The following is a 71,175-nucleotide window of genomic DNA, read 5'->3' on the forward strand; positions in this document are numbered from 1 at the left end:
GCAACTTCCATGCACGTTGACCACCCTTTGGAACGTTCGATACATGGGCCAACTTCCAAGGATCGTGGGAGTGTTGGGATATAAGTGCCGAATTCGTCGACAAGCACGTCTTGTAAGTCGCTAGGTCGTGCTTGGACCAGGTTGCCAGCTCGTGCTTGTGCCAGGTTGCGCCTGTGCCAGGCCGCCAGGCCGCCAGGTGAGACACCATCAATTTTGCTATGGCAAGTTGTTGCCAAAGTAGTTTCGGGTGTCACCTAATTATTCTGAAGTGTCATATGTCACAATATCATTAGAGGGCCAAATCCGTTTTCATCAATAATTATTCAAAGAAATAAGAAAAGGATAAATTTGAGAATTTAAAAAATTTAAAACAATCGAATAAGAACTCCAAATTAATCAATGTAATTCTAATAGAGGGGGTATTTTTTGAGGGTAAATTATAAATTACCACCCGGGGACCCGGGGATAGGGACACTTATTTATTTATTTATTTTTTATTTAATATTGCTATTTGATTCATTATTTAAATAAATAATGCCGATTTGAATGGCGTTAAGATTGTAACAAGCCATGTTGATAGTTACGGTTAAATCCACCCTTAACCTAGAGGGTTGTAGCAGTATTTATCGGTTCATTTATTGCGCGTAAACCTGATTTGTTTGTGATGGCATAAGAAGATCAAAACCTTGATTGTGGTCCAGCACTATTTGGTCCAAATGATGGTCACAACGTGACCTATAAAAGGGTGCCCAACAAGCAGTATAGGATGATCGGCCATGGATAATTTTCTCGTTTGAATTTTTCTATCTATGGCTGAACGTACTGTGAGCTGACGTACGTATGAACAAGTGGTCAAACGAATTTAATTTTATCAGAATTTCATTGCTGAAATATCTGAATAATTTTGACCACCGAAATCGTCTATCTGTTGGAATTCATACGCTATCAATCGGTGCTGTAACCCACTGAAGTTTTGAAACTGCTATGTCATCGAAATGGCAGTCATTGTACAGTTGCGCCAATCTCTACTTTGTGTGGTGGGCCTCAACCCCGTTATTTTTTTGTGGCTTGGCGCTAACTATTTTTTAAATTACCAGTTTGTTGACGGGATCAAGAAACCTAAGCCGATTTGAATCCAACCGAACCAACGTCAATGCAAATTGCATATTGATCCGGTTCTTGATTGAACCGAGTAATTTAGTTATACAATTTGCTTGGGAATTGGGATCCTTGTAAACTTTTGATCACGTAGACAAATTGGTTATCATTAGTATTATTACTTTTAAGAGCTCTTTGTTTACTAATGGGCCTAGCCAAACCAACCCATTAATGTGTTGAGGATGCCGAGACTTGTTAAATCACGTTAAATCTTAACTGCTTGGGCCCAAAGGCGAGAAATTGAGAATTAATGAATTTAGTGTGTACCGTCAAGTGATTCCCTAATGCCCAAATGTACGGGATGACATCGTTGATGATGCATACTCAGTTGATACGGCAAATCTCGGTTCGTTTGACATTACTGCAATCCCTATGTTGGACGGAGATAATTATGCGGAATGGAGCGAAATGCTCAAGACTTAGACTTGTTGAAAGTGCATCTCAAAAAGAGATAGAGCACTTGGATGCATGGGAGAAGTCCAACTGAATCTACAAATCTGTTGTCAAAGCCCGTATAAACAAGAGGATAAGGGGTGCGATCCCTGAAAAGGACACTGTGGCTGAATACCTCACAGCCATCGAAGAACACTTTGTTGCCTCGGAAAATGTGGTCTCACAGACCTTGCTGAATAAGCTAGCTAATATGAGATTGGTTAACTCCAAATCTGTGAGAGACCACATTCTGGAGATGGACATAAGCGACAATAACAGCCTAGGTGCGACTGTCATAGACCCTTTTGGGGATATTACAGTTCTTGCTATTCACCGACTCTAATCGGTGTGTAGTTTTTTGGTGGTTCAATTGCATCAGATCTCAACTACCGTTTGGGGCAGCAGATCCCTATACAGAGGCTATGGCAATACGAGGTAAAATTTTTTTAGATACTGTTTTTTCTGAGCACCAATTCTCTATGGTTCGTGGAGGTTTGATAAGTGAGTGCGTGCCTACTAGTGGCCTATGGGTTGTTTTATCTTGGCGACCGATTTGCAATCATCCGGTTATACTGTAGGGGGCAAATGTGGTTTTAAGGAGAGTGACCAAGTGACACGACTCAGCCCTCATTTTCTCAGTTTCACAGTTATACAATACCACACTCTTGCAAATTCTCGGTTTAGAAAGCGATTACTGATAAGTTACATCTGCCTTCTTTATTACTTTACAACAAGTGCCATCCATGGCAAGTAAAGCCTATGACATATGTTTTTAGTTTTGTGTATGCTGATATTAGTGTAATTTGACTGAGAAATTTAGGGTCCGTTTGGTTCACAATTGGAATCCCTTGAAATTGGAATTTGAATGGTCTATTCCTCTCCCCTGTTTGGTTCAGATTGAAATCGGAATTGTCAGGATTGGCTGGAATGGATTCTCATTCGCAGGAGAGGGGGAGGGAATGATGATTCCCTCATATGGGACAATGCCATTCCACCAGGAAACTAAACAGTTAGAACCAGAATGGACCATCTTATAGCTATATGGCTTCAATCCTCTACAATGCAGTAGAAGGTTGTAGAATTCTCAGCATACAAGATCGTGCACACCTAACTTCTTATAGATATTAGAAAGATTCAAATAAGCAAATTTTCATCTTCAATTTTCATTCTTTTACTCACTTGATTTAACAGGGAAGTGGGTGGAGGGTTTAAAATTTCAGTTCAAATTTCTCAGAAGAACAAATATTAAGAAAAAAAAAATATGACAGTTTTCTATTCCCTGAATTTATGTTTGATTGAAGGAGTTTTCAGGAACGACAGATATATCTTGGGTTGCAAGTGCAGAATATCAACAAAATGAGATGTGCAAAGCTCATCTGCAGTCCCTTATGAGGTAAGACAACTGGGTATTATAGTTTAGTTCAGAGCATGACTCAGAGCTTACTTGATTTGATATCAACAGACGTCATCCATTGCTTACCTGAAGCGACCAGCTCTCCATTGTCTTTCCTTCTAACCTCGACCATCGTTGATGAAAGCTTCGCTTTGTGTCCCAACAATTTCGCTTCAATCTCCACTTCTTCCTGAAATCAATAGATTCGTAAAACACCTGAAGCCATTCTTAGCTTCTAGTAAACACAAGTAGCTTCCAATGCTTGCAAAGAAAACTAACATCGATCCGAACCGTAGAGAAGTAGGATATGCTGAAATCGACGGATACTTTGAGAACCCCATCAAGAGATGCTATAGCTGCAGATCCAACGATGTCGATTAGGGTTGCTATTGCTCCCGCTTGCCAATTGCCATTTCTGTCCTATACAGATGAGAGACAGAGAAAGTTCATCATTTTCCTTCATCGAAATTCAGAAGAAAATACATATAATTAAGTAAAGAAGGCGGAATTGGTGAAAGTGAAGGGATTAGTGTGAAGATGAACGAGAGGACTTACACACAGATGCTTCGGTACGGTGAAGTAGGCAAGGATCAAACCCTTCTGGAACCGTACAATCTGGAGGGTCTTAACTGACAATTTTTCGATCTCAAACCGACTCTGTGACAGACCTTCAATCCAGTTCCTGGCTTTCTGCAAAGTATCTTCCTTCATCGTCACCAACGTCTACTTGACTACTTGAGAAAAAGGGAAGCCTTCCCTGCGCGTCGCAATGGCCTTCGGATCCTCCACTTGACTACTTGAGACAAAGACCCCCGTATTAGGGTCAGTGTCTCAGCATATATATATATATATATGGGTGCTCTCTCCACTTAGAAAATGGAATCTACTCATGCGAGTAGATCCCACGTGCGAGCACCCATTTTCAGTAATTAATTACAGTAATTCATTATTAATTAATTATTAGTTAATAATAATCACTAATTAATTACTAACTAATAATAATTATTATTAATTAATTATAGTAATTAATAGTGATGTAGCGCAATCCGGTCACTCTTAATCGGTACTCACGTGGCTCCTGTAAGATACCTGATAAGAAGAAAGTTTCCCGAAGGAATTACCCGGCGGGAACACTCCGATGATTAAGTTAGTACTTGATAGGAGAAGCAAGGAGAAAGATGAAGGCTAAGAGTGAAGATAGCGCGTGTACCGAAGATGATGATCCCCCCCCCCCTTGATGCTAAATTCCTTATAGCAGAAATCTGTTACCTCTCGCCCATTGGCCTCTGGCAGGGCGGGTATAACTGCCACTGCCAACCTGCCGCAGCCGTTATTGGCAGAGCTAAGGTGGCACGCGTGGGGCCGTCATTGCTGGGTATGTGTCTGTCAGGTGTAGGACACCTTCTAAAGGTGGTAGGCACGACGCTGCCTGACGAGGGACACAACTGCTGTCACCAGATTTGTCGGGTACAACGGTCGGGCAGGAGATCTTCCTACCTTCCTTCATGCGGCTTGCCAATCTGCCACAAACTGGGGTGCTTCAGGGCAGATAGGTCCCTGCCTCGAAGCACCGAGGTGCTCCCTCCCAGGTGGGGAAAAGCTTGGCGTCCCTTAGGGGGGAGCTGGAGCTCTCCGAGCTAGGCGGGGGACTGACCCACCGAGGTATTATCCCTCGGCGATTTGACTGTCTTTGACTTGGCATTTCCTTCCCGTCGAGTCGAGATCATGCTGCTAGGCTGGACTGTTCACCAAGCCAAGTCATGCGCACGTGTTCTGGGTTCATGAGGTTCACCAAGCCAGGTCATGGCTCTGTTCGTGACTTCTGTCTGACCGTTTGCTTGAGGGTGTGCGACTGAAGTAAATTATGTCAGATTCCCATGTCTTGGCACCAATCTTGGAATTTGATGTCCTCGAACTGCTTGCCCTTGTCAGAAATCAATACCCGATGTAACCCGAAGCGGCATGCGATGTTCTTCCAAAAGAAGTTTTGGACGTTTCGGGCTGTGATTGTTACAAGGGGTTCAGCCTCTACCCACTTGGTGAAGTAATCCACTGCTACTACTAAGAACTTCTTCCCGCCCGTTGCTGGCGAGAATGGCCCGAGTAGGTCGATGCCCCATTGTGCAAAAGGCCACAGGCTGGTGAGATATTTGAGGTCGGCAATGGGTTGGTAGTCAATATTGGCGTGTTTCTGGCATTTGTCGCATTTGTAACGAGCTCAACAGCATCTGCCTTCATTGTTGGCCAATAATACCCCTGTCAAAGTGCTTTCTAAGCGAGGGCCCTGCCCCCCAAGAGCCCACCGCACAACCCCTCATGAGTGTCGCGGAGTACGAGCTCGGCTTCGATAGGTCGCAAGCAACGCAGGTAGGGGAGCGTGTAGAATCTCCAATACAGCCATTCGTCTATCATGACGTATTTGGCTGCCTGGCGCTGCACCCTTCTCGCTGCATTGCGACCTGTAGGGAGGGTCCCGTGTAGCAGGAAGCTCGCGAGCGGGTCAATCCAGCTCGGCTCTGCTTGAACGACAGGAGCGACCTCCCCTGCCCCCCCTGAGAATGCTAGGCCGAGGCAACTCGTCTATGTACACGGTTCTCATGGTGATGTCGCTGGCGCTGGCTGATCTGGACAGGGCGTCAGCCTTAGCGTTCTCCAACCTTGGGATTTTCCTTATAAAGTGTGACTGAAAGTTGAGCAAGGCCTCTCTACTTTGGCTAAGTAGGCGATCATGGTTGCTCGCGAGCTTCGTACTCGCCGGTGACCTGGTTGATCACGAGTTGGGAGTCGTTGTAGATGACGATGTGCTTGGCTTTTACTTCTCTGGCTAGAGCTAGTCCTGCTATCAACGCTTCGTACTCCGCTTCGTTGTTGGATGCCGCGAACTCAAAGCGTAGCGCGTACTCCAATTTCGTGCCACTTGGGTCGTGCAGAACCATTCCGGCTCCACTACCTTGTTGGTTCGAGGAGCCATCCACGTGAAGGATCCAGGGATCCTCATCCCAACTCGCGCTTGGCCGAACTAGGAGAGATGCTACACTAGCTGCTACCTCACGGGACTCAGACTCGACCGTCCTGGGAGCTTCGGGCTCACCCGAGCTGGGAGCCTTGTGCTCAACATGCCTGGGAACTTGGGAGCCGAACGTGCACTCGGCAATGAAATCTACTAAGGCTTAGGCCTTAATGGCAGTTCGCGGCTTGTACTGGAGGTCGTATTCGCTGAGCTCGACGATCCACTTCGTCAACCGACCAGAGACCTCGGGCTTGAGTAAGACTTGCCTCAAAGGTTTGTCGGTGAGGATAATAACAGTGTGAGACTGGAAGTACGGGCGGAGCTTTCGAGCTGCAATTACCAGTGCGTACGCTAGCTTTTCTATCTCTGGGTATCTGGTCTCTGCTCCCTGCAATACTTTACTAACATAATAGATGGGTCGTTGAACCCGATCTACTTCTTTGATTAGTACCGAACTGACCACTTTGTCGCTTGCCGAGAGGTACAGTTCTAAAATATCACCCTCCTTGGGTCGGGTTAGGGTCGGCACACTAGCGAGGTATTTTTTGAGCTAGTCAAACGCGAGCTGACAGTCTTGGGTCCATTCGAACCCTTTGCTTTTGATTGCCTTAAAGAATGGTAGACAGCGGTCCGCCGATTTGGACATGAAGCGGCTCAGGGCAGCTATGCGGCCATTTAACCTCTGAACCTCCTTCAACTTCCGGGGTGGTCTCATATCTAAGATGGCCTTAACCTTATCTGGGTTGGCCTCAATGCCATGCCGGTTAACAATGTATACTAGGAACTTGCCCGAGGTCACACCGAAAACACACTTGTTTGGGTTCAGTCTCATATTAAACTTGCACAAAATTTCAAAAATAGAATGCAAGTCTTGTATTAATTCGTGTGAAAATTGAGTTTTGATGACCATGTCGTCTACATAGCATTCTACCTTTCTACCAATTAATGGCACAAACAACTTATTTACAAGTCTTTGAAAAGTTGCCCCTATGTTTTTCAACCCGAAGTATAGACCGAACTCCGTGATAAAGGCATTCTTTTCTTCGTCCGTCGGGTCCATCTTGATTTGGTTATAGCCCGAATAGGCGTCTAAGAAACTCAGCAACTCGTGCCCTGAGGTCGCATCCACCAAACGGTCAATTCTGGGGAGCGGAAAGCAGTCTTTCGGGCAGGCTCAGTTTAGGTCGGTGTAGTCGACGCACATGCGCCACTTGCTGTTAACCTTCTTTACCAGAATGGGGTTGGCTACCCAGCTCGGGTAATGGACTTCTCTTATGAAGTTAGCTGCGAGGAGCTTCTTGACCTCCTCGTCGACCGCTTTCCACCGCTCCGGGGCTAGGTTGCGTTTCTTCTGTCTAACGGGCCTAACAGTTCGGATCGTACAGGTTCCTGGACGGAAGCGCCGATCTGAAGCGTCTGAGTTGGGTCTGCTGCCGAGGTCAGGACTGCAACTGTCTCTTCTGTGGGTGCGGCTCATTCTTCACCTCGCTCCGTAGGCCGCTCCAGTTTGTGATCGTCGGCCACCTTGGTCTTTCCCTTCAGGGCGGCGACATAGCACTTGCGGGACTCGAGCTGGTCGCCCCGCGCTACCCCAACACCGAAGTTTGTAGTGAACTTCATTGCCAAATGGTAAGTGGAGACCACTGCCCGTAGGATATGTGTGATCGGCCGAACTATTATCGCATTGTATGGGGAGGGGGTCGCGACCACCAGGAAGTCGTGGTTGAGTCTGGCTATGTAGGGCCATGTGCCAACTTCCACAGGTACTATTATTTTCCCAAGGGGCCGGACTTCTTTTCCGCTGAAGCCCACCAAAGGAGTGTTTGCAGGTTTTAGGCAACTTTTCCGCAACTGAAGCTGGTCGAATGCAGCTTTGAAAAGGATATCTGCCGAGCTGCCTGAGTCGACGAGTACGCGCCTGACCTTGAAGTCGTTGATCCTCAGCTTTATCACAAGTGTGTCATCATGGGGGTAGTGGACCCCTCACGCGTCATTTTCTATGAATAAAATTGGCTCTTCTGTGACTGCTTGGCCGGCCTACTGCTGGACTCGGGACCATCCTTACCGTGCTCCCCTTGCCGACCTGTTTTATTATTATTATTGTTGTTTTGTACAAAGTTCCTTAAATATCCGCGATGGATGAGTTCTTCAATCTCGTCGCAGAGATTTTTACAATTTTCGGTACTATGACCATGATCTTTGTGAAAGCTACAAAATAGATTCTTGTTTCTCTCATTGGGATTTCCCCTCAAATGGGGTGGCTATTTCACATACGGAGCGTCCTTAATTGCCATTAGGAATTCGGCCCGCTTCGTGTTTAGTGGGGTGTAATCAGTTCAGTCCGTTGCAGGAGCTCGGAATGACTGACCTGGCTTTGCCCCCCAAGCTGCATCCTTTTTCTTTCGGCTGTCCCCTTGACTGGAAGGCTCTCCTTCCCTCTTCCTCTTTTCAGGCGCGCTTTCGCCCTTCTGGTTGATCTCTTCCTCGGTGGCTATAAACCTGTTCGCGAGCTTAAGGAATTCGGTTATGGTCGTTGGTTGGTTGACGACCATGTGCCACTTGAACTCCTTATGCGTCACGTCTTTCTTGGCTGCTGCAAGGCGCACAACGAGGTCCAGGTGTGGTATCTGCATACAAGCGTCATTGAACCGCTTGATGTAACTTCAGATGGACTCTCCCTCTCTCTGCACTATGCTGAGGAGACTTTCTTCAGTTCGCGGACACCGCTTGCTAGTAACGAAGTGGGACGCGAAGGCTTGCGTGAACTGCGCCCAACTTCTTATCGATCCAGGTGCCAAGTTCCGGTACCATGTATGGGCTGCTCCTCTAAAAGTGGTGGAGAAGGCCACGCACATGCACGACTCACTAGCTCTCGCCAGATGCATCTGCGACTGAAAAGCATCAACGTGCTCATTTGGGTCGAACGACCCGTCGTACTTGTCAAGAGAGGGGAGCTTGAAGTCTTTAGTCATTGGGACTGCTAGGAGCTCGGGAGATTGGGGAGACTGGGCTGAAAGGAGGGGTGCCTTGGCTTCGCCCGAGCTTACCTCTTCTTTGCCTCCGAGCTCAGGCAGGTCGTGGGTGGCAGATCGGCAAGCTCGGCGGCGGCGTCTCTGCTTCTTGGCGGGCTCGGCGTTGGTGCTGCTCACCTCCGTGCTGTTAGGAATGGTGTGTGCAGGAAGTAGCTCAGGCCACTGGTGCTGGCTATGGACAGAGGGATCCTGCTTGGAGCCTGCGGCTAGGATCTCGAACCGGTTCTCTAGGAATGGGGTATCGGGCTTCAAGGTCTGAGGAGACGTGGACCTGGCGAGCTGGGGTCCTCCCGACCTGACTACCCTCGGTGAGGCCGGAGTGGCTAGTCTTCCTTGTCTGTTGCGGGAGGAGGCATGACTCCTAGGAGGGTTCTGGGGGGCCTCTCCTTGGCGAGAAAGGTGCTCCTCCTGACGGCGAGACCTGGCTTGCTGCAAGGCCGGGTGCCGAGGAGGGAGTTGCGGCTGTTGATGTTGAGGTTGGGGCAGCTGAGGAAATTGCTGCTGATATTGGTACTGGGAGGCCTGGTGTAGCACGTGCTGTTGATAGATCTGAAACTGCTGCATTTAAGCCTACATGGCCCTCATGCACTGCACCAAATCTTCCAGCTGGTTCGGGCTGGCCGCTGGGGGCACACCCGAGGGTTCATTGAAGGTTGTTCCGACTGTGGTAGGGAGTGGAGCAACGACGGGTGCCCCTGTAAGAGGCACGTTCAAACTAGGGATCCCGTCCGCTAAGAGGGGGACGGTGAATTGTCCGATGTAGACAGTAGGAAGCTGGGGCTGTTCCCTGGAGTTATTCATCTCCGTGCTTCGTCCGATATTGCTTGAGGATGCCATGAGCGTTGGGTTTTTTAGAGTAAAAAGATGTGAAAGTTTAGAGAAAGGCTTTTCGAAGTGTTTCCCACAGACGGCGCCAAATGATGTAGCGCGATCCGGTCACTCCTAGCTGGCACTCACGTGGCTCTTGGAAGATACCTGAGAAGAAGAAAGTTCCCCGAGGGAATTACCCGGCGAGAACACTCTGATGATTAAGTTAGTACTTGATAGGAGAAGCAAGGAGAAAGATGAAGGCTAAGAGTGAAGATAGTGCGTGTACCGAAGATGATGATCCCCCCCCTTGATGCTAAACTCCTTATAGTAGAAATATGATACCTCTCGCCCATCGGCCTCTGACAAGGTGGGTATAACCGCCACTACCAACTTGCCGCAGCCGTTTTTGGCAGGGCTGAGGTGGCACGCGCGGGCCGTCACTGCTGGGTACGTGTCTGTCAGGTGTAGGACACCTTCTAAAGGTGGCAGGCACGACACTGCCTGACGAGGGACACGACTGCTGTCACCAAATTTGTCGGGTACGGCGGTCGGGCAGGAGATCTTCCTGCCTTCCTTCATGCGGCTCGCCGAGCTGCCACAAACTGGGGTGCTTCAGGGCAGATAGGTCCCTGCCTCAAAGCACCGAGGTGCTCCCTCCCAGGTGGGGAAAAGCTTGGCGTCCCTTAGGGGGGAGCCCGGGCTCTCCGAGCGAGGCGGGGGACTGACCCACCGAGGTATTAGCCCTCGGCGAGTTGACTGTCTTTGACTTGGTGTTTCCTTCCCGTCAAGTCGAGATCATGCTGCTAGGCTGGACTGTTCACCAAGCCAGTCATGCACACGTGTTCTGGGTTCATGGGGTTGAGCCAAATCGTCCTCTATCAAATAGTGTAATAACATGCACCCATTTCCAGTAATTAATTAGTAATTATTTATTAATTAATAACAATAATTATTAACTAATTACATTAATTAATTACTGTAATAATAATTATTGATTATTATAGTAATTTAATAAATATATAATTAGTGATTATAATTAATAATTACTGTTATTATAAATATTATTAATAAATAGATATTTACTTAAATATTACTTTAAATTAAAATTATAAATACTATTAATAAATATAGTAATTATTGTTATATTCAAAATAATTAAAAATGTTACTAAAAGTATTGCTATGGATTATTTAATAAAATGTTATAATTACAGACTATTACAAATAAATACTATTAATTTAATTTAATTTTGGTAATTATTAATTTATTGAATATTGTTAATAAATCCTATTCATAAATTTAATTATTACTGTTATATTAAAAATAACTAAATAATATTATTAAAACCATCATTAATGATTATTTAATCAAATAGTATAATTACTTACTATTATTGATAAATGTTGTTAATAATGTTTTGACAACCGACGGTTTGACCGTTCGGTTCGAATGGGTGGCTCGTTCTGACAACAAAAATTACAAGTAAAAAATTACAAAACCATTCTGGCCACCAATTTTCGGGTCAACGGTTCAATCATCCGATTCGAACGGACAATCCACTCTGACAACAAAAATTATAGGCAAAAATTCGAGTTTGTGAGGTCCATTAAGTAGTATCATACATGTTATGTCATTTGAGCGATGACTCATACGACTCGAAAACGAAACTGTTCTGGCCACCGGTTTTTGGATCAACGGTTCGGCCATTCGGTTCAAATGAACGTCCCATTCTAACAATAAAAAATTATAAGCATTAATTTATGGAACCATTTTGGCCACCGGTTTTCAAGTCAGTGGTTCAATCGTCTGGTTCGAGCAGACAGTCAATTTTGACAACAAAGATTACAAGCGAAAAATTTAGTGTGTGAGGTCTATTGAGCAATTTCATACATGTTATGTCATTTGAGCGTGTGACTCGTATGACCCAAAAATGGAACCGTTTTGGCCACCGGTTTTTGGGTCAATGATTCAATCATCTGGTTTGAACGGACTTCTAACAACAAAAATTAAAAAATAAAATAAAAAGCAGCCAAAAACCATTGAACGGGTCAATGGGTTGACGGTTCGACCATTCAAACCAATGGGTTGTTGACCGATTCAATGGTTTTTGGCCAAGGACTAGGATTGGGGTAAAACGGAACTGGTTGCTTGGATAGTTTCCAATTAAAAGAATACAAAAAGAAAAAAACAGACGACCCATTTTAGCAACAAAAATTACATGCAAAATGTTGAGTGTGTGAGGTCCATTAAGCATGACCATACGTGTTATGTCATTGGAGCGTGTGACTTATACAACCTGAAAATAGAACTGTTCTGACCATCAGTTTTCGGGTCAACGATTCAATTGTCCAGTTTGAACGGATGGCCCGTTCTCATAATAAAAATAAAAAAAAAAACAAGAAAAAACCATTGAACGGGTCAACGGTTCAACCGCCCAGGTCAATGGGTCATTGACCGATTTAACAATTTTTGTCTACAAACCAAGATTAGGATAAAACGGAATCAGTTACCTAGATGGCCGATTAAAAATAAATAAAAAAACAGCCAAAAACTATTAAATAGATCAGCAGATCAATGGTTTGACTAATTAGGTCAATGGATCATTGACTAATTCAACGATTTTTAACTAAGAAGCGGATCAACGAATCGACTGATCTACGGTTGCATTCCAGCCCCTGCAATAAAAATATACCCCTTTCCGTTTAAGTCAAGTATATGATAAAATGCGTTAAATACATCTCCTAAATTTTGCTCACGTTAAATAGCTCTCCTAATTCCTAAACTTTACTTACTCTCACAGTCTCACTCATAACTAAGGTATTATAGCTAATAGCTGCTAAATCATTGAAGACAACATTTTATAGTACGGTTGATCGGTCATTGTAACATGGACCGGATCTGCTCCCATTGGATGTGCACAGGGGATGTGCATGTGAAGCGCCCATTTGTGAGGAGCAGATCCCGGTTTTATTTTCTAATGACTTTCGGTAAGAGGGTTTAGTCCGCCACCAGGGACAGAGGATTCCGATGGGTCCTGAATTGTCGATTCTCACCGCCTCCTGTTTGTTTATCATCTTGCATGTTTGTTTTTATTTTCTTTTCTTCCACTTTTTTTTTTTTTGCAGGTGAAGCATGTGAGAGTGTTTAGTGTTTCTGAAAACTTATTGGTGAAGCATCTGAGATCAGTGTTCATTAAACCCTCCCGTTTAGTGATTGAAAAAAAATCCAAACACAGATTCTGTTGGGATTCCATCTCAGATTTTTTATTTTTCTATGGTCGGGACTCGGGAACTGCTGTCGTTTCTGAAAACTTATTGGTATTATAAAGAATGAATAAATGGCCTATTTATGTTAGGGGGGACCATCTTATAAAGTAGATATAGGTGGGACCATCTTATGGAATCACTAGATTGCCCACTCAAATATAACCCCAACTCTTTAGAAACAAGGATTTAGTACTGTTAAGTTTTTGTCAACGTTTAGATGGTTGATAAAAAAAATTTAAATGACATTCTAAAGACATTTGTATCTTTTTCAAATGTCACTTAATGGCAGGTTAACTGTTGATTAATGATAAGTATTGGATTGTCATATTTTAAAAATTTGAGTACTAAATTGTTGTATTTTAAAATTCAGAGACCAAAGTGAAATTAGGCACAAAGTACAAGATATTAATAAGGAATTTTCCCATTTTAAAAGTTAGTTGGGGGTATATATATATATATACAATCTGTATTATGGACTATCAACAAGTACTCGTTGGATTTGAATCTTTCTTTTATCTCCATTTTCAAATATAACCTGCCGAATGGGGGAAGTCTAGCAAATGGGAATGCATTGGCATCGCTTCACCTTGAATTAGTGCCCGTTTGGGAGGGTATTCGCACAGCATTTTCTAGTGTTCCATGAGTTGAGAAACCTGAAATGTTTGTTAAAAGTTTTGAGAGTCTGAACTACACGTACAAAGCCACAAAATCCACTTTCTAATAAAATTATCTCACGTAGTTTCTCCCAAACAGCTCGATTAACATAGCATACTCAATGCAGAAGTCCTCAAGATACTCGTGAGCTATTCAAGCTTGATTTATTGAATACTCAAATTCAATAAGCAAATAATTGAGCTTGATTTGAACTTTAATTCGAGTTTCGTAATACACCATTCAAGTGGTTTTGCGAGCCTAATCAAGTATATAATAATATATTAACATTATTAGGCTCAGTTTGAAAGAGTATAAATGCAAATATAAACAGTACAAATACATACAACAAAATATAAGGTTTTGTACTCCACGTATTTGCATTTGTACTGCTTCCAAACTGAGCCTAAACTTCACCTTCACACCAGAGCTTTCTCATCTCCAAAGCATCTCTCTCTCTCTCTCTAGTTTAGTTGAGTTGGTGCTTGAATACGTGGAATATCTCATGAAGTCAATCAAATTAGCGGCTTTTTGTGTCTAATTGAGTTTAAGAAGTGTAGTACTGACTCGGTTTGACTCAATTACACCCCTAAATGGCTCAGTTTAGAAAAAGTGCAAATGCAAATATATACAGTATAAATACTTACAAAATATAATATTTTGCACTATACAAAATATTGGCTCGGTTTGAAAGGAATACAAATATAAATATTGTACACAAATATATACAAAATACAAGGTTTTACACTCTACATATTTGTATTTGTACTCCTTCCAAACTAGGACGGTAGGAGCACAACAATACAGACCATGTTATGGTTTTGGCCCTGCACTAAAAAACCATGTATAGTAAAAGTGAATTCTTTCTTGTGACCAACTATGGAAATTAGGGTTATTATATTGACCTTACCTTGACTTTTCAAAACCTTCAGAGACCCTCTATCAGTAATCTATCATTAGGAGATTAACAGTTTTTGTAAATTTACCATACTACGCCTCCTTTTGATTTTGCTATGAACAAAAAATGACGAATAGGGTTAATATGAATGGCCTTGCCATCACCATAGTTTTAACTGATTAACAATCTTCTCAATCCATCATCCATCCTTAAATATAGTTAAATACCTTCTCTCTTCTCAGTTACTACTCCACACTCTTGTCAGTTTCAAAGTCGCATGCTCCTCTACCATCAAAAAGAGAGTTCTGCAAATCCACTACAAATTTCCATTTCGAGTCCCAGTTGTGCTTGATCTAGATCCCTGTGCGCTTAGAGCCATGGTTGCAACTGCGAAGTTTGTGATGCAACAACTAATTATAAGTGGTGAACTTAGGCTCTCTTCAACCAATTTTCCAAATATATGGTCGGCATCAAGTTTTCCCTGGGCCAGTTGTAGTTCTCAAAGTGCTTGAAGATAAAGTTTCATTTATTAGTTTCTTGAGGAGAAAGACAATGGTAGAGTTTTAGGATCTTCAGAATTGGAAACGTAATGGTCTATTTTTATAGTCTGTTTGGTTCAGGCAGAAATGAGAATGAGAATGAGAATTGGAATCAACAAGAATGAGATTTCATTCCCAAAAAATGATCAAGAAATGGTCATTCCCTCAAATGGGAGAATGCCATTCCAGCAGAAATGAGAATGGGATTCTGATTCTGTCAAACCAAACAGTAAGAATCTAAATAGTCATTCCACTTCCAATTCCAATTCGAGACTCCTATTCCTGCGAATCAAATGGGGTTTTAGTTATTGAAGGAGGTATAAGCTTTCTGAGTGCAATACTAGAAAGCAACCTTGAATAGCAAGCTCAAAACAACAGGTGGGCTGGTATAGTGGTCAGTGGATATATAGGCAAGTTGATGAGATAAATGAGTGTGCTAATGGAGTGAGGGATCTAGCTTCACATCCAATGAAAGCAGATAAGAAAGGGATTGAAGAGAAACATGTGACTATAACCATTGCAGGGACACGAATAAATGATAGTGATTAGTGAATGGCTGTATACTACCCCTTAGTATGAAATTTGTGGTTGTGGTTCATGCTTTTATCCAGATGGGCGTCTGATCTTTCAGTTGGAGGAAGATAAAAAGAAGACATTTTTATTTTTTACCTGTTTTCTATTTTAAACAATTATTTAAGATAGGATTTGGGTTATTTTGGTTATTAAATAATTAATTTCCTAAATGAGCATTTTTTATTAATCCATATTATAATAAAGCAGACATTTGCCTTGGATTCTGTATAGTTTTATAAAAGTGGACAGCACCTAATCTTACACAAGTGGTTCCTAATGAAGAAGAAGGTAAGTTTTAGATAACAGAAAAAGAAAAATCTAATAAGGGGGTCTCCATAGGTTTTGAATACCTAGGGTAAGTTTAAAAGAAATAGAAAAAGTTGAGGGAGTTTTAGAGAATAACTGTAAAAATTAAAAAACAGTTTTGCATAGGGGTGAGAAAATGGGTAGGTTTTACCTATAATCAAATGGAGCCGACTTCAAAATGGCCTTGAACCGACCCTACCCAATTTGTTACAGGGTAGGGTCTGGTTCAAAATACTTGGAACGACTCTTACCCAGGCCGGTTATAAGGTCTAGGGGTTCACCCTACCTGAACCGACCCGATGAACCAGCCTTGGTGGAATCTGCCTTGGAACCAAACTTGCCTAGAAATAAACTCCAAAATACTTTTGGGAATGTGAAAATTTAAATCCAAACACTCATGGGTATAAAGTTTATGGTCTCACTTTACTACTGAGTTACTTAAATAATTTGATCATTTGTTTTCAATTTAATATTTGAATGTGTACAATAGGTAATGTAGAAAGTAATATTTACAAAATTTAAATTTAAACTATAAATCTTAAACCATATAATGATAATTTACATATTAAATTACTTAATCGATAAAGATAATATAAGTTTTAAACTATATATTATATCGATTGAAAATCAAGTTTTTAAAGAACATGTTTCTTTCTTTCTTTATTTTTTTGAAGGGGGAGAGTAAAAGAAAGAACAAGTTCATAGACCCTGGAGCCAACCCCGAAACCACCAAGGTCAAAACAACCTTAGAGTCAACCTTCACAGGGTAGGTTCTGGAAACTTGAAACCAAGCCCTACAAGGTAGGTTCCAAGTTCTGCGATGGAACTGAACCGAATCGAACCATGCTCACCCCTAGTTCTGCATTTTAAATTTATTTCCATTATTTACCTGTCTATGATGTTATTTCATCAAGGGGGTCACAAGGGAGACAAAAAGAGGAAGGCTTATTATAAGAATAAGTAAATATTTTAAACAATTATTTGAGAGAGGATTAGGGTTAATTTGAATATTAAATAATTAATTGCCTAACTGAACAACTTTTATAAATCTATACTATATAAAATAGATATTTGCGACAACTATTATCCAAATACCATACATCATCTATGGTTAATACTTATTTACACACATGAATATCACCTACTCTTACACTACTGACCCCTGACTTTGAGATAAAAAATAAATAAAAAAAGAAAACTTTGATAAAAGTGTATAGAGGTTTTGAATAGTCAAGGTAAGTTTAAGAGAAATAAGAAAAAGCGGAGGAGAGATTTAGAAAAAAAAAACAGTTCCATGTCTTAAATAAATTTCCAATACTGACTTGTCTGTGGTGTTGTTTCATCACGGGGTCACAAGGGAAACAAAATGAGGAAGGCTTATTATGAGAATAAATCAATATTTCTGCCATGCAAACAAAGAGTCCAGCTCCTCATAGAACACACATCACATCAACCTCACAATGTATCCTAGCTGTACATCAGAAAGATCAGTGTAAGGCACACTGTAAGAAGCAGATCCCAATTTTACAAAAAAAAAAAAAAAAATCCTAATATCCTATATATGAGGATACTAATAGGGACCCTTGGGCATGCATTTGCATTAGAACCATAACCTAGTTATGCTTAAGAAATAATAGTCATTCACTTTGAATTATTTAATTAAAAATCGCCTATAAAAAATTGGACCATAAATAAAAAATCATTCAAAATTAGAAATATTTAATTAAAAATTGCTTATAAAGAATGCATTATTTTGACATATGATAATGTTATTAGGGCTGAAATTGGACAATAAATAAAAACCGGAGAAAGAGGAGTATAGAACTCACTGGGGCCTTAAAAAATGAAGTTGGAATATGAAACAGCCCTTGCTTGTTTGAACTTCTCCATGACTAATAGTGCAATTCAGCCAATAATTATATAGTTTGTCAAAGGATTATAATTCAGACACTCTCCTCAATTTGGTTATCAATTATTTTAGGTATTATACTTATTCGGTAAGATAGTTGAACTCAAATTATTATTATTATTATTATTATTATTATTATTATTATTATTAATGTACTAGCTATTGCACATGAGAGAGTAAGGGCCCTATGACTACCACATGTGCCCCACATGTGGAGTATACGTTACCAATGCACAGATTGGAGTGTGCTGTGAGGTGCGTGAGGGGCATGTTCTGTGGGGAGCCAATGTACATTCTTTACCTAAAAAAATTATTTGAACCTTAACATGTTTTTTTACTGCCCATTTGTGCAAAAATTATATAAAAGAGAAGAAGAAGAAAAGAGTCCAATGAATTTGGATCTAGTCCAAGCGAGTTCACATCTGCACCCCACAAGGGGGCGCCCCACAACGTTTCACAGCACATCCCTGCCGTATATTGGAAACATCTCCCGATAATAATCATCGGGACTGGTATTATCATCGGGAGATGTTCCCAATGCACAGCAGAGATGTGCTGTGGGACACTAGGGGGCGCCCCCTTGTGGGGCGCAGATCTGAATTCAGTCCAAATAGCTGCAATGGATGTTGGTCCCGTGTATGGGGACTAGATCAGAACTTGAGTTTTAACACCCTATATTCATTCCAGTCCTCATCATCCTGGTTGAATTTGATACCGTTAGTGTTTCAACCTGAAGTGTTTTGGATTGAGACATAAAGTAGAAGTATCATCTTTCAGGCTTGGAGAATGTCTGTTTGATGAAAAATGCGTTTCAGCTTAGATTAAAAACATAATTGTGACGTATTTTTTTAAGCACCCTTGATTTTTCTTACTGCCCCTCAATTTTCTACTTTTCACCATGGGGTAAGGTTTTTAAAACCAGATCGAACAGAGAATTGTTCTGAGACTGCAGGTTCCTGGGTTGAATGGTCCGACCATCTGGTCCGAATGGATGAATTGTTTTGACTAAAAATTAAAAAAAGAATGTCCAAAAACCGTTGTTCAGGTTGATGGTTCGATGGTTTGACTGCCTGAGTCAGCAGTTTGCTGACCAAATCAACGGTTTTTGACCAAAAGTGATTTTGGGGTGAAATGGAACTGGTCAGATGATTGATTCCCAGTTTTTCCGGTCTGATTTTGAAAACACTGTTATGTGACATAAGGCTGCATTTGAAAACGGTGCAAATAAGTGTGAATGCAAATATGTAGAGTGTAAAACAGTTCATATAAATTGTAAAGTTGGGTTAGTTTTTGCACTAACAAATTTACCTTCTTACCAAACAGACTTTTGGCTGTAATTGATGCAAACATGAATTTCAATAAAACATATGCTTTTTTTTTTATCAAAAGCCCACTTGAATGTAAATTTACTTCTTTTTTATTGATATACTTTTACATATTATTATCAATGTAAATATGCATTGGTCTGTCATTTGTCATTGCATAAATGTAATGTTGTCAAATACAGGCAAAAGTAAACTAGAGTGCAAATTTACCCTGAACCAAAATCTATACTCTATTTACATCACTTCCAAACGCAGCCTAAGGTAGGAGCTGTGAAACTCTTAACACCCGTTTCTACTCAAAACAACCACGGTACCAAACACCATGTTTGATAGGATTTCTCATTCTCCAAAATGGTTGTGCAGAAAAATAAATGATGACATAATTCCTGAAGTGTTTATCAACAAGAATTTTCCTAAATTTATGGCCGCAAGTTGGGCTGACTTGAGTTGAGCATTTGAAAGAAAAAATGAATGGGCCTAGGCCCATGCCTTGTAAATTTCTGACTTGCACCCCACCTACAATCTAGCATGAGAAAGCCAGCCAAAACAGCTCCAGATCCTCTTAGGCCAGTCAGAAGTGAAATTTCTACTGGACCAATAAGATTGTGTTAATTCATTGATTTTACAGATTATAGAGTAGAGAGAAAATATTTTGGTTGAGGGATTAGAGGAATGAGGTAAGGTAGGATAGGGATTTCTCCTTGTGTCACTTTAAGTTTATCCTATTTATGATTTTCTTCGTTATTAATTACAGGCAATGCGTGTAATGCACTGCTTATTTGCATTGAAAACCCGAATCAGATAAACTTTTTGTACCTGGTTCAATTTTGTAACTGTTTGTTTGTAATTATGATATGCATGTCCATCTGATATAAAATGTGTACTTTTTGTGTCATTTGCATTGCTAATCGGCAGTACAAGTTATACCACCTTCCTCTTATCTCAATTTTCTTATCGATAATACATCATTTTGCTTCCTACATCACACCCAACCAAATAATCGTCATCTTACCTTCATTTTCTTTTATATAAGAAGTGGGAATTAATCATTTTACTTCTCACAAATAAATTGATCTCATTAGAGACCAAAGCTTGAGCCCACCTTAAGGCATTACAATATGGCCCATACCTTAGTGCTAACCTTTGTTTACAAAATTCTTATTAGGAAGTAAAATAACAAATCCTATTGTGGCTCGGGAGTTGGATATGAATAGCCTATCAACAAAAACCATATACAAGTTGATGTTGCACGATCTGGTAGTTCCCTGTTAGAGGACAGATCAGATGCTGGGCTGGTGAGTTTGCTGGGTCGAGTTGCAAAAGAACAGTATCAGAGTATTCAGGTTGCTTTACCCGGGGTGAGCACTCCAATGCCTAAGTTAGCGAAAAGTTTTTATAAAGCTAAAAAGTGAGAGTGCTAGAGAGTTGTGAATGCTAAACCGCACTTTCCTTCTCTGATCCCTAGGATGCCTTTATATAGGCACAGGTTGTCGTGGGCTCCATGCTAGACACTTGAGATCTCCAGGGGGACGTGACTTATCGGCCCATCTCGCTTGGAGGCGGTTTTCATGTAAAGCGATAGACCTCACCCTGTTGCCTCGGAAGTGGGCAGGGCGGGAGTCAACTCCGTCGATGGGGTAACGTGATCTTGAAGGATTCGAAAATGATAGCCCACTCATAGTGGGGGTCGGCCACCACATCCTACAGGTCGCCAACTGTGCTTCAACCAAGTCGACGGAGAGAGGTCGCCCCTCATACCGAAGTCCTAGCTCAATCTTGTGATACTGACTTAATCCTACAATGGTCGATCTGGTCCTGTGATGGCCGACTTGGTCCTACAATGGGCGACATGGTTCTATGATGGCCAACCTGGTCCTACAATGGGTGACCTGGTCCTGTGATGGCTGACCTAGTCCTGCGATGGGCGACCTAGTCTTGTGATGGCCGACCTAGTCCTGCGATGGGCGACCTGGTCCTGTGATGGGCAACCTAGTCCTATGATGGCTAACCTGGTCCTATGATAGCCAACCTGGCCCTATGATGGGCGACCTAGTCCTGTGATGGGTGACCTAATCCTGTGATGGCCAACCTGGTCTTGTGATGGGTGACCTAGTCTTGGACCAAGGTGCCTACGTGACACTAAGGTGTTAAGCAATGGTTTAGGGCCGCCACGTGGTGCAATGTCACTTGAGGGATAAATTGCCCCTCATCAATTGCCCCCACTCCCAAGTCAAGGTCAGTTCAATGAAGGGAGTAGTTCCTTGTAGGTCTCTAGCCCAAAGTGACTTAGTTCAGCTGGTTCATTGGCGTTGGCCCAATTTGTTCACCTGAGCTAGAAGTGTCCAATGGCTGAATGTGGCACTACGCAATACATCACCATCTTGACCACCGGAGCATAAGAACAAACTCGTCAACACGAGGAGGCAGAGTGGGCACTCCGAGGACATATGTCGATCTAGGGATGTAGTTATCAAGGAGTTCTGTTGTTCGCCCAAGCACCTCAAGAGTGGAGTTTGTCATGCCCGCCCTCAAGAAGGGCTTCAAACTGTGCCACTGCTTCCTCAAGTTGCTCCACTCACATGCTTCTACGCAGTGTCCCTCAAGTTGGTCCTCGAGGGGGTAGCCGACGATATCAACGCGAAGCCCAAAACCGAGGTGGAGGATAGCAGAGAAGGCAATGAGAATGATACCAACAAGGATGTTGTCGACAAGGACAAGGACGATGTTGCATTTTTTAGCAAGCCGAGGTGCGCTAAGCGTGGGCCGGTTATATGTTGTCGTTGTGTTTCGAATAGGTCATCTTGAGGGAGCCTTAATGCTAAATGCGGTTAGCTTCCCATTCGTTGATTTTCGTCGAATTGCATGTATCATGAGTCAGCTCGTCCAGGTCGCCAAAGTGGGTCTTAGGTAGATTGCCGAAATCTTAATAGGCCTATTCGCTCTTAGCACCTCGGTAGGGCTGACCTACGAGGGTGGCTCCACAATCTATCGGTCATCAACTCCCATAGGAACCATGGAGGGCTTGGATGCCAGGCTGGTGAGTTCATCGAGTCGAGCTGCAAAAGAATAGTATCAGAGTACCCTGGGTAGGCACTCCAATGCTTAAGTCAATGAAGCATTTTGAGAGAGCTAAAAAGCGAGAAAGCTAGAGAGTTGTGAATGCTAAATCACACGTACCTTCTTTGATCCCTAGGATGCCTTTATACAGGTGCAGGTTGTTGTGGGCTCCATGCTACACGCCCATCCAAGGGGACGTGACTTATTGGTCCACCTTGCTTGGAGGCAGTTTTCATATTAAGAGATAGAACTCACCTGATTGCCTCTAAAGCGGGTGGGGTGGAAGTCAACTCTGTCGACGGAGTGACATGATCTCAGAGGATTCAGAGATGATAGCCCACTCATGATGGGGGTCGGCCACTACATCCTGCAGGTCGCCAATTACGCTTCAGCCAGGTTGGTGGAGAGAGGTTGCCCCTCATGAAGAGGTCCCTAGTTCAATTTTGTAATGGCCAACCTAATCCTGCAATCCCCGACTTGGTCCTGAGATGGTTGACTTGCTCCTATGATGGCTGACCTGGTCCAGCGATGGGTGACGTGTTCCTGTGATGGGTGACCTGGTCCTATGATGGCCAACCTAATCCTACAATAACCAACCTGACCCTGCGATGGACGACCTAATCCTGTAATGGGCGACCTAGTCCTTAGATTGCCAACCTAATCTCGGACCGGTGTGCCTACATGACATTGAGGTGTTAAACAACGATTTAGGGCCACCACGTGGCATAATATCACTACATGCCCAAATCGCCCCTCATCACAAGTCACCCCATTAGAGAGAGCATGGCTTTGCTTCAGCTCGGCATGTATATTCATTCATAACAGTAGCATATGAAATTGCTTCACATGATCAGGCCATGTATGTGTTCAGTTTATGTAGGATTTGTTTGGATTATTAGGATTAATTGACACCTCAAAACATCTTGTTTCATCCATTCTTTGGTAACTATATGCATGTATTGGTCATCATATATATCTCAAGATTGAAGCCATTATTAGCTTTCTATCCTAGTTGTTCTTGCAATGGCATTTTTAATCCTTAGATGGTAATCAGTTGCAAAAAGTTTAGGTAAATCTCTAAGGTACCTCTACTTTTTAAACCCAATTCCACAATGTATTTCTGTTGAACAACCTACTTCCTTTACTGGGAAAGGTCAACAGGCTGACTTGGCTTCAAAAAAATAATTCATATATGCTACCCACAAGCCATTACAGCCGCACATTCCGGACATTTGTCTTGTCATTCATGGAAAAATGGTTCTCAATGTACTGTAGTGTCCTGTGAATAGCTTGGCTAATGAGAAGTATTTGTGAATAGCAGATTCGCAGATGCTATGCCCGAAATTATGTCCACTCCATATCCAGTGCACCCCTCTTAGGATTCCAAATAGTGGGGACAGGTGACCTAATGGCCTTTCTTTTTCAATATCATACATGATTCTAATTACAAGTGGGTTTTGACTGAAAGATCACATGTGGAAGTGTTTTACATGTTTTGCCATGTCTGCTGTTGGAAAGACATTTCTTCTTCTCCAAAAGCTCTAGCATTACAATCCAAATTTCCACCAAATAAAGGATAAAAAGAACTTCTGTCATTGGAGTAGTTTGCCAGATGTTGTGTCAAGCAAAGTCCAAATTTGTTCATTGCGCATTTAAAGACCCATAAATGTGAGACAAATGGAGTTTTAAATAAAGTTCTGGATGAGTTCAGATCTGCTGCTAACAAACATTGCTGATCAAGGTCACAGTATTGTCCCATGTGTTGTTACCAGCAACATTTATTAGCAACAGAACCGCATGCCCACCAGCCACCTGTCATATATTAATTGCATGTCACACAGCACTGAATGCACCTGTTTTTCGCTACAATACAACTGCGCAAGTAGTCTAGTTGATGGGATCTACTGTTTGTTCAATCTGTATTCTTTGGGGGTTATGATACATGTTTGGACTGTCAGTTGACTCCAAATTCATTCATTTTGGCAAACACCCCCTAAATTAAACAGGTAAAATCATGGTCCAATGAATTGTTTGGATGCACATTCTTTTGACATTTTTTACAGCTGAATGATTGGATTTCGGATTAAATTAAAATAACGTTACCCAATCGGCATTTTCGTTTTATGTCTGATTTTAATTCTAATGGCATTGTTCCGGTACACACGCGCGCCTAAACTAAAACGAAAACTAATAAAATCATTAAATGTTTAAGGTATTGATGAGGGGCGATTTGGCCTGATCAAATAAGCAGTGGATACGTGGACATAGGTGATTAGATGCATGACTCAGCATCCTCGGCCACTTCGGCAGATCGGGTCACCTTAGGTATTTCAGTCGCCTCAGATAGCATCGAAATCCGAGTATCTCAGGATAACTTAGCTTGTCGAAGTGACACGTAGTAACCTTCTAGAAGTTTGTCAGTTGTCTCCGAACCCCTTGGAGGGACACGATAGGCCTTACCAGCTAGCACGTTATCCACTTTCCAGAGTAGAACGGACTCCTACGGATCGGACCGATGATCTTAGGAGTGTTTCATCAGACTCACGACAACCCAGTTATATAAGGGAATCAGCCCCTATGACCTAGGTACACGTTATTTAGTACATTCTAGCTCTCTAGTTCTCAAGTTTTCAACTCGCTACTCACATCCAGTACTAACTTAAGCATCGGAACGACCTTGTCGGACTAGCCACCTCGGGTTCTTTAATCCATCTATTTTATAGTTCAACCGCCCTACTACACAACCGACGTCCAAACTACATTCCGGTTAGGAACATCTAGATCACACACTATCAGGTATCTTATCCTTTTGTATTATATTGGGCTATTTTATGATGGCCCACCGAAAGAATCAACAGTGGATGCAGGGGTGTGATCAAACCTAAAGAAACTTTAGAGTTGTTTCCGTTCGATTAAAATATAAATATGTTCGAGTTTGATATGAAATTTATTTTCTGGTTTGAGCTAAATTTAATTAAATATTTGATGAATTTGAGTTTGACCAAAAAGCTCAAATACATGCATAGATAATTGGTTTAGTGCAAATATGCATTCTGTTCAGTTTTGCTGGCTTTTGGCAAGAAAGTATTTGTGTATTGATAATGACAGAACACAATTTTTAAAGCTTGTTTACACCTATAAAGATAGATAAATTTATATGAAAAAGAAAATTGTGTTCAAATTAGTTAATGTTAGAAAATGTATATTTTTATATTAGGATTCAGCTTATGTTTTTACTGTTTTACCCTTTGACGTGCCTTTACATTTTTTTCGAAGGCTTTACATTAAGTATGTATATCCTTTCATTGGCCAAATTCAAATTAGAATAACTAATTAATTGAACTTATTATTATGTTCAAATTCTAATATGAGCTATTAGATTAGAGCTAGATTCCATTGCAACTAAGAGGGTGTTTGAAATCTTGGGCGTTTATTAAATAAATGCTGTCATATATGCACTATTTCAGCATTTGCCCCATTATATGAATCCGTACACTTAGAAACTTGCAAAAGTAGGCTTTGATTTATGGGTGTGCCTATTGTTGGGAGAAACTTCATTTTAGTGCTTCCCCCATCGGATAAGCGTTTATTCATTATTTTGCTTATGTGGTGCCTAATAACACCTAAGTATCAATAAATGGGATCATTATTGTTTTTCTTCATTTTCCAAACAAATCAAGTACAAAACGTTTAGTAAATAAACATCCACAGTTTATATGTTTGGTTCCACGGGTGTTTATGGATAGGTGCTTATTTGTACTTTTTCACTTTAAACATTTATTTATGCTTTTCACTTTAAATGTTTTTTACTTTAAACATTTCTTGTTTTTGTTGTTAGATTGGGCTTCACTTTAAATGTTTTTTACTCTCCACCTCATATTAGTACCCATTAAAGTGTGTCACATCGGCATTTGGTTTCAAGAAACGTTAGGGCGTTGGAGGAAACAATAATTTGATGTTTCCCCAAATGCCCCATGCACAAAAACCAAAGCGTTTTGTTTTCTACCATTTATTTGATAAATGGTGAAACCAAACAATTGTTTCATTTTATTTCATCTACAATAAACGCCAACACCTCTGCGGCGTATGTGGTGGCATTTTTTCAATAAACGCCCATATAACCAAACACAGCCTAAGTTTACTTAGTTACTTGAAATGAAGGTTGTGTTTGGTTCCGTGGGTGTTTATTGAAAAAATGCCACCACATCAACACCACATAGGTGTTGGTGTTTATTGCATATGAAGCAAAATGAAACAACTGTTCGGTGTACTGTTTATTGCATATGAAGCAAAATGCCACCACATCAGCACCACATAGGGTTGTGCATGAGGGCATTTGGGGAAACGTCAAATTCTTGAAACCAAATGCTGATGTGACACACTTTAATGGATATTAATATGAGGTGGAGAGTAAAAAATGTTTAAAGTGAAACCCAACCAAACAACAAAATTAGGAAACGTTTAAAGTAGGGGTATTCACATTAAATGTCAAACCAACCAAACCGGCCTGACCCGACCCGAGTTGGTCGGTTTTTCAAAGTCATTGGTCAATTTCGGTTTGTATGAAAAAATAAATCAACAACTTAGTTTGGTTTCGGTTTTCATGTATGAAAACCAAAGCTAAACCAAACCGAATTAGTCCCTACCCTATATGTTAAATGTTGATATATTTTATTTGTGTTTTGTTTGAACTTTGAAAATAATTGGTTATATATGATAAAAACTAAAAACGTAAAACCAATACAAATATAATACAATGGTACAATATTTAATTCAATTTTGTATAAATTTAAATATATATTGACAAAAAAACAGTTTTACATAAAAAACTAAAAAGAAATAAACTTAAACATAAATAGTTATATATATATATATATAACCGATAAACTGACCCAAACCGACCCTTCATGTTTGGGTTGGTTTTACTTCTTGATCAGTCGATTTTGATTTAGTCAATAAATAAACCAACTAGGTTGGATCGATTGAAAAAAAAATGACTCAAACCAACTCAATTCGATTCGTTCCTAATATAAAATGAAAAAATATAAATAAACATTTAAAATGAAAATGTACAAATAAATGACTTATTCATAAACGCCGAACCAAACACGTACGAAGATTGAACAGATAATCTCGACAACGTTTTCTTTTGAAACTTACGGAGTCTGCAAACAAAAATGTACAGGTATGCTCAAAAAACATATTTACATTGTTCAACGAAAATAGGATTTGATCGAATCACTGTAATTAATTGAAGTTGAGAAATTACTCTGGACCTGAAGGAGAGCGTTTGAGCTCAAAACATAGATAACATGAGAAGGACGGACAGTCTGCCGTTGGAAAAGAGATGAGTAGGGCATGGAGAAATTACATGAAGAAGTTTCAGATTCTTTCAAACGTGGCGTTTTTTGGCAAGGTTCTCATATGTCCTGTATTTGCTATCCTCTCGAATTTCTTCGCAGATTGTTCCTCATTTATACCAGATGGCGGGTTCTAGGAGTGTAAACGGATCAAATTTGAATTGGATTAATCAATATTTGAATTCAAATTCGATTAGAAAATTCGATATTTGAATTTGATTGGATATCTGACGGATATTGGAAATTAATATTTGAATTCGAATTTGATTAAATATTCGAATATTCGATTCAGTTCGAATTTGATTAGTTAATTATTGTAAATATTTAATAAATATATAAAATAAATATTTTATTTATATAAAATATATAAATATATAAATTATTTATATAACTTAATTATTATATATAAATGATATAAAATATTTTATATAATATATAAGAATTAAATAATTAATTAAATTTGGATAGGTTATATCCAAATTCAAATCCGATTAACTATTCAATAAGAATAAGATATCCAAACTCGACCAATTAAATATTCGAATTATCCAAATTCAATTCAATTATATTAAATATCAAATTCTAAATTGAATTTTTAAATACCATTCACACCCCTAACGGATTCATTTATCGAAAAAGAGCAGGTACGATTCCATTAATTTTAGCCTTTGTATTTCTTAAGCATTTGTCTTTCAAATAATTAAACTAATTTGTACTTATTAGGAGCAGTAATGTATGATTCGTCGTTTCTCTGTCTCATTTTCATTTTTTATTTCTTAATAATAGACTTCGGCAAAACATCTCTACTCATGGAGACAGCAGAAACGACAGAGTAAAAGCTTTAATTCTTGAGCTCTCTGTCCCCAATATTTTTTTTTTTTTTTTGTTTCTCCCATTAAAAGTTTTTGCCCTATTATTGGTTCCTTATCTCATGGGCAAGCTAGATGTGAGCGCAAACTGTGGATTTTAGTTTCATGACAGTAGTAGACTCAATAGAAATGGGCAATGCATGAAATTTCATGTTTGTAAAGCTAAAAGGAATTTCGTTAAGAAAAAATTGCGTTACATCCCTCCGCGTGTTCGAAAAAATGCCAAAATCCTGATTGCCAGAGTGTGGCCTGTCAAGATATACGAAATTCAGGAGTTCTGGAATCTCACCCTCGTGCATATACAGGCAGTATCTTACTCCATAAGTCTCTCTCTCTCTTTGGTTACTTCTTTTGTTTTTACTTTGGGGTTTATCTGGAACATATTTATTAAGGAATCCCCTCAAAATCTGCATAGCAGAAACTCACTGGTTTAGATTTCAATTTTTTTAAATAGGAAGGATCGAACGTTGCGAGGATCTACAATCAGAATTACTGGCGCCACGCGCCAAGGTTGCAGGCTCTATCCAAATCATGGCTCTTTGCAATATCCCCGTCGAGAAGACAAAATTCCAATCCAGCGATTTTGGAAATGCATCTACAGTTTTGAACGTGGAAACGACTGTAAAATGTGAATCTCTCTGCCCCATTCCCCAATACCAGAGGACACAGTCAAGCAGCAGCTGACCAACTACCCATCAACTCAACCCAGAAGGCTAAAGCACCCTTCTCATTTTGGTCACTCTACAACAGTCCAGTGGTCGTTAATATTGGAAGCTCCAAAGGCCTTTTCAGTAATTTAACAACCGGAGAAACATTTGAACAAAAAAGCTCATGTCCGTCAGCTGTCTGTGAAAAAAAGGAGGTGTTTTTATGGTTGGATCCCAATATCCCACGGAGCAGGGGGGGGGGGGGGGGGGGGCGGGGGGGTGTTGAGATGGGGGTGTGGGGAATGCCGTTTGAAGGGTGGGACCCGATTCCTCTGCTTTCTGCATTTCAAAACTTTTCTGTTCTGTTAGATTTTGAAATTTATTGAGAGGGATGACAAGTGCAGAGATGGTAGTGACTAGCGACTACTGAGACCCTTTGACCACCAAACCCCAAGGCATCCCCCGCTCGCTCGCGGCTCGGGTTGTATTATTATTATTTTTTAATTTTTCTTGAAACCACAACACATGAACACAAACAGCCTATAAATCATCGAGCTCCCTCACTTGGGTATTCTACTATTCTCTCAAACTCAATCTTCCTCTTTCTTCTTCCCCTTCTTCATGGTTTCAACTTTTTGATTGGAATATACAGAGAGAGAAAGAGAGAGTAGAAGCTTCTGAGTTCTGAATTATTGGGGACTGTTTCAGCTGATACTGTTTCATCTAGCGTCGAAGCTGTCATAGTTCTAGTTAAAGTAAGTTGAGAGGATCTGAGGATGAGTGCTTCGAAGTTCATCAAGTGTGTCACAGTTGGAGATGGAGCTGTTGGAAAGACCTGTATGCTCATTTGTTATACCAGTAACAAGTTCCCAACAGTAAGTTTCACTGATACCCACTCCAAAGTCCAAACTGTTAAACGCGCGCCCTTTCTCGTTCTCGTTCTCTACATACAGTTTTCCTTTTTCTTTTTTCTGTTATGTCCTACTTCATTTTCTTTTCCGAGGTGCGGAGCCTGTTGATGGGTTGTAGATTCCTGTGTGGTGGTTCCAAAATCTGCAATTTCTTGAGCTGGGTTTTCTGCTTTTATATCCTTCTGTTTATTTTTCTCTTCGTATTGTTCTCTATTTTCTTCTTTTCTTGTTTCTCCGTAATTTCTTTGCCCAGTTGTTGTTTCTGCTTATGGGTTATTGATTTCAGTGTGGTGGTTCTCGAGGAAAGGCAATTTCGGAGCTGGGTTTCTTCTTGCTTTCTTTCTGGATTTCTGGTCTTCCTTGTTTACGATGCCTTATTTACTATACTTTCCTCTTCTGAGTTTTCTTAAAAGGTTCATCTGTTTTTGTTTTTTATTTTATACAGGACTTGATTCTCATTTTCTTTTCCTCACCGTCGTTTCTCTTCTTGTGTTTCAAATGGATAACGTAGACAGTTACAGGTTTTTCACCTTACATAAAAGTATAAAATTCTTCCTTTTTAGTCTTTTTATTATATATATTCAATTCTTCCAAAAGAGGAGCAAAGCTTTTCGTGGTTCTCATATCTTCTTTCTTTTTTTTCCATTTCATTTATTTTGGGGTTCTTCATTACTGTATTGTCTGACGGCTTCTCTCTCTCTCTCTCTCTGGTGGACAGGATTATATACCCACTGTTTTTGACAACTTTAGTGCTAATGTGGCTGTGGATGGGAGCATTGTCAACTTGGGATTATGGGATACTGCAGGTATTTTTAGCCCATTTACTGATTTCTTCTGCTTGTAGTTTCTTTCTTTGTATTTGAGTTTGTATTCTTGCAAAATTTCTCTGGTATTTGGCTCCTCATTTCATCCATTGTTATTTTTTGTTTGATTTGCAGGTCAGGAAGATTATAGCCGCTTGAGGCCACTAAGCTATAGAGGAGCGGATGTATTCGTTTTGGCCTTCTCCTTACTCAGCAGAGCAAGCTATGAAAATGTTCTCAAGAAGGTAAATATATTATCAGTTCCATTCCCGTCCTTCTCTGTTTTCTCATTTCTTCTTTTATACATCTTTGTGTATGGATTATGTTATAAGCAGTTTATCATCTTCATACAAATTGAAGTCTACAAGCTTAGCAACTGATTTTTGTCTTTGTTTTTTCCCTTAGTGGATGCCTGAACTTCGTAGATTTGCGCCGAATGTTCCAATTGTTCTTGTTGGAACAAAGTTGGGTATGCAAGATTCTGATACGTTGATATTCTGGTTGGACATTTCACAGTAGAATATTACTCTAGTAATTGCCATTTATGCAGCTGCTTTTTCTCTTCAGATCTCCGTGACGACAAAGGTTATCTGGCTGATCATGTCGGCTCTGCTGCAATAACATCTGCTCAAGTGTGTTCTGGATAATTTCATTCATTTTTTAAATCCTGTACTGCTTTATGTGATGGAGCAGGACATAATCTTGTTTTCTGGTTTGTGTTTAGGGAGAGGAGCTGAGGAAACAAATTGGTGCAGCAGCCTATATTGAATGCAGCTCGAAAACTCAGCAGGTAGATGCTTAGATCCATATGAAAATACTTTGGATCCTTTGCTTCTCCCTTGTTTCTATTGTTTTGCAGTTTTATTAAAATGTTACTGATTGCTTGACTGGCGTCTTCTTCACTTTGATTAATCAGAACATTAAAGCTGTTTTTGATACTGCAATCAAGGTTGTTCTTCAACCTCCAAGAAGGAAGGAGATGGCTAGGAAGAAAAGGCAGAGGAAGTCTGGTTGCTCAGTCCTGTAAGTTCTTGTCCATATCTGTTCAAGGAATTCACATAAATTAGTTCACAAACTGTAACGGGTAGATAATTTGCTCAAATTCAACCCTTACAGTAAACTGGTTTGGTCCTACCTGTTATGGGTTTGAGTAAATTAAAAGTATATTTAAATTTGAATGAGATACAATGATGAAGCAGCCAAGAAAATTGCATCCTGATTTGAGACATAGGACTTTGTTTTTTCTTTTTTTTCCCTCTCTCACTTTCTTCTGTGTTCCTTTGAAGTCCAAATTTGACCAAACCCACAGTAAACAGTGTTCCCTTGGTAAAAGGATTAACATTTTGCTTCTGGGTATTTCTTAGGTTAAAGTCGTCACTGATCTGTGTAGGGTCATCAGAGGTGCAACTATCAGAATCCACTGTATTTAGATGAAGCCCATGCCCATGGGCACCCACAATTCACGTGTTTTGTCCTGAACTAATCTACACTGTTAATGTTAGGGATGCTGAGAATTCTATTGATAATATACATACAGCATAAAAGAGTCCATACAGGGGACTATTGTCTCCACGGACATCAGGACATCCTTTTGTTATCCCTTCACTGTTGTACACTTCATATTGTTCACAAACAAACAAAGCAAGATCTATTCTCAAATCAATTGTTTCAGTTACGAGTTAAAGAATACTCCACCTTTGCAGAGTTTTATTTTGTGACCTCTTTAGTTAATTTTTGAAGACTGCATTTCTATTCGTACATCTGTCCTGAATGTTTTCTATTTTTTTGTTGAATTATCTGCAGGAGTATCATGTGTGGAGGCTGTGTTGTGTAATTACATGGAGGCTGTTGTATTTGTGCTTGTAATTCAGTGAGTTGGGTAGGGGGAACTTTTGGTTCTCTCATGGCTTTTAGTAATGCTAGGAATGTCTTTTTCTTTTTGGTTTTGTTAAAAGCAAAGACTTATTTGTTATATAGAATATATCAAATACAATCAATTTGACGTCAGCTCCTCTAATGTTTCTAATGTGCCATGATTGCAGCAGAGATTCTCTATGGTACCCATTCTTGCTCTTTTTTTTTTCCTCAAGGGTTCTGATTAGAGCACAACCCATTTTTTGACAAAGGGGCCACATGCTTTAATAAGGGTTACCTTTTGTCTTTTCAAAAGGGGTGTGCCTCGTTTTTAAAACTTGGGATGTGCCCCTAATCAATCTTATAGCTTTGTAAATGTGATGGGTGAGGTCATAGGCAGGCAATGTGGATCATAATCTCGTGGGGCTATGTGACCCTTATTAATTAGGGCGCAACTTGGTCTGCATTAGTTCGAACATAACCCAAATCATTCTGATAAAATGTTGATATCAAAAGGTCGGGTTCGGGTTGAAAAAATTGCTTTACCCAAAGTTGATTGTCAAGTTTGTCAACACATTGGGTTAAATAGTGAACTCGCCTCATTGGATTGGATCCGGATCTCTACAGCCGCACATTGGGCTGAGGCATATTCCACCAAACTTCACCTGTTCAACTTTAATGTTGGAAAACGGTATTTGGTAGAGTAAAAGTGTTTCAACTTCAAAGAGCAACAACACACATTGGGCTTTGGGCACAAAGCATGTTTAAAGAATGGCGTTTCTTGATTAAGGGTATTGTTTATCTGTCAAGCCAGACTCAATTGTGGCCCAATAGGATCGAGCCAGGTGCAGTAATTGAGTCTCGATTAATTGAATTGTATTGGTTTAGTTGGGTCAGGTTCTGTACTCAAGTTTCAATATTAGTTGTGTTGGTCTAAGTGTCTCTGAGTGATTAATCACATATGGGTCAAGCCGAAGTCAGAGTTCAGATTGATGTCCCACTTGCACACCTCTAAGCGTGCCTTGGGAACATCTCCCATACTTAGTCAAGGCACGGGAAAATGTTCTCAATACACGGTTGAGATGTGTGCTTGGGGCGTGTGTGGGGTGAATCCAATTTGCTGACATTTTTATATGGGAGCGGGTCTTTTAGTCAGATCATTTAGTGAGCTTACTGAATTAACCAGAATTCTTCATCATGATGACATTTTTTTCCTGGAGGCCTGGCCCAACATCTTCTTGATAGATAGATATTCATGAGTCAGTTTCAGCCAAAATGCTTGCCAACTGTTCACAATAAGCCCTTCTCTGATATTATCTTTTATATTATAAAATTAAATTTTTTATTGAAATATTTGTCACAGAAACCAATTACCAATACATGGTGGAGTACAAGGCTGAGTGCCTGGCCAATTAATAGGGCCACCACATGGTGGGCTGTTTGGCTCTGCGCCATATCATCATCCTTGTAAGTCACCTAGTAGCTGAAATGGGTCCCTCAGCATCTCCCTGAAAGTGGAGTGAAATCAAACCCATGTTACTGCAGGCTTTCCACGGTTAAGATTAATGGATGTCGTGGTATCTTTGTGAATAATGTGCAAAAAGGTAATACCAAAAAATGGGGTGTATCATGTAGGAGAACAACTTATTTGATATGATTAGTGAATTTTTTCTATGTTTATTCATATTTATATATTATATATGAATAATTATTTTAATTTTAAAGGTTATAAGTTATGACCTTTGGTGGAATTATGTTATGTATCATCAGCTATGCATCTTATGGCAAGTTTCAAAGATTTGATGGAAATGAATGGTATAAGCTTCTTTTTCCAAAGAAGGGAGTGTAGGTAAAGAATCTACTTTGATTGGGCTATGGTTGGGTGTTTGGTTTGATAAAAAATAAAAGGGAAAGTTCCTAAGGCTTAGTTTGAAAAAATTACACATACAAATATATACAGTACAGATGCATAAAAAATACAAAGTTTTGCATTTTATTATATTTCTTCCAAATTGAGCTTAAAGATTCCGTACAATTCCTTTCTCTCAGGCCTCAGCCTTCAGTTTTCTGTTTTATGGTTTTTGGGTGCTGAACACCTCAAGTTCAGCTATGGTTGATGGCATTTATTATTGAGTTTAATGCATTCTGTTAGAACTGTTAAGTTCAGAGGGGCTTATTGTTGAAGGCTGATATGACAATTCTAGATTGTACAGGAGAAGATATAAAAAAAGTAAAAAATTGTAAAAAAAAAAAAGACACAATAATGCCTGTTTACAACTGATCTAAGCTATGAAGACAGGATAGTGCCGTTATTTCCATGCTTGGTTGCAGCTGTTCTTGGCCGTTCTATACAAGAGGACTTGGGATTAACTAGCAGTCGGTTAATATTGTAGTATGATTTCTTCCAGAGTGATGTTCAATCAATCACCAAAGTTCTGTTGGAAGGCATAAAACCTCTTTGTCCATTCATCATCTGCTAGGGGATTACAGATGTCTTATGGGGCCTTCCCTTCCTCACCTGCTAATACAGTTTTTGTCTCTGTAGGCTTCAAAAAAAAAAAAAAACATGTTTTGTCTCTGTTCTTGTGGCTTGGTAACACACAAGATTTGTTAGGTTTGCTACTGTTAACAGATAGTATTTTGCTTGGTCCGTAATGCCAATTTTCATTGTTGACATTATTTCAGCTAACTTATTCTCTAAATGGAGTTTCTTAATGGCATTAGCCTTAATAGCTTTGAAAGAAAGAATGAAAGAAAGTCTTGGGGATCGTAGTATTGGAAGACATGCAATTCTCCTTCCTTGCCTTTTGTGTTTATTATCACTTATAATTAAGTTGGTTCTCATTGACCAAAAAACCCATACTTTTTTTTCAGATTTATGTGGGTCCATGAAAATTTTATTTTTCTTAAGTATCACTAATCAGAATAAGTCATACCCATCTCCCAGGTGGGTAAATAACTTTCCCACCAAGAAAAGTTGCCAATACTTGGATGGGACAAAATTACTCCTTTTAATAATGAATTTTATAACTAAAACAGTCATAATCTTATTTACCTAGGAAATAAAATAGCATGAATAAATACACTTATTCGGGTAAGTGTTTCACAGAAAACACTTAATCGGATAATTACGTTTTCCTAGGTATTAAATTACCAAAAGGGGCCTAAATGGAAATGAATGATTTCTTTGGAAAATGTATTCAATAGCAAAACAATTCATTTAAATGCTTGGAAAGTGATATTTGATTCAGAAGAAGCTGAATGAAAGGAATAAAATTTAGAAAAGATTAATAAGAGTAACATAATCAAACTTGTGGATTGTAAAAATCCATTCCACTACCACAAGCTACAGTTTAAATTCATCATCACCAAGTGGAAGCCACTAGATCAGTGGCAAGTGAGATGTCAGTTGCGCCACCACCTATTTCCTCGTGGAGGAGGTATCAGTGTCTCTAGCATCGTTTGTTTCTCTTTTGGGGTCAAGGGAACGCCTCTCACTAGGTTCAGTGCCATGATGTGCACATTTGTCTTCTGTCTGTGCTTCTGAAATGCCCATATCCCTGCTGCTGCTCCCGCAACTAGAAACTGTAACCAAAACCAATATATGAACAATATTATTAACACAAAGAACCTGTACCATTAGTTTGGATCAAGTTCAATTGTTTGCTTTACAACTCACAGGTGATAGCCACAAAGCTGCTGTCTGCATATCAAAACGTGGGGCATAGAGAACAGTCTCTCCAAATTCTTCCTCGAGCTTTTTATAGATATCTTTATCAGTTTTCCCAGCACGAATTTCATCACGAATCAACTGCAGTGACGACACAAGCAACATGAGCATGGGTATAGGGGGGTAAAAGCTTTATTTTTTTAGGGGGGATGGTCAAGGCAGTCTAAAAGGAAACAAAAGTAAAGAAGTGTTCCAGCCTTCCAGGTAGGTTGCCTTTATGACATCAAAACTTGAATATGAGTGAGAGAGTGGAAGACCAAATCAACTGCAGACGTGGTGTGGTTGAATATCAAGTTTCAAAATTCAATCACCCATATTGAACTTTTTTCATTTTTTTTGGGTAAATACTGAACCATCTTTTATGAAAAGAAAAGCAGGTAATTGGGGTGATACATAAGCAAAGAAATGAATATGAATGAGATACCTTCCTGAGCAGAATGGCGACATCTGCTTGTGAGTCCTCAATGGATTGGCTTCCACACTCGGTGCAACGAACATTGTGGCTAATGTTTCTAGCCCGAGCTTCCACCATCTGTGCCTTCTTCACGGCATCCTCTTCGCCCTCCATTGTGAACCAAACTTGCCAAGCCTAGGACAACTGCAAATAGAGTATCAAGAATGATAAAATAGAAAGAAAGAAACTAAAAAGAATGCTACTTTATCTTCTTAAGCATTTCTTCAAAAACTTTCTCTGCAAAAACTCATAAACATCCCGACAACCCACAGCTTCTCTGTTTAGCAACAGCCACCCATAATGAACCTCTATTTCTTAGTGAGATTTTAACAGAAGGAAGAACAGGACGAAAGATCAGATCGTGATCAAAGCAAAGACGTGGGCTTCTAGCAATATAACTTATCGCAACAACATAAATTATATCAATTACAAAATATAAGCAAACCAGAATTAAAAAGTTGAGTAGAAAAATCACAACCGAGTATTGCTCCGAAATCGAAATGAAACCCAATAAATAAACTTACTTGAAAGGAAAATTCGAAACCCCAACAGATCTTCGAAGAAAACGGAGAAGAAGAACAAAAAAATATCAGTCCAATTAATGGGCAATGGCTTTACGTTGCAGACTTGAATCAGGGAAAGGAAAAGCGCACGGGTTAACAAGTTGTGGGACCCAGGAAATACATAATGGATTTGGATCTTCATAAATGTGGATCCCACCACTGACGTAGCTCAAATCAAACCGCTCGGTAACGGTGAGCAAATAACGGTATAAGGATAGGTCAAACCGCTCGGTACTCTGTCTCTTCTCTCTATCTCGCTCATTCAGTCGCTCCTGGTGAGGATTTTTTTTGGCTTTTTTATTTATTAAAAAAAAATTATTTTTGAGCTCTGCAGCTAAAAAGCCCTAGACTTTTCACAGTGCATGCAACGGAGCTCGAAGATTTGAGTATTTGCCTACATTAGCAGAAAACCTAGGTCTTATATTCGCCATGGATCCTCCCTCTAAAAGCTGGAGCATCTTCAGCCGCACAGAAATCACTCAACGATACAAGATCCTCGAACAAGTAGGTTCTGGCACTTACTCTGACGTTTACAAGGCTGTTCGCCTCTCCGACGGTCTCACCGTCGCCCTGAAAGAGGTCCACGATTACCAGAGCGCTTTCAGAGAGATCGAAGCCCTACAGATCCTCCAAAGCTCTCCAAACATCATTGCTCTCCACGAGTACTTTTGGCGGGAAGACGAGGATGCCGTTCTCGTACTCGAATTTCTAACTACCGATCTCGCATCGGTGATTAAGGAAGCTAAGAGGAATTGGGACAACGGTATCTCCGTCGGAGAGATCAAGCGATGGATGATTCAGATATTGCACGGCGTTGATGCTTGTCACAGGAATTCGATCGTTCATCGAGACCTCAAGCCCGCAAATTTGTTGATTTCTAGCGATGGTGTTCTCAAATTAGCGGATTTTGGACAGGTAATGCTCTAAGATATACGGACTTCATGTTCTTTCCCCTCCCGATTATATATGGTTCACAATTAGATTCTAGATTGCAGCAGAAAGTTCTGTTACAAGTATGGAATATATACTTATTGTTTGAATTCATACTTGTAATTTAACTAAGCTCTTAGATGAATATATTCGAGTAGAAGTTTGCCTAACTCGTATGCTTTCAAGATGATAGCCAGTGCCTCCACTTCAGACGCATAAACTTCTATAAACTGTGTATGCATACTGGATTGATTTTAGTTATCATCAATCCAGAAGGAAGAATGTTCACATGCCCCATTGTATTGCAGAAGAAAGTCGAAGCAATTTCAGAAATAAAGAAACTTATGGAACTTATTCCTTTATCACAGCTATGGTTGCTCATTTTTATGTGAAAGTAGAAAATGGAAAGTGTTAAGAAGGCACCCGAAGATGATGCTGTGACACTTGATCATGGGCATGTCCAATGGCCAAGTGATTGTGTCAACTTGCTTGGCATACAAGTCCTGTATCTGTTAGAATATGGAATGCATCACTATGGCAACAAGAAATCTATATACATTCATTTGGTACTCCTGCATTGTGGTATGTGCAGGCATTTTAACGCTTAAGGCAGTTGAAATTTAAGAGATGAAAGACACTGACCTTCATTTTGAGACTTCAGTATGAACTATATAATTGCTTTTAGCCTACATATAATCCTTGTAAAAACATAAAAAATAAAGAAAATTTTGAGGTCAAATAGATTTCAGTACCAACTATATAATTGGTTTTAATCTACATGTAATCTCAGAGCTTCACTTTAGCCAGTCTTGAGACTGCCTAAAGGCTTATCTCTTAAAACTATAATGGGTGTTTATATTTCTCTATTTCTACTTTATCATATTCTTTTCACAGAGGTATTGATAAGCTCACTATGTTCAATAACATTTAATGCTGTCGTTTCTTAGGAAGGAAACATAGTGTTGTAACTATCGTAACATTTTCTTCTAGCACCAGAAATTTGTAGATTGATTTGTATTCATTTACCAGGCAAGGATACTTCTGGAACCTGGATTTGTTGCAGAGGACACAAATCTACATGAGCAAAATATTTCAAATCAGACATGGACACCTCAACAACCTGAAACTATTCCACAAACGGACAATTCATGCCTGGAATATTCCCATAACCAAGTGCAAGCAACTGCGAGTAAAGAACATTTGAGAGAACCATATGATTTCACAGCTAAAGATTTCATGGATGAAACTGATAAAGAAACTAACTTTCCTGATGGAGACACATCTTGTCTTGCTACGTGCACAACAAGCGATATTGATGATGACCCTTTTAAGAGCTCTTATTCTTACGAGTTAGAGGCTGGAGAAGACACATCAGGTGCCCTAACATCATGTGTTGGAACTCGTTGGTTCAGGGCCCCTGAACTACTCTATGGATCCACAAATTATGGGCAAGAGATTGATCTATGGTCATTGGGATGCATATTTGCAGAGCTTTTCAACTTGGAGCCTCTTTTCCCCGGAACTTCTGATATCGATCAACTTAGCAGGATCGTTTATGTATTGGGAAACTTGACTGAGGAAACCTGGCAGGGTTGTCAAAAACTTCCTGATTATGGTAAAATATCCTTCAGCAATATTAAGAACCCACTTGGTTTGGAAGCTTGCCTCCCAAACCGTTCCTCTGATGAAATCAGTATTTTGAAAAGACTTATTTGCTATGACCCATCAAGCAGAGCTACTGCAATGGAGCTGCTCCATGAAAAGTACTTCAATGAAGATCCTTTACCAGTACCTGTGACTGAGCTGAGAGTTCCTTCTACAAAGAGCGGACCAGATGAAGCATCTCCTGGCGGGTGGTGTGACTATAATGACATAAATTTAGACTCTGACTTTGATGAATTTGGCAATATGGACATTTCAAGCACTGGTACTGGTTTCTCTATTCGGTTCTCTTGAATTTCAAGAAGGTACTACCACCAAGCACTAAATTCAATGTTCTCCATCCTTCTAGTCATCATGGAATATTCTTATACATGTACTGAGGCAATCATCTATACTTCCATCAAAACCAATTAATTGTACTATAATGGAAGATAATTTTAAGTTATAAAAGTGTATATGGACCTGGACCTAGTTCAGGGCTGAATTTTCGTATAATGATCTAATTGATCCATAAAGCTTGTGACAAACCTAGGCTAGGTCTGTCCATTTATCCTACTTGATGATCCATCAGATAAGATGTCGGTCGAGTCTTGGACTCGTGTTGGTAGGTGGGGTGGGACCAATAGAAGACTAAGTGTTCTTGAGTGCAAACTTTGTAAACGAGTATGAAGAGCATGGTACCTTTTTATGGGTGTGAAGTTTCAGTTTAATCCCACAGAGTGCATTCTTTTACCTGGTTCAGGTTTGCGTATGTTTATAACTATTGTATGCACTTTTACCTGATGCGAATTTTGCACTGTTGCTTGGCAATGCAAGTTTTGCATCCCAAAGAATCAAAAACATGCAAAAATTGTGCCACCTTCTTACCTTAAACTTTTCTCATATAAATCACATCATCTTTTTTTTGATGAATATAAATCACATCATTTTACTTCCTAATTTATCCCTCCCAAACAAACATCCTTCCCATGCTTTCATTCTCTCATTCTCTCTCATATAAAGTGAGGGCCATATCATTTTACGCCCCATTTTACTCCTTGCAAACAAACAAAAATAACAGAAGGCGAACCTAAAGCAAAAGAATACCAGAATTTTCACTCAGCCCATTTGTACTCGTACATTTACACCATGTAAATTTCATTTGCACTGGAAACAATTGGATCCTTGTATAGCATAGGCTTTATTGGCTTCAGAAAAGGAGTCCAGCAAAACTACAGATTGACATCTTGAGAAGAAAGTATAGAAAATTTCATTGTTTTGACTTGCAAAACTACATGAAAGTCGAAACTATATTGTTTCTTATTCTATTTAGTAGGCACTATTATAACTATTTAGTAGGAACTTGAATAACCAGAGCCAGTGGGTGAGACAAATGGCTGAAATTTTGAGATGTAAAATCCTCTGCGACAAATAGTGAGATAAACAGAGGCTAAAAGATTAAAGATGTAGTTTTCTGTTAGGGTTTAATTTGCTTGCACATATAATGAAGAAAAATAAATGATTAAAGTTATGGAACAGGAACATTTTTCCAAAGGTGAGTAATAATTATAGGAACATTTTCTCAAATCATTTTCTGAACAGAGGTTGGTCTTCTTGACACATATCTTGAAATGCTCCTATAATTTTCAACTATTCATGTGTTTATAAGAAAAACATTAAAAAAATAGGAATACGATTTAATTTCCTAAAGAATCCTATTTTTTTTTCAAGAAAATTATTCGTTGTCTTTCCTTTTACAAGCAACCAAACGCAACCTAAGAATGTGTTAGAAAAAAATAAATTAGAAGCGTTAAACTAAAGTCTTATGGTCATTTTATTAAATGGTTGAGAAATGATGCCTTATGACAATGTATAGAGGATCAGAACTGATTAGGCAGAGCATGGACTGGTGTAGATAATCAGTTTTATAAAATGAACCTAAAACTGAATCAACTATTAATCAGGACAATTGGGGCTTCCGTTTAGTGTGTCTTTTCGCATGGGCTATCGGTCTTTTAGAAGTCTAGTAGCCTGTGTTTTCATCTTTTTTTGTTTGGTTGGAAAAAAAAATCTGTCAAAAGGCGTCATACTGAAAAGACGCATGAAACTTGTTTTGAATGATTTTTCAGAAGCTTCAAATAGAGCTTTTCAGTTTCTTTTTTTTTTTTATGTCTTCAGGTGAAAAGACGTATAAAAAGACACGCCTTAACTAAACAGTCTTCAGACTGTCAAGATCTTAATGCAAAAGTTCATTATATTTTTTAACTATAAAATCTTTTAAAAAAGATTTGCCAAACGGCTCCTGTGTCTGACCCACACCTCGAACTTCTTTTTAGATAATATAACGTTAATAAAATTTATTTTTTTAGGCATAAAATATAGAGTTAAATATACTTCAATTCAACCCAATGCAGAAATTTGAATTACAGCCCTCATACTCTATTAATAACCTCTTTATAAATCACATATGAATTTAGCATCAATTTACGTCAGCTCCCTAAAATATAACAAAAAAGTGGAAGAACATAAGATCTTTAAATATAATTGATTAACAAGAACCTATCTCAACCCAATTATAATCCAACACAAAATCAGTTGGAATATACTACGGTTGTCAGGGCAATAAAACGTTGTACTAAGATGACAGTAATTAATGCATCTTACACAATTTGGAATATAACCATTACTGCAATAATAAATGAGGCATGTGAAAGCAATGCAGATCTACACAGCATTCGAGATCAATAATCAATTATAAGATGCATAGGTGGAAGCAACCTGCAGTAGTCACGCATTACCTTGGTATTTTCCCCTTGGTAGACTAGTTTTTATTCTGTTTTTGGTGGAGATAGTGAAATCAATATTGTAAAACTTACCCCATGCATCAAATAGGAAAACTGTTTGTTTCTTCTTTTCCTTTTTTTTTTTTAATCTTTTTGGCAAAAAAGATGCTAGGGTTGTGAATTGAATGGTTCATTCGTGTCATTTTCTCAGTGCAATTATGGAATCTTTCAAACACCAATACATTGATTTAAATCATAACACTGCAAATTGAAAAGGGAAATCAGATAAAACCCCATCAAAGATTAACAAATTAACTAAAAAGATGAAGTTTTCATAAACGTAGTTATTTTACATTTGAAATACTTGAAAGGTATCTTTGCATTAAGGCCTTATTCTTTTGTAATAGTGGAATTTATTTAGGTAAGTGCATTTATTTAAGTAAATGTTTTTTGAGTAGGTAAATGTATTTATCCACACAAATGTTTCTTGAGTAACATTTGCTTGGATAAATGCACTTATATATGTTCTTTTGATTTTTAGATTCTCAATTAAATAATAAAATGGCATTTTTATTCATAAAAAATAATTATTAAAATGGATAAAATAATTATATCATGTTTTGTAATAATTTTTCTTAGATACAAAAGTTAAGGTGAAAGATGAAAAGTAAAGGTAACTTTACTGTGGGACCCATTGTTTAATGTAAAAAGAACATGAAAAAGTTGGTCAATAGGAAAAAGTTACCCATTGACCAACTTTCCTATGTACATTTACCTACAAAAAAACGGGGCCTAAGAATGAATAGAGTGAAGAATGCAATGACAAACAATATATATTAGAATATATTGCAAAAAATATGTAGAATAAGTAATGAATCAAAATTTTGTCTATACATCCAAAATTTTAAAAAGAAAAATACTAAAGAAACTTGAGTGGGTTGGTACATATCAAGGGCATTTTCTCAAATATTACATATGCGAAACAGTTCATCATGGAAACAATGCTCTTTAGTGCACATCTGTAGATCTATTTCCTCGTAACATTCAATGAGTGATGCCACATCAGAGTGTGTTTCTTCAACGGGCTTTGTTCTTTTCAAAGCCAAAAGCTAATCAAAACATTGTTTGATGAAAAAAAGCTCAGAATGGCTTTTTACATACAAAAAGAATAAAATCTCCATATAATTTTTCATGTTTACAAGATATTTTGAACAAAAACTCTCGTGACCAACCAAATACGCATTTCTTCAATAAGCCCATTTCAAAAGGTGACTTTTTCAGAAGAAGCCCATTTGGGGCAAAACGAACTCCCAAACACGACCCAAGTCCACTTAAAGTTGGCTTCTTATTTAAGTCTGCTATCTTCTTAACCCTTGATAGGGTGTTTAATTTCCTTCTTAATCTGACATGGATCACCCTTTGATGTGGGATAATCTCATTGGTTGGTACTCATATCAGCCACTTCTAATATTTCTTATACTATTCTTGTCCCAAGGTCATACTGTAAGCTCAAGTGCAACCCTTCAAGTTCCCATGTGCCATGCGATTCTCGTTTACAAATTTTAATTTACAAAATGTTGAGAGTTCAATCATTTCCCTTAAAGACCTGGAAACATCATGTATTAAATTTTAAATAATAATAATAATAAAATTCAAAAATTATCTTACTTTTATTGATTAAAGTGAGTAATTTAATTTGTAGATTATCATAATATATTAGTATATAACTCAAAACTTATCGTTATAATTTAAATTTTGTAAATATTCCCTTTTACATACTTATTGTACATATTCAAATATTAAATTATAGAAAAATAATCAAATAACTTATGCAACTCAATGGTCAAGTGAAACCATAGTCTTTGAAACCATGAGTGCTTGGGTCCAAATCTAATAAGTCCAGGTAGGGTAAACCCTAGACCCTAGAAACTACCTGGGTGGGAATCAATTCCAAGAATTTGGAACCAAACCCTACCCAGTAATAGATTGAGTAGGGTTGGTTTAATGCTAGTTCCATTCGGTTCCAGGTAGAACTTACCCATTTGCTCATCTCCACAAGGCACATCTTCCCCTACTAAAATTAAAGGTATGACACCGAAGAGAGTTTAACCAATCAGAATCCCTAGGTAAGTTTGAGTAAAATACCAGTTAATTGGTTATTAATTTGTTAGGTACAATGCCTTTTTGGTCTGGGGTTCTTTGGATATATATATATATTACCAAATATCAGCTGACTACAAAGTGTAGACTACTTCACTTATCCTTGGCCATTGGGGACTAACAACTAATTATTTTAGGCTTCATGCTTTCTAAAGACCCAAACTTGTCACTCATCTAAATGCATTTACAGGATTACTTTAACAAAATTCAGAACTGGTGGCAATAAATGCAAAAGCTGTGGGCCATTTTTTTCCTTTACCATGTGTAAAAGCATTCCCGCTGGCCCTAAAGTATCCAAGTTCCTTAAGAAACAGTTTATAAACATTGAGTTGTGATAATGCTTCCTGAAGGTTCATTCTACTTTATAAACAATTTAAACATAATTTTTAAATAAAAAAGGAGAAAAGGGGGAAAAATCAAACGGTTGTGGCTGATTCCATGAAAACATAAATGAAAAAACAAGGAAAAAGGAAATACCTGACAACCCAAGCAACAGTCTAATATACTATGGATATAAGTATTATTCAATTTACATTTCACTTTAAAACCAATTTTCTAGTTATGCTTACACGGCATTATTTCCAACTCATCCAAAGACTCCATATTTACAATCTACTTGCAACTTCTGTTCCTCTGTTGAGTTGGCAACTATAATGAAGTTTTGACACTAGAAAAGATACAACTAAAATCACCTTTGCAGAGTTGTACTTGGACGAGGAAAGGGTAGCATAAATATACAAATATAAGTGTTTATTTGGACTAGAGAATATCACACCATGGGTTCTAAAGTAGCTGATCCCTGTGCGATCAGTGGGGCAGGCAACATCAGGAGATCCTACTAACGACAACCAGAATTGATCAGAACACTGAAGAACCATCCAAGAGACATTATAACCAATGAGAACTGTTGAGGTTTCATCCTACCTGTCAAAAGCATAATACCATCATAAATCACCCAGATCTAAATTTCAGATGAGATCTAATCATACAAAGCTAAAGCATCCAAGTATGCCAGCAATACCTTCTTTGCCACAACTTGCCTTTTGCAGCTAGGGACCTGCAATATCTCCATGAATCAAGAATTTAAGAATCAGAACGCATGATCCAAGTGTGATACATATGTTGTATGTGTGATAAAAAGTTGTATTTTGATACCCATCCTCTTATAGAGTTGGCAATAACATTTAGATGACTCATATTGACAAAGGATCAAAAGAAAGCCCCTGAAGTGGAAAATAAGGGATTTCTATCTACTACAATTCTGATGCCATGTAGTGCTAACCAGAGTTGGTCGACAGATGTAATTCTCAGTCAATAGATGTTCATATGGACACAGCAATACTACTGTGGCATCTCTGCATTTTCATGAACTTCAACGGTGTACATGATCCGGCATAGCCTTGAGCTTCACCATTCTCTGTCTCTTCTGCCCATTCAGAGTAATCAGGTTGGCTCTATCCCCAGATGCTATTTTTCTACAAGGTAGATTTCTGCCTTCAATCATGTAAATATTTCCTGCTTCAGGTACAGTAAAATCAGCTGGGTTTCTATTAATGGTACAAATACCGATTTGGAAAATGGTTTCCACAGGTGAAATAGGTTTATCGTTCTTGTTGACCTCTAGTTCAACATGCCTAGTTGAACCTTCTACAACCTGAGAATGTACATGAAATTGCATAGAATCTGAAGATAAGAACCCTTTTGACAGATCACTGGCAGGAACACATCCATGTATTTTTCTAGATATATCATCTCTGGAGGAGCATCTCTGTGATCTCAGGCTTCTTGTTTCTGCTGGAGAGAAAGGACTTTTTCCCTTCTTATCTTTAACTTTAAAGGAGTGAGATGGAGTTTTAGTCACAATTCCATCTGTTGACTCAGGAGTCCTAGAATCTCTATATTTATCCACCATGTAAGCAGGACAAAAATGTTCACAGAATTTATCTGAATAGTTACTTTTGTTGAAGTAATCATATGAAGGTTCGTGAATTGAAGCCTCATTTCTCTTGGATATCCCAACTTCTACCCTAGACAATTCCTTGTCAAGATGATCATGGGGAATGAATGGCCTTTCAGGGAACTTCTCTAGGTTGCCATCTATATTAACAGTTGTATTTGAACATGCCCCAGAATCCATAAGTCTGAGCAAGTGCATTGCTGATATTGTTTCATTAGTATATAGGTCCAATGGCCTTATCATTTTTGAATGATACTCATTTCCCTTCTCTGTGCAAGCAAGATGTGACCTCTTCCTTATCCCCGTATCAGAGCCCCCTTTCTGCCTTTGAAGATGGGTAGCATTTTGATCTATCAGATTCAGGCCATGATTCCTGTTCAAATTTCCTTTGGATAGTGACCCCACATACTGAGAAACCATGTTTAAGTTACTTGATTCAGTGAGAAATTCCTGAGGACTATTAATTCCAAAAGAAGTGTTATTTGGTGTTACAGAGGACCAAGCATGGTGTTGTTCCTTGCATGAATATTGTGGGAAATAGCTTTGAGACATACCATGTGCTTTTATTGGCTGAAAACAAGACCCAAGACACCTCTTCCCCAGTATGTTCTGACTCCAGTTGCAATTTTGAGTATGACAGTTTCTCCCAGAACCAATTAAAGGATATTGGTATCCACTTGATAGCTTCTCTTGACACTCTGCGAATGCAGTAAACCTCATAGAGGCACAAGCATTTTCTGGTTGTCTGATATCTAAATGGATAGTGTTGTATCTATTGACATGAGGAGAGTAGCCATCAGATTTTGTTGGTTCAACACTTCTGGAATATGTGTCACTCCCTGCATTGCTAGATTGGCTTTGCATGAGAAAACTCTTATTACACAGTAATGTCAATGCCACATGCTCAGGAGCTTCAGCAGCATCCTTGGCATAAAAGAGACGTCTCTCGTACTGATTTCTTGCCATGAGTTCAACAATTTCCATGGGAATGTCATCTAAAGTTGTCTGTTCATTCATTTTGTCAGCCTTTTGATCACACTCACTCATTGGAAGGTTTGGAAGCCTTTGAACCTCAGTGGCATTCTCATAATTGCAAGTATTGGATGTTTCCTAAAACAAATGCATTAACATTTCTCTATAAATACATAAATATTCTAAACGAATTTAGCAAATGCACATCAGATAAGAATAAAAAAGACAGTGACTGAGGTAAGAAATGATTTAAGGACTCATTATTTAATAATAGATATGGCACTTAACAGAATGGAACAGTGAAACAGGATTCATGTTGCCAATCCCATATAGTTGGGACAAGGCTTAGAGGACAATGATGATGATCTTAAAAAAGAAAATTTTAAAGAAAAAAGGACAAATGAACAGAAAAATAAATTTTTTTAAATAGTAAGGTATTAAAATACATGCATAATGCATACATGAAGATTCTAAAATAGCTAATAATGGATAAATATGAATCAACCAAATCAAAGGAACTATACATTTTATAATGAAGAAACTAGACATAATTTTACTTCATCAAGTCCATGACCCAACCAACCAAGTAACATAGCCATGCCACAGTTGCAATGGTGAATAAAACGTTAATAAAGAAACAATGTAATAAATAATATAAACAAAGGCATCAGAATAAAGAAGGTAGTTTGGGAATATTATGCATCCTGCTTCATCAGATATATGAAGAAATATTGCTTTTACAAAGGTAAAGCAACTGTGTACTTTTAACTTTCTTTTGTGAAAGGACAAACTTACAACACTTGTTTTTTATACTGAAAATAAATTAAGTATAGGCATGTTGATCATTTTATCACAAAGAAAAGGAAAAAAGAGAAAGCTTGAAGTGAGTCTAAAATGAAAGTTTCTATTGACAAATCCTTGGGTTAATCGTTAGATGAGAAAACAGTTCAACATTTCTTTGTTATTTGTGACCATATTGTGTAAATGTGCATCTTATGATAGAGAACACCTTCAAAAAGTTATATGAGAGAGAGAGAGAGAGCAAGGATAAACATATGCTTATAGCCATAAAAAGTGTTTCATAACTGCCAAAAAATAGTCCAAACTAGCATTACAATTGATTATGAATATCCATCAGTGTGTTTAGACCTGAAAAAAATGAAGCCGGTTAATCTGTTGATAGATTTTGTTGCTTTATAAGTTATCAAACATTGCTCTTGCCACATAAATGTTTACTCAATCTCAAAAGCCAATTGTTTATTGTCAGATGATAATGCTGAAAATGGAGATTTGGATGCTTTAATAACATGTAAACTTCGATATATAAGTTCTATGTACAAATGTTACTCAGATGCTTGGATTTTAGAGATTAATCTAGAAAATAGCCCTGCATATACCAAGTCCGTTATGAACAATAAAGGAAGATGGACTAAAAAGGAGAAAGCAAAAAATTATAAGAAACAAATGCATTTAACATATTTCTAATACAAGAATTGCAAAGAAAAGAGTATATTTTATAGTTATACTAGTGTTAGCAAAAGAAAAAACCATACCCTTGACTGGCATGTTTTGAAAGGGCCCCCATCTTCAAGAAAAGGTGCATTATCATGCTTCTTACTCACAATAGCCTTTTTATGGATTGCTATGTCACTATTGATACTGCAATGTCCACCTCTTGTAGCAAGTACACCTTGGGAAGATTTAAAAGGAACAGTTGCATCATTCCTAGAAATTCCATCAATTGGAGACATCTTATTTTTATTCTTATTTGAAATATGTTTTCCACCATTGTTTTGTGGAGCCACATAATTTTGGAGGCCAGATTCACCAGCCATCACATCTCTCTCAGAAAATGCATCTTCTGCTGATTTAGGGGAAAAAGTTTCAGTCCCACCGCACTTGAAACCTAGATCCCTCATAATCTGAAATTCCCTCTGAACATTCACATCCCAAGGTGCCAAAGAAGGCTGCCTCTGTTTTCCTTTAGGCATCTTATTTTTCTTCTTATCCAACATAATATTTTTGTCATTTCTATATTTGGGCAAATAAACCTTTGAATCAGGATATGAATCCATCCTGATGGATGCATCGGATACCATTTCAGAATTACCAAATGCAGTATCAATATGTTTAATTTCTGCATTTCCTTGAAAGATCCTCACATTTTGACGAGTAGCCTTGGGCCAGATCATTCTGGAAGGATCCATATCTTCATCTGAAGGCATCTTCCTTTTCTTTTTCTTACCCAGCACATCCTTTATATCATTTCTTTGGAATGCAGCTTGGTTTTTGATTCCAGGAAGTAGAGCTGCCTCAGAAGATGCATCTGTTGTTGCTTTATACTGCAAACCTTCTGCCTTGTTGTCATCAATTCTTGCATTTCTCTTGGAGCTACAAATTTTATTTGATGTAGCCAACACCTCACTTCTTATTATGTCAGTTAACAAGCGCACCTTTCTTGTTTTGCATCTCTGCAAAATTCCACCTCTACCCCCGGTATTTCCAGGTAAGTTCTCATCATTTTCAGAGTACTCATAGTCACTCTCACCCAGTTCCAAAGGATTAAGTTTTTCAGTCTGACCTATGGCAGAATTTGGAGCCTCATTTTTCTTACTGTCCAAATCTACTACTTTGGATGTTCCACAATCTCTTATCGTGTCCCCATATTGTTTGTTCATCTTAGTTAAGTTGATGCTGCATAATTCTGGCATTCCTTTGTTACAGATTTCTTTGGAATCCTTGCTCGTGTATTTACAGTTTCTGACATCAAATCCAACATTAATAACTTGATTCCTTTTATAGCCTGGCTCATGAAATTCATCACTCTTTGATTTGAGAGTAGCAGCTTCAGAATCATTCTTCTCATGAGCAGTTGCAGTTTCTGTGGAAGATAAATTGTTCTCATGCTTGTCTATCTTGAAAGTAATAGTAAGTTTGCCTTCTCTTGTAATTTTTTCTCCAGTGCAGCATGGACCAACTCCTGTTTCAGTATTGCAAAAACTGGTAAGCATTCCATTTTCTGTTGGAGCATTTTTAGCATCATATTTCTGCAGACACTTTTGGCAACGCCACCATCTGAATTCAGGAACTTGCAAAGGAGGAAGCATTTCTGTTTGGTCACCAACTGTTGGAAATGGCCAACAAATCTTCCTGTCTTTTCTACGAACTTCAGCAACATATCCACTGTATTCACAACAGAAACAACTTAGTAAGAAGTTCTAGAAAGAATCTAAATATTCCTAATCTACCACATGAAATAGAAGATTTATGCCCGTCAAAGTACTCTATGAATATACTTCCTAAGAACATAAACATGGACACTCCCAAATGGTTGCACCCCATTAACTTAATACTCAATCTATCCATTTCCTTAGTAGGATCCTAAGGGTTTTGAGCACTTGATCAAAGTCGTAGACTGCAAGTAGTTGTACTGCTACTGCTTCCATCTTAAGACAATGCAAATTCACTTGCTAAAAAAGTAGAACTTGACTATCGAAAAACACAAGAGTGGAATAATTCAATTGTCATCTGAAGTAAGAAAAATAGAATAATCCAACACTTCCTTTTAACCCATCAGTTCATCTGTAGGATATTTAAAGTTAAGAAAATGAAGACAAAAAAATAAGAAACAACATGATTTAAAATATTTTGCACAGAAAATATACTGTATATCAGGTTCAGAAAGAAAGGTGCTACTACCAAATTAATATGTTATCGACTCAAAGAAATGGAAAAATATATGATCAATGAGCAAAGGTGTGACAGCTGTATTGACCAAAAACAGTCATACTACCTAAACATTAGCAAGCTCTACAAATAATCTTAATATTCCTAATCTACCACATGAAATACAAGATTTATACTTGTTAAAGTACTCTATGAATAAACTTCCTAACAACATAAACATGGACACCCCAAAATAGTCCCCTCCCCCCCCATCGACTTAATACTCAATATATATCATCTATATGATCAATGAGCAAAGGCATGACCGTTGCATTAACCAAACTGTCAAACTACCTAAGTATTAGCAAATTCTACAAATAATCTAAATATTCCTAATCTAGCACATGAAATAGAAGATTTATGCCTGTCAAAGTACTCTATGAATATACTTCCTAAGAACATAAACATCGACACTCCAAAATAGCGCCCCCCCCCCCATCAACTTAATACTCAATCTATTATCCATTTCTTTAGTAGGACTTTCAAATACCTAATCTCAGCCCTTGACTGCAACTGCCTCCATCTTTAAACAATGAAAATTCACTTGATAAAAGACTAGAATAACTCAATTATCGTCTGAAGTAAGAACGGTATAATGGTCCAACATTTCCTTTCTACCTATCAGTTCATCTGTGGGATATTTGAGGTTAAGAAAATGAAGACCGGAAAAAAATGTTTGCTTCAGAGGGTATTTTGCATATCAGGTTAAGAAAGAAAGGTGCTACTACCAAATTAGTATGTTATTGACTCAAAGAAATAGAAAAATATATGATCAATGGGCAATGATGTGATAGCTGCATTGACCAAACCATCATAACATAAACATGGACACTCCAAAATAGTCCCCCCACCCCCCATCAACTTAATATTATCCATTGCCTTAGTAGGTTTTTAAGGTTTTGGAATCTTGATCACAGTTCTTGGCTGTGATTAGTTGTACGGCCTCCATTTTTGAACAATGCAATTTCACTTGATAAAAGTGTAGAATAACTCAATTATCATCTGAAGTAAGAATAGTAGAATGGTCCAACAGTTCATTTCTACCTATCAGTTCATCTGTAGGATATTTGAAGTTCTTTTCTTTTATGAATACTGTAAGATATTTGAAGTTAAGAAAATGAAGACAAAATATAAGAAGCAAGACAGCACGTCTGCTTCAAAAAGTATTTTGCATATTAGGTTCAGAAAGAAAGGTGCTACTACCAAATTAATATGTCATTGACTAAAAGAAATAGAAAAGTATATGATTAATGAGAAAAGTACGAAAGTTGCATTGTCCAAGCAGTCATACTACCTCATCATGCCTTCAATGAAAAAAAAAAAATCTTAGTATTTAACCTATATGCAATAACTCAAAGTAGGTATTCTGTCTAACCGGATCAGCATTCCTGCAGAAGCAGTAACTAACTGTGACATGCTTATAAGTAACTAACTATAAGCTTACCGAATTGAGAAGTGAGTACACCTTCCTCCATCTTGTTTATCGTTCTCAGTAACATGCTCACTGGATCTCAATTCAGTGAGTGATATTGTAGAATTGGCAACAAGAGTTGGCTCACTTCTTCCACTGTTACATGCTCCCATGATACTCTCGTCCATCTTACCAAACAAAAATAATACTGCAGCCCGAACAGATGATACTTCCTAGACACAATCATAATAAGGTTGGAAACAAACATAAATTATAGTTTAACAGAAAAAGAAATAACTGCTTGTCTGAAATGAAATGCATATTTGCACGATTTGTCAACATAGTCATTCATATAGTTAAAAGATTCCTCAAAATAGGTAGTTGCATCATAACTAACATGCCCACGTTTAACTATAAGCACATGTTAGATTTTAACAGCGAAAATCAGCATTGCTCATTTCCTCAATGAATTTGAAGAGATTTGATAATTCCTTTTTCTTTTCCATGATCCGCATATGATACAATCTATTATGTAGCTGAAGCTACTTCCAGAAACTGCAAATTACATCATAAAATAATGCCGTTGAAGACAATAAACAAACACATGTTAGGGTTTACTTGCTAATGGTAGAGCTTCCAAAAAGAAAAGAATATGCTTTTAATGTATCGTGGTTTATGATAGAGTCGACAATAATCTCGAAGCGTACTTCTACACAATCCTTGTTATAACACAAAATTATGCATCTTAGTCTGGATTCTGGAAACAAATATATATCGGGTTTACTTATGAGCTAATGAATTCACAACTACAAAACGGCAAATCCTACCCAAAATAAAAACAAGGTAAGGCACACTCAGAGAAGAAACATTGCGGATCGTTAAAAGGCTTGAATTTTTGCATAAGATGAAATGGACAACGGTATCCAAGTTCAGAAGATGAACTCGAAATGAAATCACAACCAAGAAAACCTATAAACCCATACAAAACGGAGCTAGAACCCAGTTGCTACTGGAACCAAGCACCGAGGTACCAATCATAGACGTTAAAAAAATAGTACCGGAGAGTAAGCAGCAAGGTGAAACACACCTTATCTCAGTCGAAAATCAGGAGAAACGACCTTTCATCAGCTCGACTTTGGAACACCGCGGCGTCTCCAGAAAAAAACATATGGAAAAGAAGATCATTCGAGGGTAACGCTTAAGAGATCATCCCAGCGACAAAATTCGAAGCTGCTTGAGCAAAATTCGAGTGCGAAAGCTGGGAAAACCTTAGCTTTTAGGGTTACGAATGGATTCTCGGATACGAGCGAGAGAGAGAGAGAGAGAGAGAGAGAGAGAGAGAGAGGAGAGCTTTTCTGTTCTTTTTTATTATATTTCTTTTAATCCGTGAAGGGAAAGGAAGTTTTTAAAATCCCGCCATGCCATGTCATAACTCATACCATTTGATGTTGTTTGTGGTGTAAGAAAAAAAATTAAAAATAAGAAAAATAAGAAATTGGAAGCAAACGAGAGACCTCCAACCCCAACATGGGCATGTCCCCTTTTTTTGGTACTTCTTTCATCACCACCCATTATCCATAAAAACCCTAAATTTGTGGACTACGGAAAACCCTAACCCTAACTACATCCCTTGCCCTCCTTAACTAACCACAACCTAACGCCAAGCTTAGTTCTAACCCAAATAATAGATTTTCATTAATGTGAATGTTCTAAGCTTCATAGCCTCAATTGGTGATTGGTGAACAATAAATTATATATTTTAATGGCTTAGTCCTCCTTCGATCTTCCTTTAATCCTTTTGACTTGCCACCAAAATGTGAATTGAGATGGGCATGTGAAAGTGAAACAGAATGTAAGCTTTTATATATAAATCTAATGAAAATGGGTTGATTAGACAAGAGTTAATTTAAAACATCCTCAGCCCATACTAGTGCACATAATCCTCCAATTGAAAATCCCCATGCAGCATTGAATAAATATCAGACAGTAGAGCTTCCCAACCACCAATGCAATCCATGGCCAGCATTCTGCAATTTCATGTAAGTTTGGTCCATGGAAGGGAATAGTCTCTCTGCAGATTTGGAAAAATCCAACAGGTTGGGGAAAAGCTCCATGGCCTATACTCCAGATCAAGCCTGCCCCACCAGAAGTTGCCATTCATTTGAGCCATTCCGTGGACCTACATACTGATCACATTGTCAATTTATAAAATATTAGGGTTGGGTTTTGTAGTTTAAGAGAGAGAGAGAGAGAGCCCAAGAGAGCACAGTGGCCCATCAAGATCAAGAAATCTGTCAAGTTTGATACTGCACATGACAGATTACAGGTTATGGGGGAACAAGTTACTGTAGTAGATGTAAGCCCCTGACCTAACTACGATCTGATTAACATCAGATGGTTGTTATTCATCACACATTTTGTTGAGGAGGATACATTAATATCATCGCCACTATAAATTATGTCTTGGTCCTCTTGGGTATGAAAGGGTAAGAAGTAATAAACTACATATTCCAAACTAAGAAAGCCTACATGCATGCATGCCTAGCTACATACATGAGGCACATGCATACATACATACATAGAAGATGGCCCGGCCCCATTGATGACGCATAGAAACTTTTTTAAATTAATTTGGGCAATTTAAAATGGGACAAAGCATCAGTTATCAAGCCCACCGTATTGTTGTGGGCCATCTATTAATGCATATTAATAGATTATTCCCCAACTTTAAGGTAAGCTTGACAAGCTTAATCTTACCAAAAGCAACAAAGAATTCAATGTTGCTGATGTCCAGCTACCTACTTTATGAAAACCCTCACTCTCAGAAAACGATTTCCAATGGCTTTGATGCTTTAGCCACATAAAGAGATAGAGAGAGAGAGAGTATCCATGTTAAATACAGTTACACCCATGAAAGAAAGGTGGTATATTTAACTTGAAAAAGGAGATTTTTCTTGAAGAGAGAACACCCATAAATGAATTAATTATCACTTTATTCTGTGTATATACAGATTTGCGTTGCTCGTAATAATGAAAGGAGAGAAGGAAAGACTGTAGAATTAATCCAAAAGGTTTTTCTGTCATAATGAACTTAGATTCTTCTTCCAGCAGGGTCACAGCTGCTTGGTTTAGATTTTAATTAAAGCTTGTTGTTGATCAGATGGAAAAGATGACGACCCAAACCCATGTATTTCTTGAATTAGTGCTTCATCTTATTAATCAAATCTATACATACCTAAGACAACATTATTAAGTGCTTCTGGCGTAAAGCCTCCGCACCTCACAAAGCCTGCAAAAAGATATATAATAAGAGACAAGTCAACTACAGAAAAAGTTTATTCTTAATGCTTTTTGGCAAAGGCTGGAAAGGAGATTTTCGTCAATTCCTACTGGTAATGAAAGGTGACCCAACCGAGTCCACCGCGTATTGGTCACTCTTCCACTCTTCCACTATTTAGTATTCCTTGCGTCAAGGGCTCAGATGATGTGTTTGGATGGGATTTGTGGAAGAAGAAAAAAACGAGTTGTGGACCCTTCTGATCGAGAGGGTTCTGTTCTGTGGTTTGATCTAGAAACGTAGAAATGGAGATAACAAACAACAGACTATGGACTCTGTATGGATATCCATGCGAGGGTGGGAGACATCCATGATGTTTTGACAGATCAGACCATTCTGTGGGTCTCGCACAGCAGCTGCCTCTCCTCATCTGATGATCATTACAGCCATCCCAACGATTTGCTGTGTTCTTTACTTCTTTCGGGAGACTCAGAGAGGAGAAGAAAATCAGTTCATATTGATCAAACATAAGACCATCAAATGGAAGGACTCAGCATTCATGAATATGCCCTACTTTTCCTCATTTGTGCTGTAGGCCGCGCTCAAAGCTCTCAGCGCAGATTACAGGTAAACATCACAACTGTTCTTCAATAACGTCAACTCCATGCGTAGCAGTTCCTGTACAGGGTGCTAGGATCCTACCCAAGTAGCTTTTTTTTTTTTTCTTCCCCCTGACCCCTTTTTCCCCCAAAGTGCTGGTTGCGGGATTTGCTACCCAAATAGCTAGACACACGTAGAAGTTCTTCCCAAGATCAACACACAAGTTTTATATGGCTAGAACTTATATAGAACGATCTGATTAGACGTACACCATTGTAAATTCGTAATTATTATCAACCTGGGGAGCCTCCATTTCTCTCTTTTACTTCATCCTTCTTTACAGTTTTTGAGTACACGCACTTCATTGATGTTGCTGAAACTAGTTTCTCTTTGAAGAATTTAAGTGTTAATTAATTTTAGTCTCACACTCTCTGAAACAAAGGAATCCAATCTCAAATGACGCCAAATCAGTTGCTGAGTATCATTAGGCCACCCGTTCAATGCACGGTATTAAAACTGAACTAGATTTTTGTTAATTGAATCAACAAGAAGTAACCAGTTCGTTCATGCAAGGTCTCAATTAGAATCTAATTAGAACTCAGTACTATTTTCAGCCACTATGAACATGTTTCGGGTGGATGCCCGTGATAAGTCATTTCGAGCTGTACAGGAAAAGTTCAGAAGATGATATAATATGTTTTGTTGCGCTGTCATGAATCATGATAGCCGAATATGGCCATCCATTAGCAAGCAAGAATAAGGCGGAGAATAAATCGAAGTATATTATGATTATAAACCAACCCATTTGAAAGCTTATTATAACCCTGATGATTAATTAAGCATATCTACTGTTACAGTGCGATGGAGAAGAACTGAGAATGAACAATAATATAACTGAACATTCACGTTACCTCCTAACAAATCTTTTCCAGTTGTTGCAATCGCTTTATATTCTAACCAGACCTCTTCGAGCTGTCCATTAATGGAGAAAACCCAATCAGATCTACGTACGTACGAAAAGCTACAGAGAGTTTTGAATAACATCATAATCGATCTCCAATGGCGAACTCTCGATACTGGTAATGATCTAATTGGTGGGTCTAATTATTAAAGTAAACCAAGCAGCTGCATTATATTGTCGACTTGCCAAGGACATTGATATTCGATCTGACTCTGTAATATTATCAACTGTGAGATCATACTCATGATCAGCTGGGAAATTTTCTGTTTCTCTGGCAGCCCTTCTCACCTTCATCTTTGAATTTGAACTGTGATGAACTGAGAACTTAAAATCTGACTAATGGAGTGTTAGTTAAATGTATTCATATCTCCAGTGGTTCTAAAAGAGTCCACATGCAACAAGATAGAACATCTGGAGGTATATATTCCGCTACCATCCTAGCTAATTAGGTTAATTGATAGCATCCATGGAAAAAGTTAGAGAGAAATGTTGAGCCAAAAAGCCTGTAACCTAGGACCTGTAATGACAGACAGACTACAGGATACATAGAGCAACAACGAGAACAAGCTTCCAAACTTGAAATAGGAAAAGACAGCACCACGCTGGTAATACATTAATACAATGAATTAACCACAACAAAAACACGTTCTTAGCTTTGATGTAAATCTGAAAGCCATTAATTAGTTAGGTTACGTATATATCATGATAGAGAGATCAAAGGACCATCTGGAAATTCGATGAAACTAATTATAACCAAAATAAACCTTTCACACAGAAAATTTTGTAAACGGATCGATGGAACACGATTCTCTCATCATCTCAGATAAGAGTGGCGTCACCCAAATATGGCATTCTCTAAAACGATGGTTGAGAGTCATCAGGATGAATAAACCAAAGTGATGATTTCTTCTGTTCACCTCCTCATCAATAAGCCATACAGGAAACATACATAACGCACGATCCATTCTGGAACAGCCGAACAGAATGCAAAGTACAGTTCGATTAGTAGAAAAATTAAACTACCTGAATCATTGCTTCTTTGAAATCAAACCCATACTTGATTAGTTCCCTTTTCCACTAAGCAATCAACCCTCGTCACGTTTGCTTTGATCATTCCCTAAAGGCTTTCCATTCAGTGCCAAAGTGAACTAACAGCGCATTCATTTCTGGTAGAACTTTTAACCCACCCATGACTCTTTATGCACTTGCTACAAATCTCTCCCACTTTTGGATTTTAGTTCGGTGTCTCTGCTAGTTGGGTCTAATATGTAGAAATGCAAAACTCCAAAGCTTCAAATAATATGATTGATTTTGCTGTAGAAACAAGAGTCAATTCCTGAAAGTGCTAGGAGCCATTAGAGTGAGTACAGAGATATATTGCCGTAGTATATGCTTCTATCCATAAGCAGGATTTCAAAAACTCTATGGAGACTCGACGAGTACAGCTGTAAGCAAAAACATTAAAAAGTGTCGAGTCCTCTTGTTTGATCTTATTGGTGATTATTATAATTTTTTTATCCGTAGTGGTGCACCGGGGCCGTGCAGCAACAGTGTGCAAACTCATGGGCAACTCCTCAGGGGCCCAATAGCTCCGAAGTATGGTGGACAATCTGCCAGGAGAAACTAATTTTTAATGTCATAAGGCTCAATAATAATATATTAGGAATATTGTGTGAAGAGATTCTCCCCTCCACCACTCTGGGAAAATTTTGTATTTTATCGTAAAGATGTTCAACCCTCTATCCAGATTCAAGGAAGCAAACAAACTTCTTTTCTTTTCCTCTGATTGCTAAACACCCAGAAAGCGAAAGCTAAACATAACATTATATTTAAAAGATCCTGTACATATATTAATAGAATACCAGCACAGGGCCCTTGTATAAAGAAGAAGAAGAAGAAGTGGAAGCTTATTTTCTTTCAGAAATTATGGGAAAATGGAGTAAATGAAAATGGGGCCAGGCAATAGAATTCATGGTGCCCCGTGCCTCCAGGGAAAACTCATACACCATTAGATAGAGCCAAACTTATATATATATATATGTATGTATATTATTGGGATTAAATAATTGTACTGATTTCTTGTTTTTTTTACTTAAGTAGTGTTTAATGTAGGGCTCATTAATGGTGGGTCCCATTAATTTTCTTTACTATGTGGCAGTTTGTGAGGATACTTGGCTATGTCTCCCTTAGAAGAGAGGCCAGTTAAATAAATTTTAATTTAAAATGAAAATATATTTACAGTCGTTGGTAGGGAGAGAATAATGAGCTCTTCACTTGAACGAAATGAGTTTTTTTTTCATAAAAAAGAATAAATAATGAGGGAGAGAGTTGGGCTTTTCCTCTTAAGTTTTTCCCCTTTTTTTTTTGAAAAAAGGTGAAAGGTGAGACGAGAGAAGAGAAGCGGGGCAATCAAATACAAAATGTCAAAATGTAGCAATTTTTTGGAGAAAAAAAAATGGAGGGTGAAAAAAGGGACGGAAGAGTAGTAAAAACTAAAAAGCATACCCAAGTTTGTCTCGCAGAGTGTCTTTTGTTGGGGTAGGGTACCGAAAGAACAGAAGAGTAGCACAAAGAGTCATTCTTTACTAGAATTCCTCATTTACTCTCGATCGACAATTAAGAGATTTTATTGTATGATCATACATGCTTGCGATGCATTAATCAAAATGTAAAAATTGTGTCGTACATTTGTTTTGACGTATGAGTGGGGATCGAGAAAACAAATTTGTTTTGGCCTTGCAATTATTTTCACTCTGAGTGAACGAGAGGTGTAAAATTTTGCTCCTCCGTCTCTTTTTCCACTGAACAATTATGCAGCCAAGGAATGTATATTTCTGTAGTTGCCAATAACCAAAGTTACCCCAACAACCACCTAATTGTTACAATGAAACTAACAACCACATGTACTGACGGACAGTTAATTTGCATGGTGTTTCATGTTTGGGACATTTGTAGAAGCTATAAATATTCACTCTCTTCTCTTTAGCGTTTCAAGATGAAACGTTTCTGTTTGAAACAGTGTTTCAAACTAATCAGGATAAGAGAAAAGAGAGACATTTTGACATGAAAACAGACCGGATCTGCTCTTCACAGAGCGCTCCTCACGCGGACCTCACAGCACCTCCCAGTAGTACGTACATTAAGAATATCTCCCGGTGGGATGTGGTGTGAGGAGCAAAAAATCCCGATTCTGAAAAACGTTCAAAGTACTCTTTCTTAAAGTAGTAGGAAGTATACAATGGTTGTCATTAATGGGTACATCAATTTTATAGGATTTATTAGATTCCAATAGTTTAAAATCTCTTCCATGAGGTTTCTTTCTTTTCTGTTTCTCTTGTAAACTTCATGATTCCTAAACAATCAAAGCTGTCTAAAAATGTTACTTCTTGCAATATATACAATAGAATTACAGTACCCTTTGGGCATGTGTATATCCGTTCCTGGAAACATCCTGCAACAGTTTGGACTTTGGAACCACTAGCTCCGAGCCTGATTGAGACTGGCACATTCAGTCAAAACAGGTACTAACTCAATTATGGTTTGGACTTTGGGGTTTGTTTGGCTGCTAACAATTGTCACCGGTACTATTCCTTCCATGGTGGCACATGCAGTATTGTAGTACCACCAGGAGCAAGAGAGAGAGAGAGAGAAGAGAGAGTCCTAGACAAATGACACACTTCGCCAGAATATGAACAAAACTTTCACAGATACAAAGGGTAACTAAAAATACTGTTTTGGGACCAGTGCGTTTAATGACCGTTCCGTTTTACAAGTGGGCCTTGATTTACAGTGATTATGTCATCTGTTTTTTTGATAAACACAAAAAAAGAAAATGATGCAGGTTGGCTGGATGTTTAAAGTAATTTGACTTAATATTATAATATATTTATAATGATAATTGTGTGACATCTCAAAAAAGAATCAATTTTTTCAAATTTCAATATACCATGTCACCAAGGTGATTCAGGATCACTTCGACGATTCAAGAAACAAAAATTTGGTGTTGCATTTCAAGAAACTCTTCCTTATCAGCAGAAATGGAATGGTATAAGTCATATTATATTGTTATAGCAACACTATATGGTATTCAGTCCAGATTGATTCGCAATCAACGAGTATCAATGTGCCTTGCCCTCAGAGGGCTTAATTAGTTTCTTTAGAAAGAGATCTATTCAGGTTGTATTTGGTACTATTTCTGTTTCTAGCTACAATTTTAAGGAATGACTTTGGATTGATCAATACAATCAATACAAATCGTTGTTTCTACCAGTATATGTCATGTCAGATTTGATTAATTTTTTATTATTCTTACACACTGTTCAACACTTGAGTCCAATTTCAATATCTAACCCTCGGCTAAAACTGTGAATCATGACTCTTGAATCCAATTTCAATTTCTATATACCTTAAATTGGATGAAATAACCTAAAAGTGTGGCCACAACGCTACTCCAACGGGCGTAGCTGATCTCTCCTCATTCCAATATAAGGAAGCTATGGGCAGCATTTAATGGGGAGTAAATGTGTAATTGACTTCTTCACATGCCCTACACGCCAAGGAATATAATGTGTATTCACGTGGGTCATTAATTTTTGGACACAGCCCAGAATTCCCTTTGGACCTAGGATGAGTTTGGAACCAGCATTAATTCCCCACCACTTGAGTGACCACACTATAAATGTGTATACGTCCGACATACCTTCATTGTTTCGTATCATCTCCAGCACTGAAGTCTTGTTTCACCATGGAAATTAAAGTTAAAGGTAGGTTATGTTTGGTATTATGTTGGCTTTTTACCTGAAACGTTTTGCTTTGCAACCCACACTTGCTACACCCTCCGCTGAAACAATTAAACTCAAAGCCTTGATTTATTGTTATGAGCCCATCTTGAGTTAGATGAAGTGTTTCGTAGTGGGGTTATTGCATCAAATCTAAGGCCATGATTCCTGCGGTAATCGCTGATCTTAGTGCCTGTTTGAGAAGGCTTTCAAACAGCGGTTTCTAACATTGCATGAGCCATCAAACCTGGAAAGTCATGAAAGCCCGGTTTGGTAGAAATATTAAAAGCTAAAAATATATAAGCTTATATGAGCCCAAAAATCAACTTTTCAATGAAATTATAATAGGTAATTTCTCAAAAGCAGCTCGGTCCCAAATGGATTCCTATTATTTGACGTTTATTTATTAAGGTAAAATTTTCGATAAATACCCTGTACTTTAATTAGGCCTAGTGATAATCTAGTATTCAAATTTTAAAATGCGATAATTTAATATCCAAACTTTCAATTTGCCACAATCCACATAGTTGAAACCATCACGTGAGATTAGATGCAATTTAAATAATTTCATAATATCCAAACTAACCTTTATTATAATATTCGGACCATTTTACCCTTTTTCTTCCACCGAAGTCTACTCTAAAACTCACAGGAGAGTTAAATAGAAGCTCGGAGCAGGAATAAGTCGTATATCTTAGGCGATCACCTCTTCCTCCGCCCTGCGGCGCTAAGCTCTGATTAATTGATAGCAGCAATAAAGAAAGAAAAAGTAGTCTATCTTCGACAGTATTCTACTCACACCATTTACCTCAACTGGGAACCAATTGATACAATGACGAAGAAGGGTACTGCATTGCGTATTTCGACTTAGGCACCCCTTAAACTGGTTTCAAGAGAAAGATACAATGGTACTACATCAGAGAGTGGCGAAGAAGGGAGCTGCATCTTTCTCTTGAAACCAGTTCCCACTTGTAGGGTAGACTGACGGTGAGTTAAACTGGTTCCCATTACATCAGAAAGTGGCGAAGAAGGGTATTGCTCGAACCAGTTTCAAGAGAAAGATACAATGACGAAGGTGTATGAATTATCTTTTCATCGCGTATTTCAACTTGGGGTGATGTCGAAGTTCGCTTGCTCGAATCATAGGCGTTAAAACAGAAAAACAGAAATAAAATAATAGAAATATTGAAAAAGATTTGGTTAACTAGTTTTGTACTAGGATTGAATCAATCCGGTTGAGTTACAGTGAGATTATACAAGGATAAGAGATAAAGCTTATCTGGGTTAGTTTAGGGTTATCTACGATAATTCTTATCTGGAGGTAGGATTAAGATTATCACAGTTTGTTATCTTGAGATAGGATTAGGAGAACTTAGATGGTTAGGTTTTCTTGATGGGCCTGAAGATTTACGTAGGCACACATGGACCATGCATGGGCCCATGGACGTCTACGTTATTATCCCCCTGCAAGCTGAACGGGGTGACGAGAAGCTTGTCCCGAAGATTAGTGAATCGAGCTGTGGAGAGAGGTTTGGTGAAAATGGGGTTGGAGGCCAAGTAGGTAGCACCCATATTATCGCACCAGAGAATAGGGGGAGGAGCTAGAAAGCCAATGTCTCATAGCAGAGACTAAATCCATAACAACACTGTGACTGTGTTGGCGAGAGATCTGAACTCGGATTCGATGCTGGAGCGAGCAATGGTATGTTGCTTTTTAGAGCTCTAGGAAATCAGGTTGGAACCAAGATAAACAGCATAACCCCCTGTGGAACGTCGATCATCAGGACAACTAGCCCAATCAGCGTCAGTGTAAGTAGTCAATTTTCGGGAAGAGGATCCCTGAAAATGAAGACTGTGACTGAGAGGGCCCTTGAAATAGTGAAATATTCGCTTTACCGTTGTCCAATGTTCATCAGTGAGAGAATGAAGAAACTAGCAGATTTTGTTGACTGCAAAGGAGATATCTGGACGAGTGATGGTGACATACTGTAGAACCCCAACGATGCTTCGGTACTCCGTGGGGTTAGATAAGGGCTCACCGAAGTCTTTTGAGAGTCGGCCAGAAGTGGACATGGGCGAGCTTGCAAATTTGGCCCCTTCAAGGTTGGTTCGATGCAGTAGATCCAAGATGTAGCTACTAGGAGAGGAACAAACTGCCAGATTTGCAACTTACCTCAACCCCCAGAAAATAATGGAGTGACCCTAAGTCCTTTAATGGAAAAACTGAGGAGAGTGACTTGAGAAACCCACTAATAATAGCGATAGAGTTTCCAGTCAAAATAATGTCATCAACATATACCAGCAAAAGTAGGGTCGTCTATTGGGAGTAGAAAATAAACAAAGATGGATCAATAGAAGAGTTGCGAAATCCCATCTGTTTGAGAACAGAGCTCAACCGTGAATACCAGGTTCGCGATGCTTGTTTTAGGCCATAGAGAGCCTTCTTCAATTTGCAGACATGAGTAGGGTATCTGGGATCAATGAACCCTTTCGGCTGATTCACATAAATATTTTCATCAAGGATGCCATGAAGGAAGGCATTATCAATATTGAGTTGATGAACTAACCAGTTTTGCGCAAGAGCAACGGAGAGGATTGTCCGTATGGTTACCGGTTTGACAACCGAACTAAAGGTATCAAAGTAATCTAGACCAGAGGGACCTGGTTAAAGCCCTGAGCAACCAATCGGGCTTTATAGCGATTAATGGTTCCATCCGACTTCTTCTTTATTTTGTATATCCACTTAGTTCCGACTATGTTCATGGAGGAATCATAGGGAACCAAGTGTCGAGTGTCATTTTTAATGAGCGCCCAGTATTCTTTTTGCATAGGTAATTGCCATTTTGGTGATTTGGTGACTTCGTTAAAATTTTTAGGTTCTTGATCTTGTAGGAGAGTGAGAAGAGCATACGAGATCGGATACCTTGTCGCAAGTTGGGACCGAGGAAGGGTCCTATCCATGGACTTCGTACACATAGAATGAGTGTGTACCGGTTGAGAAACTAGGACTGTTGAGTTTAGTAAATCTTGCATACTTCAATACCTTTGTGGCTGATCAGAAGAGGATTGTTCCAAAGGTCCTGAGTCTGGAGAGATGGTCGTTGAATTGGAGTTGGATGCTGGTGCAAATGGAGGCTGCGACAAAGGAGGTATCGACGGTGTTGTAGGTTGCAGAGGTGCAAGACCTAAAATGATAATTCCTATGGAGGCAAGAGTTGTGCTCAGCAGTGCTTCAAGAATTCCCGGAAATAATGTTTCATCAAATACCACATGGTGACCTATAAAAATACGCCCTAAAGGGACATGAAGACACCTGTACCCTTTGTGAGAGGTACTGTAGCCAATAAAAATGCACTGAAGCGACCAAAATTGAAACTTATTCTTGTTGTAGGGTCACAGAAAGGGATAGCACGCACACCCAAAACAACACAATAGAGAGTAATTAGGAGCTGTCTGAAAGAGTTTCTCATGAGGGGACATACCATGCAATACCTCTGTTGACAATCGATTTATCAGAAAAACTGTAGTTTCTATTGCATTAGCCCAAAAGGAAAATGGGAGCTTGGAGGAGGCCAGTAGAGATAAAGCAGATTCAACCACATGTTTGTGCTTCTGTTCAACTGATCTGTTCTGTTCGTGTCTATGGGGGCACTCCAATCGATGTGTGATGCCTTGCAAATCTAAGTATCGGGAGAGAGATCGATACTCTCCTCCCCAATCGGACTGAAAGACTTTTATTTTAGCATTGAACAAAACCTCTACATGTCTTTTAAATTTAATAAATAAATCACAAACATCTGGTTTTCGAGCCATAGGATACACCCAAGAAAATTTTGAAAAATCATCCATAAAAATAACATAATAAGAAAATCCATTATTCGACTTAACAGGAGCAGGTCTCCATGTAAATACACCCTAGAATCACTATGAAAATAATTTTGATCCCAATTGGTACCTGGACTCTAGGGCTACTCATCACATGACCCCAGATCTAGATAATCTACAGAATCGTATTGAGTATACTGGAACAGATCAAGTGAAGGTCAACAACTTTCAAGGTTTGAATATTCATCATACAGGATCTTCTTGTATAATTTTTAATCAACATGCTTTTTCTTTGAAAGATATCTGTCATGTTCCTTCTATCTGCAAGAATTTACTTTCTGTCAGTTGATTTACAAAGGATAATGATTTGTTTTTTGAGTTTCACCGTGACTGTTGCTATGTGAAGGATTATACGGGGAGAATCCTCCTTCGAGGGACCAGTAGAGATGGGTTATACAGTTTTCCTGCTTTAGCCACAATCACACCCGAAGCACTTCTTGGAGAACGTACCTCACTTCGTGGTTGGCATCATCACCTTGGTCATGCAACTATGCGAAATGTGCGGCAAGTTATTTCCAAGTTTGGTCTTCTGTTTATTAGATCTAGTGTTGATGAGTCTGTTTGTGAGTCCTGTCAAATGGGCAAGAGTCATAGAATGCCCTTGAAGTCGTCTAGTTCTCAGTCCAAGCAACCATGTCCAAATTTATTACAGATCTGGCAAGTGACATTATTTTTACCTCCATGTCCTCCAGAAAATTGCTGAGATTGATTTTGAAATGATTGGTGATTATATTGTGGAGCACCACGTCCACGCCCCTTACCTCTATTGTTGTTGAAGTTTGGAGAGAATTGTTACAAGGGCTTCTGAAAATTATTTTTCTTAGGAGGGACGCCAGCCAGAGTTGCACTTCGAGTGTCTGATGCAAGAGCCTTCAAGCCAGCTCTCATGGTTTAGAAGTGCTCCCATAATATCAACAATACTGAGATCTGTTGCATCTAGTCGATTGGTAAGTGTTGTAACCACCGACTCATATTCACTCCCTAAGCCAGATAAAATGTAAAGTACCAGTTCGGACTTGAGCACTAGTTCTGATACTGTAGAAAGACTGTCAGCAATGGATTTTGCTCGTTGTATATAGACAAAAATAAAAAGAGACCCTTTTTTAAGATTTTGTAGTTGTCTTCGCAACTACAGTACCCTGGATCGGGAGTGTGTAGAATAATTGTGAGCAAGGGAAGTCCATACCTCAGATGATGTCGATAGACCTACCACTTGCGCCATAACACCTTCAGTGAGAGAGGAAATCAGCCAATTCAACACAAGCTGGTCAATGTTTGTCCATTTTTCAAATTCAGGGTTCGCAATCATCCCTGTGCCGTTTGGATTGGGTATAATTTCAGGCAATGGCTTCTTCTTCCTTCTACGAATTCCAACAGATTGTGGTGTCGAAGGATGGGAAGGAACTAAGCATGCCACAATAGGTAGTTGTCACTTCTTAATTTGATAGGAAGATAATGAGTGGCATTTTGGATTGAAGGGAGCACACTACTTGACGTTGAGCCATTGTTGGATGTTGTTGGGCTGCTGCCATGTGTGCTTGTCTCTGTCAACATGGATTTGATACCACATTAAAACAGAAAAACAAAAATAAAATAATAGAAATATTGAAAAAGATTTGATTAACTTGTTTTGTACTAGGGTTGAATCAACCCTATTTATAGTTACAGTGGTTGAGTTACAGTGAGACTGTACAACGATAAGAGATAAAGCTTATCTGGGTTAGTTTAGGGTTATCTAGGATAATTCTTATCTAGAGGTAGGATTAAGATTATCCCAGTTTGTTATCTTGAGATAGGATTAGGAAAACTTAGATGGTTAGGTTTTCTTGATGGGTCTGAAGATTTACGTAGGCGTGCATGGGTCATGCATGGACCCATGGACGTCTAAGTTATTAATAGGAATGTTGCAGATGAGCTTGATGAGTTTTCTCATGTTCGAGCCCTTGCTTTAAACCGACCAGTGGGAAGCTTCATTTGCTCTTAGAAGGTGAGCCACAGGCAGGAAGATGGAGTCATAGTTTTAACACAGGAGCCAAAACCCCAACCTTGTGCATCTTCTCTTGGTTCCCCAGTCCAGGTACATAGGGACGAATTCGGTGGAGTGAGTGTTGGCTGCTTTTAGGAGGTGGAGAAGGGGACTTGGTTTTGCTCTAGAAATGGAATGGTCTCGGTCGTGGAGGCTGATGAGAGAGCTATGAAGGGTAAGGAAAAAAACAAGGAGGGTGGAACCGGCAAGATGCAAATAATAGTTAAAGATTGTGATGTGGCTTCTGTTCATGTTGATCTTATTCTGAAAAAAAAAAAATAGCAAAAAAATCATACCTTGGTTGTCTCCTCTGGCACCGGCAACAAGAGGTCGTCTTCTCCGACAATGGTTGATTTAAAAACAAAGGGTACCAGCAGCAGATCCGATTTATTCCAGCAATTTCTTCCAAAATACACGGAAAAGATATTCATGCGACATTATCTTGTGTGTGATTTGTCAATTTCAACTTTTCCGACATTGTATTCCAATTGACATCACCGGTGGGAGGAACTGGTTTCTTCGGAACTTCAAGTCACAGAGTGGGTGAATAGTGGTTCCCACTTGTCCAGAAAGGATGTTATAGTTGGGGTCATTTTCATCATTTTGAAACATAATTCATACATTAGTCAAAATCGCAAGTGGGTAATTATGTCTTTTTGCATTCTGATTGACAGTGATTTCACGCCAAGTACTGAATTGACACAAATTGAAAGTTCCAATACTAAATTATGATATTTTAAAATCCGGATACTAGATTGTCACTAGGCCTAAAGTACAGAGTACTTACCAAGAATTTTCCCATTTATTAATCTAAAGCCGGCTGTCCATCGTCTCCCTGAATTGGCCGGGGAGGGAGCTTCGGGGCCGGCCAAAAATTTTCCAAAAATTTTCCGAATACCTCGTGTCACGCCAAATACTGAATTGACACAAATTGAAAGTTCGAATACTAAATTATGATATTTTAAAATTCGGATACTAGATTGTCACTAGGCCTAAAGTACAGAGTACTTACAAAGAATTTTCCCATTTATTAATCTAAAACCGGCTGTCGATCGTCTCCCTGAATTGGCCGGGGAGGGAGATTCGGGGCCGGCCAAAAATTTTCGGAAATTTTTCCGAGTACCTCGTGTTTGAATGTCGATGGGAGAGAACAGCGATTCATGCATGGTTATGTGTTTGATGAGCTTTGGGATGGCGTTTGGTTAATGAATTAATATAGAGTTATGGTCAATTATTTTTTCAAAAGTAATTGTCGTAGTTTCGTAAGTATGCTTCTTTTACCTAGCTAGCTAGCTTAATTAATTAATATAGGGTTATTGATCAATTCAGTTACGTTTAAGATGGACTCCACATAGAAAGCCTAGAAGTTGTGTTTGGCGATAAACCCAAAAGTCAATAAATCATTAATATATTTTAATTTAGTCATGAAATCATTTTTTCTGTTCTTCAAAGTGATTCAATAAAAGCAGTTCAATCAAAGCTAAAGCCGTTAGGCCATGTTTGGTTTGAAGGAAAAAGTAAGGAAAGAAAGAAAAAGATAGAAAAAATTTTACAAATCTTGTATAGGTTTTTCTGCCTTTTCTTTCCCTGCCTTTTCCTTTCAACCAAACATAACCTTAAGGTTTTCAGAGAGAGAGAGAGAGAGAGCCCTCATCTGATTATTAGAATGGTTAGAATCATAACACCTTTTGCTTATACAATATTAATAGTTTGAAGAAGTAATAATAACTAACCTATTATTCTATGATTTTAGCATCTAAATAATTTTCTACAAAATAAGAAAGATAAAATGATTTAGAGTTTTAGACCTTGAATAAAATTGAAAAGCCCTCCCCCAAACCTTAAACCCCCTTCCTTAATGAAGGCAACATTTGAAACTAAACCTCCACCGCAACCACAAGCAATCAAAGATTTTACCAGCAATTTGGCAGCAGATTACTTACGTACGTTCATGAGAAAAGTGATCTGTTAACTCTTTAGAATAGAATAATTTTCTTTTATTAGAATGAATTCAGCTGATAAAATAAATATTCAGAGTGGGTTCTAATTTTGATATAGAGAAAATGATGAGAAACAAACTTATAATATTGGAACCCATCCAACCTTGGCCATCTGTCTAAGGTGACTATTAATAAAAAATAAACAAGATTTTTATAGGAAAGTTATTGTTCTCAATGGAATATTGAAATATAACAGAAATTGATATAACGTGATGATTAACCTGCTCCCTTCATCATAATAAATTATGAGTGGACCTTTGCTAATTGTATGACATTGTTATTATTATTATTATTATATAATCGTCGTGACTGACCCATATTGTGAAAGTAGAGACAGACCGGATCCAACGGTTGCCTACAAATTAATGGATGGTATGGATTGGACAACGACTCCTCTCCATTTGGCAGAAATTGATGAGTTGCCAAGCAAGTTATCCCAATTGATGCATTATGATGATATATCGTGCATGTTATTAGGTGATAATATGATACTGAAAGGTACGTTTCTTATATTTTTC

At 38.6% G+C, this 71,175-nt stretch overlaps 5 protein-coding genes across 6 annotated transcripts; 2 read left to right on the plus strand and 3 right to left on the minus strand.

The window, feature by feature from the left end:
* Positions 1-2,836: 2,836 nt before the first annotated feature.
* On the minus strand, positions 2,837-3,795 carry LOC104592146 (uncharacterized). 2 transcript variants are annotated; one of them, XM_010251357.3, is made up of 3 exons: positions 3,539-3,795; positions 3,275-3,403; positions 2,837-3,173 (listed from the first exon to the last, which is right to left on the minus strand). In XM_010251357.3, the coding sequence occupies exons 1-3, from the start codon at positions 3,692-3,694 to the stop codon at positions 3,024-3,026; spliced, it is 435 nt and encodes a 144-aa protein (XP_010249659.1). In that variant the 5' UTR covers positions 3,695-3,795; the 3' UTR covers positions 2,837-3,023. The 2 variants fall into 2 exon arrangements, with proteins under 2 accessions (XP_010249659.1, XP_010249657.1); XM_010251355.3 differs by having other exon boundaries at positions 3,263-3,403.
* A 25,851-nt stretch (positions 3,796-29,646) lies between these two features.
* LOC104592147 (rac-like GTP-binding protein ARAC7) lies at positions 29,647-32,956 on the plus strand. Its single transcript, XM_010251358.3, has 8 exons — positions 29,647-30,110; positions 30,865-30,952; positions 31,085-31,194; positions 31,355-31,418; positions 31,517-31,581; positions 31,674-31,739; positions 31,866-31,972; positions 32,753-32,956. Exons 1-8 carry the CDS (start codon positions 30,012-30,014, stop codon positions 32,781-32,783), a joined length of 630 nt encoding a protein of 209 aa, XP_010249660.1. The 5' UTR covers positions 29,647-30,011; the 3' UTR covers positions 32,784-32,956.
* Positions 32,957-35,998: 3,042 nt separating this feature from the next.
* LOC104592148 (cytochrome c-type biogenesis CcmH-like mitochondrial protein) lies at positions 35,999-37,651 on the minus strand. The gene is made up of 4 exons (XM_010251359.3): positions 37,512-37,651; positions 36,958-37,131; positions 36,483-36,614; positions 35,999-36,388 (listed from the first exon to the last, which is right to left on the minus strand). The coding sequence occupies exons 2-4, from the start codon at positions 37,099-37,101 to the stop codon at positions 36,209-36,211; spliced, it is 456 nt and encodes a 151-aa protein (XP_010249661.1). The 5' UTR covers positions 37,102-37,131; positions 37,512-37,651; the 3' UTR covers positions 35,999-36,208.
* A 41-nt stretch (positions 37,652-37,692) lies between these two features.
* On the plus strand, positions 37,693-40,883 carry LOC104592149 (cyclin-dependent kinase F-1-like). The gene is made up of 3 exons (XM_010251361.2): positions 37,693-37,825; positions 37,910-38,465; positions 39,510-40,883. Exons 2-3 carry the CDS (start codon positions 37,980-37,982, stop codon positions 40,434-40,436), a joined length of 1,413 nt encoding a protein of 470 aa, XP_010249663.1. The 5' UTR covers positions 37,693-37,825; positions 37,910-37,979; the 3' UTR covers positions 40,437-40,883.
* A 4,655-nt stretch (positions 40,884-45,538) lies between these two features.
* Positions 45,539-54,503, minus strand: LOC104592150 (protein EMBRYONIC FLOWER 1-like). The gene is made up of 5 exons (XM_010251362.2): positions 54,218-54,503; positions 53,164-53,363; positions 49,547-51,176; positions 46,086-48,131; positions 45,539-45,988 (listed from the first exon to the last, which is right to left on the minus strand). The coding sequence occupies exons 2-4, from the start codon at positions 53,316-53,318 to the stop codon at positions 46,437-46,439; spliced, it is 3,480 nt and encodes a 1,159-aa protein (XP_010249664.1). The 5' UTR covers positions 53,319-53,363; positions 54,218-54,503; the 3' UTR covers positions 45,539-45,988; positions 46,086-46,436.
* Positions 54,504-71,175: the final 16,672 nt, after the last annotated feature.

Source organism: Nelumbo nucifera, chromosome 8, assembly GCF_055504915.1.
Source record: "Nelumbo nucifera cultivar China Antique chromosome 8, China Antique-T2T, whole genome shotgun sequence".
NCBI lineage: Eukaryota > Viridiplantae > Streptophyta > Magnoliopsida > Proteales > Nelumbonaceae > Nelumbo > Nelumbo nucifera.

What these genes read in the sequence shown, in the direction of transcription:
- LOC104592150 (XM_010251362.2), bottom strand. Translation starts at nt 53,318, where the DNA reads ATGGACGAGAGTATCATGGGAGCATGTAACAGTGGAAGAAGTGAGCCA. An exon ending in TGTACTCACTTCTCAATTCG is followed by an intron (nt 51,177 to 53,163) that starts GTAAGCTTATAG and finishes TTGTGAATACAG; the next exon opens with TGGATATGTTGCTGAAGTTC. An exon ending in TCAAAACATGCCAGTCAAGG is followed by an intron (nt 48,132 to 49,546) that starts GTATGGTTTTTT and finishes CATTTGTTTTAG; the next exon opens with GAAACATCCAATACTTGCAA.
- LOC104592148 (XM_010251359.3), bottom strand. Translation starts at nt 37,101, where the DNA reads ATGGAGGGCGAAGAGGATGCCGTGAAGAAGGCACAGATGGTGGAAGCT. An exon ending in TCGCCATTCTGCTCAGGAAG is followed by an intron (nt 36,615 to 36,957) that starts GTATCTCATTCA and finishes TCGTCACTGCAG; the next exon opens with TTGATTCGTGATGAAATTCG. An exon ending in CAGCTTTGTGGCTATCACCT is followed by an intron (nt 36,389 to 36,482) that starts GTGAGTTGTAAA and finishes TTTTGGTTACAG; the next exon opens with TTTCTAGTTGCGGGAGCAGC.
- LOC104592149 (XM_010251361.2), top strand. Translation starts at nt 37,980, where the DNA reads ATGGATCCTCCCTCTAAAAGCTGGAGCATCTTCAGCCGCACAGAAATC. An exon ending in AATTAGCGGATTTTGGACAG is followed by an intron (nt 38,466 to 39,509) that starts GTAATGCTCTAA and finishes TTCATTTACCAG; the next exon opens with GCAAGGATACTTCTGGAACC.
- LOC104592147 (XM_010251358.3), top strand. Translation starts at nt 30,012, where the DNA reads ATGAGTGCTTCGAAGTTCATCAAGTGTGTCACAGTTGGAGATGGAGCT. An exon ending in ATGAAAATGTTCTCAAGAAG is followed by an intron (nt 31,195 to 31,354) that starts GTAAATATATTA and finishes TTTTTCCCTTAG; the next exon opens with TGGATGCCTGAACTTCGTAG. An exon ending in TCTTGTTGGAACAAAGTTGG is followed by an intron (nt 31,419 to 31,516) that starts GTATGCAAGATT and finishes TTTTCTCTTCAG; the next exon opens with ATCTCCGTGACGACAAAGGT.
- LOC104592146 (XM_010251355.3), bottom strand. Translation starts at nt 3,694, where the DNA reads ATGAAGGAAGATACTTTGCAGAAAGCCAGGAACTGGATTGAAGGTCTG. An exon ending in CCGTACCGAAGCATCTGTGT is followed by an intron (nt 3,404 to 3,538) that starts GTAAGTCCTCTC and finishes TCATCTGTATAG; the next exon opens with GACAGAAATGGCAATTGGCA. An exon ending in TCTCTACGGTTCGGATCGAT is followed by an intron (nt 3,174 to 3,262) that starts GTTAGTTTTCTT and finishes TATTGATTTCAG; the next exon opens with GAAGAAGTGGAGATTGAAGC.